Source organism: Phycodurus eques, chromosome 19, assembly GCF_024500275.1.
Source record: "Phycodurus eques isolate BA_2022a chromosome 19, UOR_Pequ_1.1, whole genome shotgun sequence".
Lineage (NCBI taxonomy): Eukaryota > Metazoa > Chordata > Actinopteri > Syngnathiformes > Syngnathidae > Phycodurus > Phycodurus eques.
This window is the reverse complement of record NC_084543.1, coordinates 18,814,948-18,887,036: the sequence shown is the minus strand read 5'-3', so window position 1 is coordinate 18,887,036 and position 72,089 is coordinate 18,814,948. Positions and strand designations below refer to the sequence as shown.

General features: G+C 45.7%; 2 protein-coding genes across 7 annotated transcripts; one reads left to right on the top strand and one right to left on the bottom strand.

The window, feature by feature from the left end:
- The first annotated feature begins 14,089 nt into the window (after window positions 1–14,089).
- On the top strand, window positions 14,090–42,650 carry gsg1l2b (gsg1-like 2b). Of its 6 annotated transcripts, none has more exons than XM_061705645.1 (7): window positions 14,090–14,158; window positions 19,362–19,492; window positions 22,307–22,354; window positions 30,725–30,877; window positions 37,592–37,703; window positions 38,306–38,533; window positions 39,772–42,650. In XM_061705645.1, exons 1-7 carry the CDS (start codon window positions 14,154–14,156, stop codon window positions 40,070–40,072), a joined length of 978 nt encoding a protein of 325 aa, XP_061561629.1. In that variant the 5' UTR covers window positions 14,090–14,153; the 3' UTR covers window positions 40,073–42,650. The 6 variants fall into 6 exon arrangements, with proteins under 6 accessions (XP_061561629.1, XP_061561631.1, XP_061561632.1 ...); XM_061705648.1 differs by lacking the exon at window positions 14,090–14,158 and adding an exon at window positions 15,063–15,151; XM_061705643.1 differs by lacking the exon at window positions 14,090–14,158 and having other exon boundaries at window positions 18,996–19,492.
- hs3st3l (heparan sulfate (glucosamine) 3-O-sulfotransferase 3-like) lies at window positions 41,708–70,313 on the bottom strand. The gene is made up of 3 exons (XM_061705649.1): window positions 69,420–70,313; window positions 47,876–48,105; window positions 41,708–44,948 (listed from the first exon to the last, which is right to left on the bottom strand). The coding sequence occupies exons 1-3, from the start codon at window positions 69,809–69,811 to the stop codon at window positions 44,560–44,562; spliced, it is 1,011 nt and encodes a 336-aa protein (XP_061561633.1). The 5' UTR covers window positions 69,812–70,313; the 3' UTR covers window positions 41,708–44,559.
- Window positions 70,314–72,089: the final 1,776 nt, after the last annotated feature.

Below are 72,089 nucleotides of genomic sequence, written 5' to 3'. Positions count from 1 at the left end.
TGGAGTATGTATTTTCTCCCCATGCCTGCGTGGGTTTTCTCCGGGCACTCCGGTTTCCTCCTACATCCCCAAAACATGCATGGTAGGTTAATTGACAACTCTAAATTGCCCGTAGGTGTGAATGTGAGTGCAAATGGTTGTTTGTTTATGTGTGCCCTGCGATTGGCTGGCAACCAGTTCAGGGTGTACCCCGCCTCCTGCCCGATGATAGCTGGGATAGGCTCCAGCACACCCGCGACCCTCGTGAGGAGAAGCGGCTCCGAAAATGGATGGATGGATGTATTCTGTTTTTATTTATGTTTAACACAACGTCCCAACTTCATTGGAATTGGGGTTGTACGTGTGGCAACCTCTCAAAATATCCACACGCTCTCCTTTATTCTCACCCACTTCCTATCTTTGGAGCAAGCCTTCTTCCTTGACCATCACACTATGGTGTTGTGGTTTAATAAAAGTGATAGAGGCGGCGCTGTGGATGACTGGTTAGCACATCTGCCTCACAGTTCTGGGGACTGGGGTTCAAATCGCGGCCCCGCCTGTGTGGAGATTATCTGTGTGTTCTCCTGTGCCTCTCAGTTGTGGTATGTAAATCATTTGAAGCCATATTATGCTAGAAATTCCTTTGGAAATGACCAATAAAGGTGACTTTTCTCCAACATTAACTGCTCAATCTGTGCTTCCAGAGTCTGAGGTCCTCACAGACTCAGAGGATGTTAAAGCATCAGGTGATCCAGTTATCTGTGGTAAAAAGCGTCTGGGTAACTTGGACTGACCACCAGTCACTGAAATATGAACTGAAACAAATATTTCAGATATTTCCCGTTTTGCTTGGTGACATGCCAACACCTACAAAATTACTAGAACATGACATTAATGGGCGGCACAGTGGACGACTGGTTAGCACATCTGCCTCACAGTTCTGAGGGTTGGGGTTCAAATCCCGGCCCCGCCTGTGTGGAGTTTGCATGTTCTCCCCGTGCCTGTGTGGGTTTTCTTCGGGTACTCCGATTTCCTCCCACATCCCAAAAACATGCGTGGTAGGTTGATTGAAGACTGTAAATTGCCCGTAGGTGTGAATGGTTGTTTGTTTCTATGTGACCTGCGATTGGCTGGCGACCAGTTTAGGGTGTACCCCGCCTCTCGCCGGAAAAGATAGCTGGGATAGGCTCCAGCACGCCCGCGACCCTAGTGAGAATAAGTGGTGGAGAAAATGGATGGATGGATAAAAGTGATAAAGCACAATATATCGAATGTGGAGCCTCAAAACACGATACAAGGTCGCAGTTTTCCATTCCAGTCTGGTTTGACTTCAGTGTGTGACAGGCCTTATGCTTTGCCATAGTGAACTGTAATTCTTTGGCTCCATAGTAATTACTATGCATACCATTATGTTTGGAGTTGACCACACCCATCAGCTTGAATCTCGTCTACAATTTTGACCCATAAAATGGGTTTAAAAATCATATATTAATATAAAATAACCCCAACTTTGTACTCTTTCCTCACAGGTCAAGCCTACAAAGTGACTGTTTAAACTTTAGTCTTGGCAAATCAATTGCTTATGGTTCAAATCACATTTCATGCTGCTTGGAGTCATATCAAGACAAACAGTTCTCAAACTCTCGCAGCTGTGTTTGTAAAGTTGACACACTGACAGACATCAAGCCATCCATTTGGAATAATTCGGCAGAGTTCGTCAAATATCAAAGCACAAATTTTCTTTTGGTTAAACATCAAATGTGAGTTCAGGGTTCAGCTTTGGAGTTCCTTTCGATGCCAGTGGGTGTCGCCTTGTCCCAGCAATTGTTCCTATTCAAAGACAGATGTCGGCAATGAATCACTGACATTAAAGACAACACTCTTTTACTCTTCTGAGACGAGCCAGCAAATGTATAATTATTTAACCTCATCGTCATGCCTGTGTACCATGCGCACACAAAAATTGTTGTGAAAGAACTGGTGTAGATGGGCAGTGTGAAAGCCGCAGTTGATTGAACAGGTGAAACAAGGTGCATGTGCACATGCCTAAAATGGAGTTGTAATAACATTCGCATTGACAGGCACTGTCCGATCTGGCTGCTGACAATGCACTCAGTTCGAGCCCCCTTAATTTGATTAGCAGTTCTAATAAGCTGAGACAAAATCATTTATCACAGTCTGACATTTAACTTTCTTGTCATTTGACTTTTTCCAGTCTCATAAGAAATATAGCATTTTCTGAATATTCAGTTTGTATCTTCTCAAGTTGGTGCTTCTCTCCCAGCTAATATTTTGCCAGTGTTTTGTAGTTTCTCTCACTGGTATAACCCCTGTTGGATTCATCTGCCTTTGGCATACCCACTCTGTCACAGTCTCGCTATATGGGATGTTTTTCCTCCTCCCAGTCCCAATGACTTTTCCCTCTTAGAACTCCCATCTTCAGTGTAATTGGTGAGTGTGCCCCGCCACCTGAGACCCACAATAACATTTGGAAAAACAAGAGCGGTTGATGAGATTCTTCACACAAACATCTTGTTTGAAAGTAGGTCACCGAAACTTTAGTTCTCTCATGCACATAATCGGATTGATAAATGTTGTGTATTCAGTAATTTTGTGGATAATATTTCATCTCATGGGGAAATACTACATTGTAATTCCACCGTGTGAAGATATTTCAAAATTTAAAATGATTTTCACGGCGATGCGATGGCTGACTGGTTCACCCGGCCGCCACACAGTTCAATTCAAACGAGGACATTGATGAGTGATCACATGTCAGAGTTGATCGCAGCAGTAAGTGCATCTGCATAACAAAAGCACATCTTTCATACTACACTGGGAACTCACGCACACCCTTGAATTAATATGAGAGGCGGTTTTCCTGCCGTATTAGGTGCTGCTGTTTTGGTTAGCAACTGAGTGAGTGCCAGATCAAACGGACTCAACAGTGAACAAAGGTGATTATTTGCAAAGCGGCACTTATTTCTTTGAGGACAAACAAATGAAAGAGCACAAGAGCACTTCATCAGTAGTCAGGATTCAGATTAGGATCTTTCCAAAGACTAGATTCGATTCCTCATTGTCTGCAGGATAACTGGAACCTTGACCCTCCAGTTTGATAGCCCAAGTCCTTCCAGATGAACTCCAAGATTGTCTGTATATAAAATAATGATGGCTAATCTCTAAAATGTGTCTTATTTCAGTATTTCATAAGGGGAAAACACATACAAAATTGAAGCTCCACCAGCATCGAGGAATGTACAGTATTCTTTTGAGCTTTGGAGGTTCCACTGTACTTTTATGCCAATGCAGTCACAGAATATAAAATGGAACATGTGAATCACCATTAAACAGATGAAGCAGTTTCTAGTTCTGCAATGATGTTGATGAATAACATTCATCGTCATTCTTCCCAAGACATTTCCCACATAGTTTGTTTGCCTCCGTATACGTCTGGGGAAACTGTCATGATATTAGTTTAGTGGAAACCTGATATTTTAGAATTGTTACATGGAAATGATGGGGAGTTGGACGCTATATTACTGTGCCTCAAAGGTGTGATTTCTTGGGCCAATAAACTCATCAAATGAATTTTGGATTCCTTCATTAATGGCTTTGTACTCAGATAGCCCGAAGGCTTCACGTTTTTGAATTGCTTCATTGAGTTGTGTTGAACTGACGTTCCGACAGCCGTTGCTGGCTAAAAAGGAGTAATGACTCCCACAAACTGGATCAGAGGAAGCCTGTAAAGCATCGCAACGCAGCCTATTGAGTGGCTAGAGATGCACTTTGGACATTGTTGTCCGTAAATCTCATTTCACATCAAGTCGCATTTCCGAGTTTCCAGTTCGGGTGAGTTTATCAGCAAGCCATGACAGTGAGAGAGTAACTTGAAGCCACCAATGGATACGGCACAATATTTGACTCTGTTGCTGATAGTTACTGCATGTGCCATGTGTGCCACACACATGGCACCTACCCAATAACGCAAACAACCTTGCCACCCAACTGTCCATTTCATCACATGAGACAAATTATTACAATGATGACATTATAGTCACTCATCACCAGCTAGCGGAGCGAGCATCATCGTCATCGCTGCATGGATGAGATGATTTAACGAGGGTCTAGAGGGAAGCGCGTTGCAGGTCAGATGGGAGGATGTGGCTACCTGAGCAAGGAGCTGGAAAGGCAATTTTGGTTTAAGGTGTTTTCTTTTTTTTTCACTCATTGAAAAGTGATTTGAACCTTTTTTGATTGTAGCAATAATAATGTGTAGTAATGTAACTTTTTTTGCCTGCAATATTGATGGTGCCTCCTGTGCACTGCGATGTTAAAATGTTCCAACATTGACATTATATCACAAATATGCTTTGTCAGTGCTTAGAAAGGATATTTAGTAGTTTAGCTTCTTTATTAATTTACTTCACGGTCAAAATATTGATAGTATGATGTATTGCATCGGTCTCTTTATAAGTCGACTATATGTTTTCAGGTGGCGCACTCATGTACTTACTGTTTTTCATACAAATATTTCCTGAAATTATGACTTGACTATGGTGTTAGCTGTGTGAGACTTACACACAAATTTGGGTTATGTAGCTGCCGGAGGAATAGAACTTTGTTGTAAACCGAGGCCCCCCTGTAAAGACCACAGATTTTTTTTTAAATTGCCATTTCAGTTTTTGAGTGGGGTTTAAAAACTTTTCCGGGGGGGGGAATACTTCTGTAGAAATTGCTTGGTTCTGAATGGAATAGCCTAAGATGATGCAAATGCACCAATGATTAAGCGTCTCCTCATCGAATTTTCTTTACCATGCATCAGAGAGTCTTCAGGATATTGTGAGACATTTTTGCACAGAGAGAGTAAGGTTGGTGAGGTTGGAGGTGGCAGATTGGTGTGGGCAAAGGCCTTATTCAGTCACAGACCTGCAATTGCCCTCCCTTCACTGTGTCACAAAATCATTTTGCAAAACAATAGGTCACAGCAGCTCAACGGTGATATTGCATCGTGTATACTATAATTTACATCAGGCTAACACATGGCTGACGGCACGCTGGACGACTGGTTAGCACGTCTTTCCTCACAGTTCTGGGGACCCGGGTTCAAATCCGGCCTCGGCTGTGTGGAGTTTGCATGTTCTTCCCGTGCCTGCGTGGCTTTTCTCTGGATACTCTGGTTTCCTCCTACATACCAAAAACATGCACGGTAGATTCATTGAAGACTTTAAATTCCCTGTTGGTGTGACTGCGACTGCGAATGGTCGTTTGTTTACATGTGCCCTGCGACTGGCTGGCGACCTGTTCAGGGTGTACCCCGCCTCTCCCGAACATAGCTGGGATAGGCTGCGGCACGCCCGCGACCCGTGTGAGGATAACCGCTGCGGAAAATGAAAAAACAACACGTGGCTCACCAAAAAGGCACAGCCAACTTTTCTATGGCTGCCTCATCTGTCAGTTTGTCAATTCTTTACTCAGTCGTCAGAGGTTTTCCACTTTCCAAAAACATACTTGGAAAAAAATTCTAAATGCAAATCTATGTTTACTGCCATGCAGATGCCAATATTTTTGAAGCAAAAATATTTTCATCAAAGTGCGATTGGTGATAAAACTTGCAGGCATCCTGGTAGCCAGCCCAAGCACAGACTCAACTTGTTGTTGTCACCGCTGGTAACTGTTAGCTGCCTGCCAGCACTCAGTGGGAATTCTAATAAGAGTTGGGAAGTTGAGAAACTGTAACGCAAGATACAAATGTGAACCGGAGCAGTGGCGTCGTTAATAGTTTTTATTATTATTTATTTTTAAACCCAACAAATTCTCAAACAAGCGAACACTAAGATATGTTGGGATTGGTTCCCCCGCCCCCAAAAGAAGGGAAATAAATAAAATATGCTGCATATGAAAAAAATAAAATCTGCAGATGGGTGAATCCACGAGTTCCATACTGCGAGGATGCAGGGCTCCACTGTAATAAATAGGCCAGTTGGTAGTAGGCATGGGACTTGCTGCTGTTCGCTGGGGGCTAAAGCTAACTGTTACGACCAAAAGTGAAGAAGACTTGCAATACTTTCTTGAAAAACTCATGTCATGTTTCATGTCCATCATTCATTCTTTGCGTCACACTGCTTTTAGTCAGCCCTGTGTTGTGACGCTCTTGGCTCATGGTTTACATTGTGAAGCAACATCTTACCATTGTTCACTTATCTTGTCATTGTGAAGCTGTTTACGTAAAAGATGAAAGATGTTCTCGAGTGACCTTTATGCATTAGTTCACGCCATAAAACACAAGCTGAGCTCATTCACTTATAGTTGTAATCAGGAGCCGATAATAATAATAAGAAGAAAGAAAAAGCACTCCTCTACCCATATTGACCTGTAAGAATCAGTACAGATGAAGAGAGAGAGAGGGAGTCACAAGGAAGTGACATCTACTGCAAAAGTGAGTGAAAATGAGCTAAAACAAGTTATTTTCTACATGTGGAGTCTTATTTGAATTGTAATCAGATTAGGTTTGGCTAGAAATAAGAAAGATTCTTGAGAAGATTTTGCTTTTTATTTTTTGCAGTGTTCATACTAGGATTGACAAGCATGATATCAAACATGCATATGATTCTCATTTTCTTGGAACAAGATAAGGTAACCAAAGGTTCATTGAACACAGGCTGTTAGGTGATGTCCTATACTGCTATAGTTGGACTGTATATCATCGAAAATTGTCCAAGCAGATGCATAGTTAAGCGACAAATGCCAAAGTAGTCCAGTGTGACAGAATGAAGGTAGCTTGAGTGCAAATCTCATAAGAATAAAACATTTTACACAAATGCATTGCTTTATTGCTTGGTGAATGTGAACCACAACGTGTGTAATACACTGTCGGTCCTTTACAAGCGTATACGGCCATTCTCTCTCGTGAGAATGTCATTATGTAAATGAATGCATTCGAGTCGAGAGAGGAATCAACCAGCTGCCAACACAAGGTCTGTTAGCTACTGCTCAGTTGAATTCAGCTGATGCATACAACAGGCTGTCCACACACAGAGAGAGAGAGAGAGAGAGTTTCTTGCCTTCCCTTTACGTTCTGAAACATTTCAGTCCGTGGAGACCTTTAATAAAACAAAACGCAGCAGGCAATCGGCTTTGAAAATCTCATTGCGGAGTGCTGCGAGGGGAATTAGCGTAAAAAGATTTTGAAGTCATTTGCAAAATCTGCCTGGTTTTTGGAACAATGAGAGGAAAATTACCACAAGATGACAATACAATGGGATTACGTTTAAATTTCACAATTCAAATGATTTCACAAGGTGTTCATATTGGTTGCTCAGACATCATTTCAATGAGCGTATATAAAAGTGCAATGAAGATTAATTGCAATTTTCATCGGCTCTTATTATTTCCTCATGCGGCAGATGAGAATTGAGCCTGATTATCTATCACATCTAATTGGAAGCCATATCTCAAAACAAGAAGAGGGGCTTCATTTCTGCAACCTTTTCTGAAATTCTGATGACAGCAGATTGTTGTGATAACCCATTACAGAGATGCTGCAAAGTACAAATAAGCTCAAATAATAATCAGAATAATAGTGATTTATGATCTAAGTATAATAAAAATGACAAAACAAACCAATTTCAAGACAAGTCTCGTATCACCAACTTTTTACAAAAAATAACAAACGTGAACCCCACATTTTTAATGAGTGTGGCGGTGTCATCCCGATGGTCCACCACCACAGCATAACGCGCATGCATGCTATGATTTATTATGCCGGTTCTGCTGTCCACATTCAAAACAGGATGATTTCTTGGAATATACGTGTTTTTGTTTGTACATAGTCAAGCCGACCGGTGGAGGTGGATTCCAGAAAATGCATGCTTTTCAGGGTTGAGCAGTGTCAGAATGGTTATTAGCAACTCTGCCGTCTGAGAGATGGTGTCACTGCACCTTTCCAATACCACTGCAGTACATACCAAGAATAACTAGACTGTCACGCGGTACCATAGCAACAAACCGAGTAATGCTTAACAGACTAAAATCAAAAAATCAAAAACGAGTTCATGAGACATGCAATTTATTCGGCCAATCCAACTTTAAAGTTAGATGTAGGATAGCAGAAAGCACAGAGCAAATGAGGCAGTGATTTACGTACTTCATGCCAATCTGGAGCAGTGATTTCCAACCTTTATGGGGCGAAGGCACATACAATTACATACAATTGGAAAATTTGATGTAACTTTCCAATTACATACAATCACCAACAAACAAAAATGTTACAAAAAGTAGATGCACAGTAATTACTGTATATACTTCCTGCCATCCAATAGAAGAGCATTTATTTGTTCTGTCTGTCATTTTGCCTCACTGGCATAAATAGAGGAACAAAGATACATTATTTCTTGGAAATTAATACTTTTTTGAGCAGCTAAGTAAAATTTGATCATTTCCCACGGCACACGTGAAGAATGCTCGTGGCAGACTAACGTGCCCCGGCACACTGGTTGGGAATCACTGATCGAGAGGACCATATTCGGTACACCGATCTCAGCATGATGCAGTTCAGTTACACACATTGAAGTACAAGCACAATCATAAAGTGTTTACCTTTCTGACACAGCCGATCAAAATGGAGCAGAATTTTTCTACATCTGTTGGAATGTAATTCATTCGATTGCGAACATGTGCCTTTTGTGGCAGGTTGGAATCCAATGCAAGATACTTTATATCCGAGTTGTCCTGGCTGTTCAGTAAAGAAGGCTACAGTAAGTGGACAGTAAATTGACAAACGAGAATAAAATCCTACATCTTCATATCTTTGTGTGAAGACTTTCATTCCAAGCACAAGCAGTAATATCCCCGATAAATTGTGTTTTCACCCTTAATATTACAAGTAATATTAACGGCAATTCATTTGTTTTTAATAACCGTCAAGACATGGCCCGCTGAATTTCCTTTTGAAAATCAATAATATAATAGAAATAGAATAGAATAGAATACACATAGAATAAAGTAATATTTTTCAAACTTTTAAAATGTCTTTATCGTCAGCTGTCCGAATGGAAGTTTTATGATTTGTAACATCGTTTCTGAAGATAGGTAATTATATTTTGGGATATATATGGTTTTTCTCCTCTTACTTAATGGTTTTCTCATGGAAACAAACACAAATGCATCTTAGTGTCTTCAGAGTTCCTTTGTTGGTTCTTTTACAAAATGAAATAGCTTCGTCACTCAAGCTGTCTTTACCGTTAATGCCACTGGGGAGAGCATCACTATGTCGTTGCAATACACCACGGGGACGCGTGAGCTGAAGTGCCAGGATGAGGCAGGCCATTTTGCATTCACACAACAGCAGACAGCAAAAAAAGGTGTTATTTCAGACATATTCATGAATACGCATGAATTTGTGGAACCATTGTCTTGACCATTATTCCTGTCGTATAAAGACAAGAGTGTAATGAGTTTCATGAGTAGTTGGGATGAAGGTCAACACGTGTAAACTGCGCAACACATGAAGATTTTGAAGTTGTTAATGCATTTTTGTCTTTACCGTTTTAAAAAGCGTACGTCAACCATTTTCGTTAGTGAATAAAAATGGCCTTTACTATGAATGCTTAAAATGTTGAATCATCATTAACTTTAGGAAAATACTGGCCGTTTCAGCATGGGAGACATTTACCCATATGAAAAAAAAACTGTCCTTACCATTATCGATCAAATGACATGAAAATGACCCATAAATTTCCTATGGGAAAATATGGTTCAAAATTTGAACCGATGAGACGAGGTGCATTGTGTTAGACCTCAGAGCTTCCACTGTTTGTGCTTATCTTATTTCATAAGGATAACATCCATTCAATATTATTTTTATCTTGAAGCAAGCACTCTTTGCACCCTTTACAGACAACACTTTATCACCTGAGCCCACAAAACAAGATATTTATCTCGGCCTCCATTTCACACCTTACCTATATTCATAAATGTGAGAACAAGGAGACATTGCAGACTTTGATCAGACCTCCGTTATAACATGTGACACGAGTATCTTTGCATTCCTCTTGGAGTGATTTTTTCTAATCTGCTTGTGAAAGGAAAGTACCCGAAGCAAGCAACTTTTTTGTGTGTGTCTAAAATGGAGAGGTGCAATTCAAACGAAATGGGAGGGCAAGGTAGAACGAATGACGACTTTTAATTTCACGGGAAAAACATTTGCAGTTCCTGGAAAAATTTCATTTAAAGTACATAGAAGTATAACCCCTGCCCACTGCCCCCAACCCCATACCCCACATACCAGAGGTGGGAGTAAGTCACATACAGTATGTGCAAGTTCAGTACCCCATACTCCCGAAGCACCCCCCACAGGACCCCCCGAGGGACACGGTCGAACTCCCATGCACCCTCGACGACCCTGCCGAGGCTGTAGAGCTGGTCCACTGTTCCACAGCCAGAACGAAAAAAAACACTGCTCCTCCTGAATGTGAGATTCGACTTCCCGACGGACCCTCTTCTCCAGCACATCCTAATAGACCTTACCAGGGAGGCTGAGGAGTGTGATCCCCCTGTAGTTGGAAAACAACCTCCGGTCCCCCTTCTTAAAAAGGGGGGCCACCACCCCAGTCTGCCAATCCAGAGGCACTGTCCCCGATGTCTACATGATGTTGCAGAGGCGTGTCAACCAGGACAGCCCCACAACATCCAGAGCCTTCAGGAGAGGTGAGGAGAGCCCACCTCAGAGAACCCAGACTCCACTTCCTCATGGGAAGACGTTTCGGTGGCATTGAGGAGGTCTTCGAAGTATTCTCCCCACCGACTCACAACGTCCCGAGTTGAGGTCAGCAGCGCCCCATCCCCACTATACACAGTGTTGATGGTGCACTGCTTCCCCCTCCTGAGATGCCGGATGGTAGACCAGAATTCCCTCAAAGCCGTCAGGAAGTCGTTCTCCATGGCCTCACCGAACTCCTCCCATGCCCGAGTTTTTGCTTCAGCGACCTCCAAAGCCGCATTCCGCTTGGCCAGCCGGTACCCATCAGCTGCCTCAAGGAGTCCCACAGGCCAAAAAGGCCCGATAGGACTCCTTCTTCAGCTTGACGACATCCCTCACCGTTGGTGTCCACCAACGGGTTCGGGGATCGCCGCCACGACAGGCACATACTACCTTACGGCCACAACTCCCGTCAGCCGCCTCGGCAATGGAGGAGCGGAACATGATCTACTCGGACTCAATGTCCCTCGCCTCCCCCGAGACGTGGGTGAAGTTCTGCCGGAGGTGGGAGTTGAAACTCCTTCTGACAGGGGATTCTGACATGCCGCAAGTCCGATGACGATGTCACCTTATCGTGGTGGAGGGGTTTATGTGTCCCAATGATCCTAGGAGCTAAGTTGTCTGGGGCTTCACGCCCCTGGTAGGGTCACCCATGGAAAACCGGTCCGAGGTGAGGGACCAGACAAAGCACAGCTCCAAAAACCCCTATGAAGAATAAATTAAATGGATCTGGGTTTCCTTTGTACGGACGTGGGTCACCGGGGCCCCCCTCTGGAGCCAGGCCCGGAAGGTGGAGCTCGAGGGCGAGCGCTTGGTGGCCAGGCCTGCACCCATGGGGCCCGGCCGAGCACAGCCCGAAAGGTTAACGCGGGTCCCCCTTCCCATGGGCTCACCACCTGTGGGAGGGGCCATAGGGGTCGGGTGAAGTGTGAGCTGGGCGGTGAAAGAGAATGAATTCTTGAATACAATGTGATTTTATGGATTTTTTTTTCTTCTCATTTTGTCTCTCATTGGTGAGGTATACCCATGATGAAAATTACAGGCCTCTCTCATCTTTTTAAGTGGGAGAACTTGCACAATTGGTGGCGAACTAAATACTTTTTTGCCCCACTGTATAAACAAACAACCATTCACACTCACTCTTGCCCACTTGAATTAAAAAACTCAGTGGGATTTGATTATTTATTTGGAAGCACTGACTCTGGTCAATGGACAATTATCCTTACATTAAAGGTTATTTTTCATATGCTGTGGTCTCAATTTTAAAAACATAGTGCAGACAGCTTTATCACAGAGCCGACAAAACAGATGGTGATAATGGTGAAACTTCAATAAACACGTTCATTAGTGTGAAAATTATATTCACATGTAGCTACTCACAATTTGTACTGTGCTTTCTGATCGTAGAAAGCACTTTTGTCAACATTTTTGTTGCCGTGATCGTAATGGCCTCAATGGCCCTGCTGCCATTCTGTCAACCAATCAGCGCTCCCTCTCCAGCTCTTCATGCCCAAGGTCATTGTCAAATCCCGGCCCCGCCTGTGTGCAGTTTGCATGTTCTCCCCGTGCCTGCGTGGGTTTTCTCCAGGTACTCCGGTTTCCTCCCACATCCCCAAAACATGCATGATAGGTTAATTGAAGACTCTAAATTGCCCGTAGGTGTGAATGTGAGCGCGAATGATTGTTTGTTTCTATGTGCCCTGCGATTGGCTGGGGACGGGTTCAGGGTGTACCCCACCTCTCGTCCGAGGATAGCTGGGATAGGGTCCAGCACGCCGGCGACCCTTGTGCGGGGAAGCGGTACAGAAAATGGATGGATTGGATTTTCCCTTTCATATATCTGGGCAACAGCACTGCATAGGCCCTTTTGAACTCCACTTCACACAGCTCTGAGGAACTTATCGCCTTAGCTTTTGTTGGCATTAGGCGCTGCATATAAAAGACTGGATTTTAATTTGCTCAAAGTATTTTATGGTGTCATTAATAATGGAGGTGCTGTGCAATGGAGAGCAGTTCCTTTCTTCTTTGTGTCTAGGCCAGTCTTTGAAACCGCTTACATAATGCTGTCTGCAGCTATGAGTGAACACCCTGGTGCCTCAGTGATGTTGAAGATGTGCTTAGATTCCAGAAAGGACGGCTTCCTGACAACATTGCCTGTTGTTGAAGACGTCCCTTCTTGGTCCGCTGACCTTGAAGGAGTGATAAACTAGGTACAACCACAATGCAAACATCAGTCTTGGCTCGGTTAATATTGCTAGACAAAGCCCCCAAATTCCGATTCGGCCCATGTACGTTTCAGTTTAGCCAATATAACTTTTACATTTACTGCACAACATAAACAAAACGCATGCACTACGTGTATCGACAAAAAACAATTATTAAATCGTACAAATATTACATATATTATCATAATATTACAGGTCATTTTGTTGGCATGGACTTACTCTTTCCCTCATAGTTTTAAATGGCATTACTCCACTGATTGTCCAATTGCTCTCATTATTTCATGGTCTGTGGACATCTAAAGTACCATATGGGGTCTCAAACTCAACTTATCCAGGGGCCGCTGGAGATAACGTCTGCTTGAGTCTGGCCTGCATCAAGTACAAAAAAAACATTCCGCTTCTCACTTTTCCACACATTGGCTGTGCTCGTCGCCAACCTCTCTCTTCACGGATGGTTTTGAGAAAGACGTGACTGGGATTGGCTGACAGGATATACGTTTCTTCCAATTGGTGTCACTTCAGACTTCCGTTTCAACCGAGTGACTGTCGCTATCTCACTTTGTCTAACTTGTTGACAGCTGCTGAAAGCTGCCATTCGCCTGAGCTATGGTCTTATAAGTGAGGGGGGAAAACATAAAACGCCCAGGGCAACAGGTCTGAGATAAGAGATGCAGATATAAAAATGCAAAGGCCGCACAAACACAGGGGGCCGCAAAATATCATCCCACGGGCATCAATTGGCCCCTGGGCCATGAGTTTGAGACCACTGCTCCATGCTTTATGCTTTGATGTTTTGGGGAGATGTCGGTTTGTATAAGACATCATTGATTGGCATTTTGTTAGTGTCAGGCTCACAGTGAATCAGACTCAGAATCAGAATCATCTTTATTTGCCAAGTATATGTGAGCTTTCCATTTACTCAGCAGTCGCATTGGCAGATATCGGGTTTAGATTGGAATGTTTCCAGGCTGACGATATCCAAGCCTTCCAAGACGGAAATAACAGTGCCTCTGATCTGGGAGACTTCAACCCGAGCACGGTTGACAGGGACTCTTAAATGGGTAGTGTATGGGGTCACTAAGCGAATGGAAGAGAGGGGCGCCAAATGAATGGGGACGGGGACGTGAGGTACGGCCCCCGGGTCGTCGTGGTAACGAAAGCCAGACTTGCCATTCGCCCAGCAATATACTATGAGGTGAAGTATACAGTCACTTATTTGCATGAGTCAAGCGCCACCCCAAAAATATGGCGAATTTCAGCAAGACAAGAAATATGGTGTGTGCAGCTCTCCCTCAGCTCAATGAAGAAGCAAAATGTTTTCACTTTATTTGCAGCTTGGTACTATCATAAGCCGTGTGCAGTCATATAACTAATTACATATGAAGACCATGCCAGTTACACGATCAGGTCTTTTTTTTTAAACCCAAAGAACAATGAGCTTGTTCCGCTTGCCAAGCGCGCTAATCTAAGATTAGCGACTTCAAGAGAGAGATTTCAGATCTGTTTTCTCTTTCTTTAGCTTTGGTCTGTCCAGGACCTTGTCTTGAGATTCAGGACTTGGGCTGCTTTGCTTTGTGTTTTGTCCTCAAGGTCCTATTTCCAAAGTTGCAAAGGCAGTAATTTCTCCCCGGTACCTTTAAATCTTTGTGACATCTTCTTAAAAGCGGTTTACTATGCTAATAAAGCTTTGTGACATCGAGATGATTGCCGAAGAGTGTATGCCATTCACTCTGACCAAATTTTTCCATAATTTGCGGCATTTCAAGTGTATTTATTGATCCTTTGGGGGTTTTTATGAAAGCATGTCACAGACTTTAGGACACCAGGGAACTGTTTTGAAGTGCATAATATGGAATGCACAATATCAGAAGTGCAATTTACGGGGGAAAGACGGAGGACATATCCCCTGCACTTTTTCAGAGGGCATTTTTTTACCATCCAAAAACAATGTTACACAATAATAAACAGAGACGCGACAAGCACTGTGACCTCGCGGAAAATGCCAGCCAGACAACTATTGTTATGGAGAACCACAAAAACGTCCAAAATTTCCATTGACATGCAACAATAGGCTACAACATGCATGCCAGGAAGTCCACGTCCACTTCTCCTGGTCCGCAAAAGGCGGAACTAATGTGCATCGTGAGAGGCGATCAGAACCAGGAAACAGTTACTACAAACAATAAAGGTAAGACTTGTAGTCAAAAATTGTTGTTGGCCAACTTTATGAATTATAAAAGCAGCCTGTCAGACCAGATGTTAATAGCAGTTTGAGTTGATTGGAGGCTTCTAGCTAAGCCTACAACAAGATAGCCTAGAATGTTATTTATTGTATCTCCTGCAGTGATTCCCAACCAGTGTGCCGTGGGACATTAGTGTGCCATGAGCAATCTTCAGGTGTATCGTGGGAAATTATCAAATTTGACTTAACTGCTCAAATAATTATTCATTTACAAGAAATACTGTATATTTGTTCTTCTATTTATGCCAGTGAGGCATAGTAACAGAGAGAACAAATAAATGCTCTTCTATTAGATGGCAGGAAGTACAGTTATTACTGTGCATCTACTTTTTGTGACATTTTTCTTTGTTGGTGTGCCATGAGATTATTCAATTGTAAAATATGTGCCTTCGGTCCATAAAGTGTGGAAATCACTGATCTACTTGGATGCTGAAAAGTTGTATATTCCTCCCCATTGCTCTTTGTTGCCTTTAAAAATGGGAATAGGTGAGCCATTAAAGATGTTTAGATTCAGCTGATTTGCAGTCTTGAGTCGATGGTCAGGATAATGGTCAGAATAATTTGCCAATTATGGCGGGAGGGCAAAGGGTACTGGTTATAAACAGGCTTGAGCAGAGATACATGAAATGTTGGGTGGATCTTGAAAGATTGGGGAAGCTTCAATTATACAGAAGTGGAATTGATGACTTTAGTGATAGGAAAGGGAGCAATGAAGCGCGGCGTGAGCCAGCAGCTCCCGATTTCCGACGTCATAATTACCTTCAGACAGAGCGAGGTGACTGGAATAAAAAGGCACAGGGATGTAAGTTTTGTGATTCGGGGTCCTTCTGGGAGAGGACGGCGCCAGCCCCAGTGTCAGAGGCATCAACTTCCACAATGAACTGGAGAGAGGGGTCAGGGTGTCTCGGGATGGGGGCACTGGTGAATAGTTCCTTCAGGCGCTCGAAGGCTTGGGATGTAGCAGGGGTCCACGAGAATGGAGAGCTGGTGGAGACCCTGAAGGACTTGGCGGACATGATGGTGATGTTTTTCGGGAGAGCGGGAGAAGATGAGGATGTCATCTAAATAGAAAAAGATGAACCGGTTCAGCATATCACGTAGGACGTGGTTGATGAAGGTTTGGAACACAACGGGGGCGATAGTTAACCCAAAGGGCATGACAAGATACTAAAAATTTCCAAGGGGTGTATTCATCCCCCCCTCCTTGAGCCGTCACCTTGTCGTGGTGGAGGGGTTTGTGTGTCCCAGTGATCCTAGGAGCTAAGTTGTCTGGGGCTTTATGCCCCTGTCAGGGTCACTCATGACAAACAGGTCCTAGTTGAGGGACCAGACAAAGCACGGCTCAAAGACCCCTAATGATGACGAAAAAAAAATGGACTTTGTTTTCCCTTGCCCGGACGCGGGTCACCGGGGTCCCCCACTGGAGCCAGGCCTGGTGGTGGGCCTCGAAGGAGAGCGCCTGGTGGCCGGGCCTGCACCCATGCGGCCCGGCCGGGCACAGCCCGAAAGGGTAATGTGGGTCCTCCTTCCCATGGGCTCACCACCTGTGGGAGGGGCCATAGGGGTCGGGTGCAGTGTGAGCTGGGTGATAACCGAAGGCGGGGACCTTGGCGATCCGATCCCCGGCTACAGAAGCTGGCTCTAGGGACGTGGAATGTCACCTCTCTGGCAGGGAAGGAGCCCGAGCTGGTGTGTGAGGTCGAGAAGTTCCGAATAGATATAGATGGAGTCTCTTGTTCACAAGTGAGGGAAGAATGGAACGGGAGATCGACAGGCGGATCTATGCAGCGTCTGCAGTGATGCGGACTTTGTATCGGTCCGTTGTAGTAAAGAAGGAGCTAAGCCGAAAGGCGAAGCTCTCAATTTACCGGTTGATCTACTTTCCTACCGTCACCTATGGTCACGAGCTGTGGGTCGTGACCGAAAGAACGAGATCCCGGATACAAGCGGCCGAAATGAGTTTCCTCCGCAGGGTGTCTGGGCTCTCCCTTAGAGATAGGGTAAGAAGCTCGGTCATCCGGGAGGATCTCAGAGTCGAGTCGCTGCTCCTCCACATCGAGACGAGCCAGATGAGGATTCGGATGCCTCCCGGACGCCTCCCCGGTGAGGTGTTCTGGGCACGTCCCACCGGGAGGAGACCCCGGGGACGACCCAGGACACGCCGGAGAGATTACGTCCTTCGGCTGGCCTGGGAACGCCTCGGGATCCCCCCGGAAGAGCTGGATGAAGTGGCTGGGGAGAGGGAAGTCTGGGTGTCCCTGCTAAAGCTACTGCCCCCGCGACCCGACCCGCAGAAGCGGTAGAAAATGGATGGATGGATGTATTCCTCCCCCTTTTTAATGCGGATGAGATGGTAGACGTTGCGCAGGTCAACTTGGTGAATATCCGGCCGTCACAGAGGGCTCAACGAGGGGGCCGCTGTGTTTTGTATTTAACAGTTATGTCGTTGAGGCCTCAAAAGTCAATGCAGGGGCGGTGGTATATTTCTTTTCAACAAAGAAGAACCCTAACCCCCAGCGGAAGAAGAGGGTCGGATGAGTCCGGAGGCAAGGATATAATTCTCCATGGCTTCCTTTTCTGGGCGGAAAAGGTTAAACAGGTGGCTGGAGGGGAGGGGGGCTCCAGGCAGGAGGTCAATGGCGCAGTCATAGGGGCGGTGGGGGGGGAACACAAGAGGATGAGTACAAGTGCGGGAAGCCTACCTGGTTTAACTTACACAAACAAGTCGTAGTAATCAAGAGAGTTGGCCTGTGTACCACAAACGAGTGTGAAAACTCTAACGCCAGATCTCTGGATCAGGCAGGCTTAAATACAGACAGTGATGAGTGCTGATTGGGAACAGGTGTGCGGGCGAGGAGGTGGTGATTGCTGGGGAAAGAGAGAGCGAGGGGGGGGGAGGGCAAGTGAGGCACAAAGCGCCACCCAAGGTCTAAAAAATTAACTGCAGGGCACAGATCATTTTTCCGATAGAATCACCACATGCACCATCTACATTAGAAAGCGTTACTCGCTTCAATTGATACAAATAAATGCGCCAACCATCAGCCACACCGACGATGAGGAGATAGAGCCGACCTATATCATCAACATTCTACAATCAATATACAATGATTCTTCAGGTTCAATACGAATTGATGATGAAAGAGTGCAATAAGTCCGAAACGCGTACGGTGGCCTGGAAGTGCAAAACAGTATAACAAATTGTGAAACACTTTTACATTTCAGGAAACAAATGAACAAAAACCGAAGCACTTTTACAAAAGATGAAACAAATGAACAAAAGCCGAACCGTTTTTACAAAAGACGAAATCCCAGGAAAGGGAACGTCTCGATTCACAGACATTCTTAGAAATCCCACGCCCTTTCTCTGCAAGACCCGCCCCGCTTCAGCAGGATTGGTTCCTGCGTGGCGGGAAGGGTAGGCTACGCCGATGGAACAAGATGTCCATCCCAAATAGCCGTTGTATATATGGACGCCCTGAACAGCGAGCCTGCATCGGCGTTTGATGCTGTATATACAAAATATTGTACTTGATCCCGTTTCTTAAACCATAAAAAGATGCTGGCGAGAATTCCAAAATATATACCAAAATATATCGCCATAAAAAATGTACTCCTTAAATTTGGTGTGTTTATTGTCATATATATAATCTAATCCTATAATATACATATGTGTTGAGAAACCAATGGAAGAAAATGGGGGGGGGGGGGGGGGAATTGGGGCACTGTTAGGAAAACATGAAAGCATATGATTATTGATTGCACGGTGTCACGTGACGATCTTTTGTGCTCTTGCGTGGCGAGAGGAGAAGATGTTCGCGAGGGTGGGGGCCGAGGGGGTCGCACTGTACAAAATGAGCGAGCGGGCTTCAGTGCAGAAGCAGATGCGAGAGGCGCACGTAAGATCCACACAATCATTAGCCGCGGCTATATCAACGGGGATCGTCGGATGATGAGGATTTGAGGAGGAGAAATCGGGCTGTGTCATGGGGATAGACCGGCGGCGGAGAGCGTCGCTGGCTCTCACCTTGAACTTTCTGGCCTTGTTCCTGGCGGTGTCGGCTCTCGGGACGAGCCACTGGTGCGCCGGCACCCGCAAGGTAGTCAAGCCCTTCTGCGCCGGCCCGGTGACGACCAAGCGGTCCTTCTGCATCAGGTTCAACAGCTCCAATTTGAACGACACGCGGCTGGTGCAGTACATCTGGGAGACCGGCGAGGACAAGTACGTCATGAGGAAGTTTCACACCGGGATCTGGTTCTCCTGCGAACAGAACATCAACATGACCGGTAAATTGTCCGAGCGAAGTTTTGGCCTCTGTTGCACTGAAACCCTTTCCCTCAGCTTTTAGTTGTCGAGCGGAAGAACCGGCAGCCCAAATATTTTCACTAATGCTGAACTAAGTGACAACGCCGACTGAGAAACATTGACATCAATTCTCACGTTTTCTTTCCAATCATTTCTGAACGCAGTCTGCCTAATCATCTTTGTGTGAGTGCTGCGAGACAAACAGTCGCTCAAATGCAATTATGCGCCACAATTTAAAAATGTTTCTTGAGCAATACATTTTCTTCGTAATTGTTAATGCAGAGAGATAAACAAACACGATTGTAATAGTGTGAGAAAATATTCTCCCTTCCGTAAATTTCGATATGCTAAGAGAACGGAATGAGTGTGATTGTGGAGCATGTCATAGTTTCACTTCTATTCTTAACGTGAGAATGCTGCCTTAATGTATTCACATTTATAGTCTTGCACATCCAAACTATATTATCCTTCGTCTCAAATATAAGCTTTCACATCAATGCTATTTTCCTGCTTGTTTTGCATGAATTCTGAGGGAAATGAATTCACAGCCAAATATTTTGCCCCGTACTGTGCAGATGCTGAGAGGCTGGCACTGGTGGAAATAGAATGCTCCTGTGAACCATCTTCTTTCCCTTTTATATTGCAGGAATGCTGAAAGACAAGCATTCTCATGATTAGAATTAGAATTGGCGCATCAATATATTTACCTCCTTTTTCCATTATGTTGAGACTCAATTACACGAATAAGAGTCGCGGTGTTTCCCTTCTATATATCCATCCATCCATTTTCTTTGCCGCTTCTCCTCACTAGGGTCGCGGGCGTGCCGGAGCCTATCCCAGTTGTCAACGGGCAGGAGGCGGGGTACACCCTGAACTGGTTGCCAGCCAATCGCAGGGCACACAGAAACAAACAACCATTCGCACTCACAGTCACAGTCACAGTCACACCTACGGGCAATTTAGCGTCTCCAATGAATGCATGTTTTTGTGGGAGGAAACCGCAGTGCCCGGAGAAAACCCACGCAGGCACAAAGAGAACATGCAAACGCCACACAGGCGGGGCCGGGGATTGAACCCGGGTTCTCAGAACTGTGAGGCTGACGCTCTAACCAGTCGCCCACCGTGCCGTCCTTCTACATAATATATTTCTTTATTCTTTTACTGAGCACGGCGAGAATATAACTCAGACTCCTGCGTTCCTGTATCCAAAAAGTCGTTCTTCAAATGATTTTGCGTGAACATGAGTAGTAGTGTATGTAAAAATAAAATCAAATAAAATTCTTATTCTTATTGTGTAAATACTAAAATCTATGTTTCATCATTAACCTATTTTCCTGCTTGTTCTTTTTGTTGCTTCAATGCTGAGCAACAAGTCACACCAATGCGTTTGTGTCCAAATGTTTTCAACGTTTCCTAGTTAACATATATATTCATATAATAAATTAATGCCGTCGCGCATTAAAAAAATATTTCCTTCGTGTTCCTATTGTGTGAATGCTGAGATTCTACAAACCCAAATTCCAATGAATTTGGAACGTTGTGTATAATGTAAATAAAAACTGAATACAATCATTTGCACATCCTTTTCAAACAACATTTCATTGAATACACTACAAGGACGAGCTATTTCATGTTCAAAGCAATGAATGTTTTCTCATTTTGAATTTGAATCCTGCAACATGTTCCAAAAAAGCCCAGACAGGGGAAACTAAAAGAGTGGGAAAGTTGAAGAATGCTCAAACACACACCTGTTTGGAACATTCTACAGGTGGACAGGTTAATTGGAAACAGGCATTATCGGGTACAAAAGGGGCATCCCCGAAAGGCTCAGTTGCTCACAAGCAAGGATGGGGCGAGTGAGCAAATAGTCCCAACAGTTTAAGAATTTAGGCATTTTGTCATCTACGGTCCATAATATCATCAACAGATTCAGGGACTCTTGGAGAAATCACACCTACGGGCAATTTTGCATTGCGCTTGTCATCATTCGGGTCACAGGTGAACTGGAGCCTGTCCCTGCTGACTCTGGGCGTTAGGCGGGGTACACCCTGGACTGGTCGCCAGCCAATCGTAGGGAACATACAAACAACACCGAAGGACAATTTAGAGCCTTCAATTAACCTAACATGCATTTTTTGTAATGTGGAAGGAAGCGGGAACACATGCAGAAAGCCAGAGGGAGACCATGCAAACTCCTCACTGACCAGAAAAATTCTAACTCTGAACTGTGAGGCAGAGGTTCCAACCACAAGCATCACCGTGCATTCGTTCATAATCTTAATTCAAAAATTAGTTTCCAAAAGCGTTTGTGTGGTTTTTTTTTTCTTTTTTAAGTCTTCGATAAGGTTTTTTACACTGGCAACCCATTCCAGGCTTTAACCTGCCTCTCGCCAGCAGCAAAGGACTCCAGCTCACGCCTCAATCAGGACAAGTACTACAGAAAATGGATGGTTGGATTTTTATGTCCAGGTTGATGTTTTATTCAAGCAACAAAACCATATCCGAATGTTATTTCACTTCCACTTAAGCCATCTGGGAGCAACGGCGCCTGCAAAGCTTTTTGAGGGGTTCTTCTGCTGACAATGAAATCCTTAAGATCCGAGGACACTCCTACAGACAAGATGGAAGGCAGCTTTTAAGAATGGCATGGCTTTTCTTACCCTCAGAGGAAATCCCTTCATCGATTGAATTGGATTATCCAAGTTAAACTCGCACAGACGGAATTGTTGAAAGTGAATGCGAACAAATGATGTCAGAATGTAGCAGTAGAAACATTTCACTGTTTTATCTCGCAGGGGAAAACTGCAGAAGTTTTATCTACGTCGCACCAGCAAATGAAAGAGGTAAGATGACAAAAATAATGCTCATTAATATTGCTGTATAAATTGTTATTGGTAATAGTTCAAATTTCAACAAATCAACATTTCTTTTTTGTTCCATGAGAAGTCCAGTGACGAGAAAGCCTGGTACTCATAATGATTTCGAACATCTTCAGAGCCCACACATGAAGAAAATATTCTGAATGTACTGTTGTTGATGTTCCCGTTGTTCTTAGAATGAGTGGAAGTACACCACACACACACACACACACACACACAAATAAAAATACATTTAAAAATCTGCTGAAAAACATGCATCTTCTCCCCTGACCCAAACTTATGGTATGGTACAAAAACTGACCTGCGAGAGGCAACATGGTGCCACAGAGCATCCAGACTGCTAAAACATACAAAGAAGAAATCATAGGGGAAGAAGAAATATAAGAAGCTAGGATAACTGGTACAACACTGCAGTGGCAAAATCTTCTCCTTGTCCTTTTTATTGTGAGGCCGTAACAATACCAACACCCGACGCAAAGCCTTTGGTTTTCCATTTGTTCAGTCCAGCAATAGCACAAGTTTCAGGTCAATTCCGATTTGGCTCGCATTCCGTTTTACCTGACGGTCATAAAATCCGTGGATTAGACAAACTCAGTGTTGACCCCACACATGAGGATTGAGAATTGTCGACTGTTTTCCAGGAAGAGTCCAGGAAGCAAAAAATTATTGCTACCCCTTACTGACAACACAAGGGTCACAATAATCCAATAAACTGGCCTTCGCTGACTTTGATTGGAAGGGGGTAAGTGGGCTCAAAATTGTCTCTTACTGTAAGCTACTTATAGTGAAGAGCAAGACTTGGAGCAAATCTTTCCTGTTTTGAGTTCTAAATACGGAGGATTAACTGCTCAGAAGCACGGTGCGATTAAACTTGCTCACTTGTGCGCCGTCTCGGTCTTGCTGAACGTTTCCGTCAAATTATGTCTTGACGTGAAACCGAACCGTGGTGCAAAAAAAGATTGGGGGCCCTCGAGAACTGTGCTAAATCAGTTGATCGCGCGGTCCCATACTGCAAGTCGGGGGCCGTGCTAGCTTTAATGGTGCCCACCCCAAACCTCCATCATCGTACTCATCATCATCATCATCATCATTGCTGAAGGCAGCGGGGGCTGGCACAACCACGGTCCTCCAAGCCACAACCGCTGGTGCTCATTTGAGAACCTGACCAAAATTAGGACGTGCTCTCTGATTCATCATAAAGTGTTCAATGATGAAGTAGTTCATGAACTAAGACTCACTCAGTGCTGGGAAAGTTCATTTTCCAAGCGAAGTAGTTCAAAGTTCAGTTCATAGTTGATCATTCAAAATTTTGAACTCAGTTCACTGTTCCAAAAATGACCCAGTTCATAGTTGTTTTTTTGCTATATGTTGCTGACCGCAAAATACTGGCGTTTCATTTTACAGCTTTCCGGAGGTGTGAGTAAGTCGCAAGCAAGTCTCAAATCAGAACCTTCAGTCTTAAGTCACTGTGGGGGCAAAAATAAAAAAATGAAAAAAAGCAAGTCCAGTCGTCACTAAATTTCCAGCAAGTCGGTTCAAGTCATTACTTGGTTTAAACAAGTCATCCAATCTTGCTCCAGTCGCACCAAATATTGGAGTAGTAATCAAATGTTTTTTTCACAATTTTTTCCCCCCATAAATAATAACACTTAAAAAAAAAAGTCTTCACACCTTATAAAAGTGAAATGAACAATAATTGAGATTATGATCGATTGAATTTATTGCAGTGAATTGTTCTACCAGCCCCAAGAGGAGCTGGCTAGGCTCCAGCATGACCGCGACCCGAGTGAGGACAAGCGGTACTGCCAATGGAATGGGTGGCAAGGAATGTTTCAAAGTTGCTTTTCAAACTCAATTTAACTCCACTTTATTTGTGAGCAAACAATGCTTTGCACTTCTTGTGACAGCTTTGTAACTCCGACGGTTCTTGGAGAACACAATGAAGCAAAAGCCAAGACTGTTTTCTGTTGATCACATTTAATTAGATGTGTCCCGAATGGGCGAAGGGAGAATGTTCGTTGTTCATGCAGGTGGTTACGTCACACTGGCAAGTGCGCATCAACGCAGACTGTGTTGCCTGGTTGACACCAGTGACCCCCCAAAATGTTTCTTACTTTTAAAAAAAAGGGCTAACTGTCTCAATTAAAATACAGCTTTCCAACTCTCAACAACATGACTTGTCACATAATTCAAGTCAAAGGCAAGTCAAGACTTTCTGAAGTATTTGGCAAGCGGGCCCTTAAACCCAAGTCGCGGGCCCAAATAAGCATTTTCCTGTCACTGTCTCCCATTTAGGGAGTGTCCCTGTACGCACCTCAATGCCTGTAATCATGAAGCCAAATACGTCGTCTATCCCCCGACATACGAAGGCTCATGTGTCGTGTGCTGAGGAGGGTTTTGTCCTGGAAGTCCCGACAATAAAACCTGGCACGCTTGAACGAAATGAACTTTTGTTCGTAAACCGTTCAGAGACGCCAGAATGAACGCATTCTCAATGACGATCATGATGCAGAAATCAACGAAGTTCAAGTCACGTAGGCCCAAAATATGAACTTCCGTTCATTGAACTCGTTCAGGTCCAACGGATGACAAATATCCATCCATCCATCCATCCATCCATCCATTTTCTGAGCCGCTTATCCTCACGAGAGTTGCGGGGGCGCTGGAGCAGCAGGCGGGGTCCACCCTGAACCGGTCGCCAGCCAGTCGCAGGGCACATACAAACAAACAACCATTCGCACTCACATTCACACCTCCGGGCAATTTAGAGTCTTCAATCAACCTAGCACGCATGTCTTTGGGATGTGGGAGGAAACCGGAGTGCCTGGAGAAAAGCCACGCAGGCGCGGAAAGAACGTGCCAACTCCAGACAGGCGGGACCGGGGATTGAACCCCGGTCCTCAGAACTGAGGCAGACGCTCTTTCCAGTCGGTCACCGTGCTGCCAGTTTGACAAATAAAAATGTTAAAAATGAGATGTAGGAGGCGCCTTTGATCATGAAAGTTAAGACTGAGCCTATTATTGTTTTGCATCTTCATATTTACAGTTAACATTTTTTTCCGCTTGTCAGTTACTTAGAAATGTTAAAGAATGCCAACAGTTGTGCTGACCGTTTTACTGATGATTTACTGCCATTTCTTATGGCAAAAATTGTTTTGGAAAGCGCAACGACGTGGAGGCCGAGCAGCATCCCGGAGAAGATTGTGTTGGGCCCCGCAAATGATCTCGTAGATCGTTCCGTCTCTGTGATCACACCAAAGCATCTGCTTATTTTTTTGAATGCAGGCTACTACAATTTGTTTTCGAAAGCCGTGCTGTTTAATTAAATCTGTTCAATCCTTCCCTCACTAAATGAAACACAAGTCACTAAGTCATCCCCACTGCATATTTCCCCGAAACTAATGCTACATGCTACACACGTTACCCCTTAGCACTGATCTACCTGCTGCCAGGTCGGAGGCGCTAATCGATCTCCCGCATCGATTCTTTCTCGTTCACGTTATCAGTTCCCTCAGCTGTGCCGCTTGGGATTAATCCTTCATGTAATCCCGCCCCCTTTTTAATATTAGTGGTGAAAATGCTGTTATAGCTTAGTTGAGGTAATAGTTGAGAAACCAATACTATTGTGCTGTTATTTCTAAATCAGAAACACAAATGACCTTGAACATGTCCTGTGTGTATTTGGCAAAACCAACGCAAAAATGTCCCAGAGACGGAAATGCACATCTTTCCATGTAAATGTTTATTAAGGGGTCCCTTCTGCAATCTGTGCAATTCAGAGCATTCCAGGAAAGAGTTCGAGTACAAACGGACCAGATGGCTGCGCACAGCTTTCCAGGGAGCACTTAAATGCTCGCCGCCTATTCTTCGGCCGGCGATCTGTATTAACCAGACAAACATTCACTGGCAGGCACACGAACGTCAGCCGCCTTTAATTGATTGCAGAAGTGCTTCAAACAAGGAACAGGCATACGCCGGTCCTGTCTTCAATCATCGTGCCGGATAGACGACATACCGTAATTAGTCATGTTATGTCGACTGGTGTCAATGAATCGGCATTATTGCTGCTGTAGAATGATCGATCGTGTCGAGAGAAGCTGGCTGATTCCCTGCTTATACATAAAGTTATGCTAATTACATTTTGGCATCAGGTCCACACGCTGACATGGGTGATGTCCTTGAAATCAACCTGTATCGCAATATTCTTACTTCTCTTGCACGTATATGCACGTTTGAAGAAATAAAACAAAACCGCCGACAAGCTTTTATTCAATGTTTAACGGTATGTTTTTTCAGAATTTAATTTTAGCGGTGCTTTGCAGATGCATGCGTCATACGCTACAGCAGGAGATTATTCACACCACTTCAGTACTTTCTCATTTTGCTGCGGTACAGCTTCGTTCCAAACTTTATGAAATACATTTTAATTCAATGTACATGCTTGTTTTTTTGTTTTGTTTTTTTAAACCTGCCCTGTTCATCTGCATGGCCTTGCACAATGGTGCATCTGTATGCCTTTTGTGCTGGAACAGTTTCGCTGTGCAACAGGGGAGTTTGAAATACGGCCTCTGCTTATTTTTTTGATTTTTGGGATTCTTCTGATGTTTATTGAAAATGCAGCCAGACAGAAAAGGGTTTCAGGGAATAGACCGAGGGACAGAACGGACAAGGGGAATAGGGGTGCGAACCACAGCAGAAATCTTGTTCGTCTTGATATTTGACCATAAGTAACGTTACAACGGTCAAATGGTGGTCCTATTGGTGGGGGTGCGGGGCAACCGGTGAGGACATGCAACAGGTAACCAATAGAAAAAGATGAGAGAGGACCAAAAAGCCCCAGACAGGACAGGATGTGGGAAACGAGCAAGGCAGTGCGACTGACGTGTGGTGCGGTGGGATTCTTTTTTCGTGCCGAAACCCCTGCGTTTCCACAAGCTGTGAGTTGCTATGTTAGTATAACCTGTGTTGTTATTAGCGGTCCCAGCACAAGTAATTCAGGCCTGGAGCGTGACTAGGGAACCTCGTAGCGAACGAACACTATATCACAGGCGTGTTAGTCAACTGAGCCGGCCGGCACAATGACAACCTGAAAAAAGGTTTGACATTTCTTCAAATTACGACGATTATCCATCCATCCATCCATCCATCCATTTTCAACACCGCTTATCCTGGTTAGGGTCACGGGGGCGCCGGAGCCTATACCGGCCGACTTCGGGAGAAGGGCGGACTACACCCCGAACTGGTCACCAGTCAGTCGCAGGGTACATATAGACAAGGACAACCATTCGCACCCACATTCACGCCGTGTGGGAACTGATCCCACGCTGCCCGCACCAAAGTCAAGCAAGTGCACCGCTACACCATCAGTGACTTAAGACTATTATGAGCCCCTTTTATTCAATAAGCAAGCAAACTGTTTGATAACATTTTAATTTGAATACAGTGGTGCCTTGAAATACAAGTTCATTTCGTTCCATCACCTCACTCGTAACTAAAAACACTCGTATCTGAAATCGTCTTTCCCCATTGAAAAGATTGGAAATGCCATTCATCTGTTCCAGCCTCCCCAAAAACCAACAAAAATGTTTGCAAAGTGCTTTGTAAGAAAGAAAATAGCATTCTATAATATTGTACTTTCTAAAGACCCTTGCACTATTCCCAGGATTAACCGCTGAAGAAAGTCTGCAGCTCCTTTGCTTGTCAGCAGAAAGCAGACTTGTTCTTGGCCCTTGATCCTGGACACCCACTTTTTGACTCTCCCCCATTCACATTTTGTAACCTTTTAAAATTATTTCGTGGCGGTTCCCCTTCCAAAGCAAGAAATTCTGTTGTAGCTCTTTGGCTTCTGAGGGGCATCCAGCAATGATGTCATTTCCAAAATGGCTGACAAGAAGAGGACAGGCTTAAAGATTTTTTTGAAATAAACTTACAAACAAGTTGAAGTAAACTTGGCTCATTACTTTTTCACAGCTACTGTAAGTGACACCGTAACTGCAGTATTTAATTTTCTTTTTTTACAGAGGATAAAGAATGTATGCCACTGAGTTTTGCTATATTGTCTGTCTACGCAACCAGTTCAGGGTGTACCCCGCCTCCTGCCCAATGACAGCTGGGATAGGCTCCAGCACGCCGGCGACCCGCGTGAGGAGAAGCAGCTCAGGAAATGGATGGATGGATGGATGGATGTCTGTCTACGTGTGTTGCTGCACAGTTTGGGGTCACATAGCTGTTCCTTAAAGAGTTATAACACCACCACTTAGTTGCTATTCATTAGCCTGTCTATGGCGTTTCCCATGATGTATTAACATTAAGCTAGCGGACTTGACGCAAAGTTGGACGGTTCACTGCCTCTGTGCAGCACTCATATCTCACATTTTTGCCCGCAAGTCAGAGCAATGGACGACGGCTCATATCTCACAGTCAGGTCACTCGTATGTGAAGGCACCACTGTATTAGATGTTTCAAAAATTCGAATTGACGAACACATTCGCGTTAGTGGGAAATTGCATGAGAAGCAAGTGGATTCTTTGATTTACTGAAATACCATTTCCATTCATCATTCCAATCAGGATATTTTGGGCAACCGGGATACCACCTTGGTCCAGGTTGTGATGAATGACTTCACAATCACTTCATGATGTTGTGTGATATACTGTACATGCATACATACAGTGGGTGCGGAAAGTTTTCAGACCCCTTAAATTTGACACTCTTCGTTATAGTGCAGCCATTTGTTAAAATCATTTAAGTTCACTTTTCCTCATTCATGGACACACAGCGCCCCCATATTGACAGAAAAAAACGGAATTGTTGACATTTTTGCTGATTAAAAAAGAAAAACTGAAATATCACACAGCCACAATTATTCAGACCCTTTGAACTCAGGTGCTGTCCATTTCTTCTGCCCATCCTTGAGATGGTTCTCCACCTTCATGGGAGTCCAGCTGTGTTTGAGTATACTGATTGGACTTGATTAGAAAAGCCGCACACCTGTCTATAGAAGACCTTACAGCTCACAGTGCATGTCAGAGCAAATGGGGAATTATGAGGTCAAAGGAACTGCCTGAAGAGCTCAGAGGCAGAATGGTGGCAAGGCACAGATCTGGCCAAGGTTACAAAACATTCTGCTGCACTTAAGGTTCCTAAGAGCACAGTGGCCTCCATAATCCTGAAATGGAAGACGCTTGGGATGACCAGAACCCTTCCTAGAGCAAACTGAGCAATCGGGGGAGAAGAGAAGAGCCTTGGTGAGAGAGGTAAAGAAGAACCCAAAGATCACTTGTGGCTGAGCTCCAGAGATGCAGTCGGGAGATGGGAAAAGGTTCTAGAAAGTCAACCATCACTGCAGCCCTCCACCAGTCGGGGCTTTATGGCAGAGTGGCCCGACGGAAGCCTCTCCTCAGTGCAAGACACATGAAAGCCCGCATGGAGTTTGCTAAACAAACACCTGACGGAGTCCAAGACGGTGAGAAATAAGATTCTCGGGTCTGATGAGACCAAGATAGAAATTGTTGGCCTAAGTGGCATGTGTGGAGAAAACCAGGCACTGCTCTTCACCTGCCCAATACAGCCCCAACAGTGAAGCATGGTGGTGGCAGCATCATGCTGCGGGGATGTTTTTCAGCTGCAGGGAAGAGGACGACCGGTTGCAATCGAAGGAAAGATGAATGCGGGCAAGTACAGGGGATATCCTGGACGAAAACCTTCTCCACAGTGCTCAGGACCTCAGACTGGGTCGAAGGTTCACCTTCCAACAAGACAATGACCCTAAGCACACAGCTAAAATACTGAAGTAGTGGCTCCAGAACAACTCCGTGACTTGTTCTTGAATGGCCCACCCGGAGCCCTGATTTAAACCCAATTGAGCATCTCTGGAAAGACCTGAAAATGGCTGCCCACCAACATTCACCATCCAACCTGACAGAACTGGAGAGGATCTGCAAAGGGGAATGGCAGAGGATCCCCAAATCCAGGTGTGAAAGACTTGTTGCATCATTCCCCAAAAAGACTCATGGCTGGATTCGCTCAAAAGGGTGCTTCTACTAAATACTGAGCAAAGGGTCTGAATACTTATGGATGTATGATATTTCAGTTTTTCAGTCAATATGGGGTGCTGTGTGTACATTAACGAGGGGGGAGGGGGGGGGTGAACTTAAATGATTTTAGTAAATGGCTGCAATATAAAAAAAGAGTGAAAAATGTAAGGGGGTCTGAATACTCTCCGTGCACCATAGCTTACATTCAGTGGTTTTAAGCGTTTTTATGATGTGATATTGAATCCGACTTCTCCCCGCTCCGTCTTTGTAATTCTTGTACTGTCTCCGACTTCCATAGGGGTTCTGTGGTTGTGCATCGTCGCAGAGTGCCTGTACATCATGCTCTTGGCCACCGGGGGCATCCTCATGTCAATAGAAGTGTGCCAGTTTGGAAACGTCATCGATGGCCTCAAACTCAATGCCTTTGCTGCCATATTCACCGTGCTTTCAGGTGGGTAAACGCGACTATAAATAGTATCATTTGTCTATAAAATTGTCATTAGTACACCTCTGCATAACATTGTATCCTTATTACCATTCAAGAAAAAGAAAGAAACATAGTTCAACTTCCAACCAAGCCTTCGCCTTTGGCCCATTTTTCTCCATCTCTTGCTGCCTCTTTTCATCCAAATTTGTCCGCGTCTCTTGTTTACGCTTCACATCGTTTGCTTGGTGCAAAATGGTGTAGGGCTCTACACCATAGCAAGAGCGCCACTGCCACCTACTGTAGTGGATGTGCAATTACACTTAATTCTCATACAGCCAACCACAAAAACCAGGCTTCTCCAGGGCCCCCCGCAAAAAAAGCAAAGAAAGGAGGCTTGAGTGGTGTCAATCAATGTTTTTCTGAGTGAAGAGAATGTATTTTGCCTTATTGTACTCTTCAGAGTCCTCCTGATTGCTTCATTTATTTTATAATCCAAAAAATTCTCTGCGGGAAGAAAGGTCTGGGGGGGATCCCCCGAACGGCTCTGCCGTTTGCACGTCTGGACACAAGAATGTAGTTTACTGTCGAATAGATGCTAGCCGTGTTCTGATGGGTAAATAAAGTGAACAAATAACAAAATACAAGAGTGATTCTGGAGAACACGCCACTTCCTAAACCAGACTGTTCATGTGCAGGAAGCCCGGAAGGCGCACGGCCGGCCTGCTGTGTAACTATTTGCGTGCTCGCTCGCAAAGTTAGCTCCTAATGCTCACGAAAGCAAGCGTACGTGACATCAGGCCGCGCGATCCCATGTGGATTATTTTATTCTTGCAACAATTCACGTTTTTGTTCTGTTAATCGTCGTTGTCGTTTCGGTGTACGTTACCGGCGGTGGTTGGAATGTTTACCTTATGTAACGGTCACATTTATTTTGTACTTTTTTCTTTTCTTTCGTGAAAGCATTACTTTAGGTTGTGTGTGAAAGAATGACCACGTGGTCAATTCCTTTACCAGAGTGCGCTCATAAGGGTGTCGACTGTAACAATAATAGCGTGGTACATTTTGACATCATAAATAGTCACTCTCATATATTTCTGCAGTATAACAATAAGTGATACATATAACTGTAGAAAGAGAAGATATGAATGCGTTTCTCTTTTCAAGTCAATGTGTTCAAGTCGAAGAGACGTCACGAGTCATTGCCGTTCAAGTCCAAGTCGAGGTGCGAGTCTTCGAGTCATCAGATTCATGACCCGAGTCCGAGTAAGGCGACTTCGTGTCCACACCTGCGCTCAAACATTGGAATGATTAGTGACAAATTTGGAATGTGGCGTAATGAGATGCATTCGAATCAGACTCCGATTTTTGCATAGCAACATGAGTGTTACTGCAGCACATAAAGTCATCAAAAAAGAACTACAAAGCCTTAGTTTTGTTTCCAAATTGAAACCAGCATTTCTTTTTGTAAAAAAAAAAAAAAAAAAAACCTAAATGTGAAAAAAAGCATCTTTACAACAGTTTTTCTCCAGTCGGTCCATGCGTGTATTATGGAGGCCACTTTCAGCCATCTGAGATTTCTCGCCACTTGGCACGTGGGCCTTCCCTCCCTCGGCGAAGGAATTAACGACGACCTTCTCTCTAATCCACCGTGTGAAAACGATGCCGACCGCCAGGCCCGGCGCAGTGAAAGATATTCTGCTTAGCCGCAAAGACTCTCTGTGCACGATCGACTTCCCCGCTTCTTAAGAGCTATCGGCTAAATGATTGAGCCACCGCTCACCCTTCAGTCCACATTGAGGAACTGTCATTGAAGGGATACGCTTTGTGTCTGTTTCATGACAGCCACCTTATAGTGCTTGAAAGTTGAACTTCATTCTGTTGTGTTTGATTAAATAAACGAGTCGGGAAAACAGTCGAAAGTGATATTGACTGGACGCGTTGCTGCGCTTGTCTTTTTTTTTTTTCTTTTTGAGAGCGAGTCGGGGAACAGAGATGGGATCACGTTCCAATCCTAAGTCTTAACCTTCAAGTCATTCGATATCGGGCAAGTGAACTGAAGTCACAAGTTATCTCGATTCAAATCCCAAGTCAAGTCACCTTATTAAAGGGGTCTGAAGGCCTTTGCGCAGCGCAATCAGCACAGTGCAAGCTTTACGAGGATACCGACCTTTTGAAAATAGGAGAAAGATGAAGAAATGTATCCAAATGTTGGGAGCATCTCACGTATTTTCAAACCTCCTCGCATCCGCTTTAGATGAATTAAACAGATGCCCTTTTACGTCTTTTAGACTGAATTTGGATTCACAAACATAGGCACGGAAGTGAGAAGAAAATTGGCCGGTGCGCACGTGTCATCAATTTGATGGGAATGTTGAGTCTACGCGGAACTTGTGCACAACTCTTTTCTTTGCAACAAATGAACTCACAGTTGATGTATCAATGGCTATTTAATATACAATTCCCAATTTTCACCTGTTAATTATTATAAAATTTTTTTTTAATGTTGCACAACCATGAGCTTTAATCAGAATCAGAATCATCATTATTTGCCAAGTCTGTCCAAAAAGCACACAAGGGATTTGTCTCCGGTAGTCGGAGCCGCTCTTGTACGACAACAGACAGTCGAATTGACAGAGAACACTTTTCAGACATAAAGACATTGACAAAAACAAAACAGTCACTGAGCAATAAAGGGTTGCTAGCTGTCTGGTAATGCTGGTACAATGTTTTTGTTGGGTTTTTTTTTGACAACTTGTGCAAAAAGAGGTTAGCCCTCCTAACCCTCCTCTAGCACTTAGAGCAGTTCGAATGACTAATCTCACAATAGTCCGGCGCAATGAGCATTGCGCAAAGGGCGTCGAGACTTCAAGGAGCGGATGCGGTTTAAAGTGACGAGTGGTGCGATCTTCTGGGACAATGTTGATTGTGCAAATGGTGCAGATACTCCTCAGTCAGTGTGCAAATGGAGCAGAGGCTACTCTGGCATGAGTGGCCATTATTAGTCAACAGCAGATATGCAAATAGTGCAGCGTGGCGAGACGACGACAGCGAGTGCACGAGTCGTGTGTAATTGGCCACGCAGAAATGTGACAACAAACTCAAGACAAATAATTGGCAGCATGTTGCAATGGAATTGGAAGTTAGCTGTTGAAGAAATGAATTGGAAGAGGGAAGAAGCTGTTGGAATGTCTGCTAGTTTTAGTTAGCATTTATTTTGTTCCTAATTCCCAAAAATAGTCCCCTATGCAGGAAGCGCGCACACACACGAGATGCTGTCGTCCCTACCAAATGGTTTGTTAGAGCCCAGGTGTTGATGACACATTGAAATCAGTTTCATGTAACGGTTTTCTGTCATAATCATATTTATATCTACACCCACAAACAAGCCCATTTTTCATCCATTATGCAATACAAGATTGACTTTCTATTGAAACAATGTCCCTGATCAAAACAACTGCCCTCGAGGAGCCATTCAAATTGACTGCTCTCAGCCATTGAATATTGTTATTGTCACATATACAGGACTTCAACTTACTTTATCTGCAGGGGACGCTTGAACTTTAGCAAATGGATTCATTGTGAATCATTTTTTCAACATGCCCAAATGTACCTTTGTGTTGACCCCGTTTTGGGGGTTGCAGCAGATGATGCTGTTTTTCTTCCTTGCCATCATACATAATATTACTGCTGTCCATTGACACCCGGGCAAGGTGTGGCAGAAATCTTCCCGGTCTGGTGCCACAAAAGATCAATTTCAAACCCAAACTAGGAGTTTTCCCCACCACCAGTCCTGGAACCTCGTAGGTTACAGTTACGTCGTACGTTTATTCAGGAACAATACAAAACAGCGTTTTCGTAAGTCTTTCATCAGAAACACACTGCAAACGACAGTTTTGCACCAGAAACTCTTATTTTTACAAATTGTTGAGCTATCTAAAGTGTTGAAAATGGCTTCCATCTCTTTCGGGTTCAACTCTGTACTTCGAGCGTGAAGAAAAATAAAAGTTAAGCTATATGAACGGTAGTAGGACACGCGGTCGTGACACTTAGTTTAAGAATACTGAACTGATGTTGCACCACAGCGAGAGAAGGTCCGGCTCACGACCTCTGTTCTCTGTCATTCCGTAGTGTTTGATTGGGTCGAGGTCAGGGCTCTTAATTTCTTCCGCACCAAACTCATCCAACTATGCCCTTACGGGACTTCACGAGCAGCGGGCCGGTTGAAATACGAGGGGCAGTCCAAAAGTACTGAACCCAATTTCCCTTTAGCTTTATTTGTCGCAATAGAAATGCAAGACATTCATATCAAGAAAACCCAAACATTGGGGATTTCATCACTACTTATTCATATCATCTCCATTTTTCTCAACGCTGACTGTTCATCAGTGAACAAAGGCATGTATTGCTGTGCTTTTTTTTTGTAACCAACTTGCTTAACTTTTTCTTTTAAAGGTTCTAAAGGTCAAAAAGGTTATAATCTGATGATGCCAGGTTGGGTGCGTATGGGACACGAGTTATGGTTGTCTCGCCAAAGGAACTGATGACTTCACAAGGTCCGTTACTTGTCACGGAGGGAACTCAAAGCAGGCTCTTATTCTTAGCCTTTGGTCCTGGACACCCACTTTTTGACTGTGTGGTGGCCTATTGCAGCTTCCCCATACACATTTTGGTACCTTTACTGGTGGTTCCCGTTCCAAAACTAGAAATTCAGTCACAGTTTTCTCCTTCTGTTGGCATCCTACAATAATGTCATTTCCAAAATGGTTGACAGGAAGAGAACATGCTTAAATGGTCCCCCCCTCTCAAATAATCAAACAAGTGTTTAAACTACAAACCATGAAAATTTCAGATGCTTTTCCCCCCCCCCAATAATTAGGAGGTTAAATTAAATTGAGCTCCTTACATTTTCAGTGCCTCATATTTGGCAAGCATTACCCAAACTCGCTTTGTGATTGGCTGGATGTGAAGGATTGTCGCTTTATGTGCCATGTGTCAGCTAAAATAGATACTTTATTCATCTCTGAAAAGAAATTAATTTTGACTGTTTTAAGGATTGACTGATGATCAGTGTAGGTTATATCCATCCATCCATTTTCTTGACTGCCATCCCAGCTATCATTCGGGCAGGCAGGCGGGGTACACCCTGAACGGGTTGCCAGCCAATCGCAGGGCACATAGAAACAAACAACCATTCGCACTCACAGTCACGCCTACGGGCAATTTAGAGTCTCCAATGAATGCATGTTTTTGGGATGTGGGAGGAAAGCGGAGCGCCCGGAGAAAACCCACGCAGGCACGGCGAGAACATGCCAAATCCACACAGGCGGGGCCGGGATTTGAACCCCAGTCCCCAGAACTGTGAGGCAGATGCGCTAACCAGTCATCCACTGTGCCGGCAGCGTAGGGTATCAAAAAATAAACATTGATGGATGGATACTCTGAGGAAATGTCATAATTTATGGGGTTCTGTTTTCACCTACACATGTCAAAAAATGAGAGAAAAATATTTCAACCAGAACAACTTCAATTCAAACAAAAGTTGGTCTGACAGTGAGCTGTAAATGTATGCTATATTGAAAAGACACTTTCCCTAAGAGTTGGAATTCAAATCATTGTGCACGACGTCATGCTCATCGGACGAGACCTTGGCGTACATCGCTCGTCATCAAAGTAAAGGTGTACATGTTCAAGAAGGATCTTTGAAGAGTTTCAAAGTTGCCCTCGCATCCTTGAACATCACCGTTTGCAGCCTTCGGAAGAAAACGTTTGGACACCCCCGGCGTCGATTCTGGCCTTCGCTTGAAAGTGGCTCTCGATTTTCAAACAGCTTGTCTGGTATCTAAATGATCATTTTATACTTAATCTGTATCTGTTAGTTGCAAAACATGTGTTGATTTTCAGTTTTTGCTTTAGTTCGTACACTTCAGGCACCACCAAGTTCTGGAACATACTGTAGGTAGAGTAGTGGTGAGCACATCTGTGAGAAAATCGTGGTTGGGTAGATTCGATTCTTGTTTTGTTTTTTTATTCCATAATTCATATTTCAGAAAAAAAAACATTTATTTTGCTGCGTTCTATTGTGCGAGTACAAAATGCCTCCCTCATCCTGGCACCTCAGCTCGCAAATCCCTCTGGTGGACTGCGACAACATAATGAGGCTCTCTCCAGTGCCATTAACGGCAAAAAACAGCTTGAGTGACACTTTGTTTTGTAAAAGGACCAAAACAGAAGAACTGACGACGCTCGCAAAATGGATTTGTGTTCATTTACATGGCAAAGGCATAATAGGCAAAAGGAGAACAATTCTGCATATCCCAAAATGTAATTTGCTTCGTCAAAAACGTTTCAAATCATGAAACTTGACTTCTGACACCTAACTGCAAAGGACATTTTGGCATCTAAAGACTGACAAAATGTGACTCCAGCCTATTTTTTCTTCAAAACAAGGACACTTTGATGAATAACTGCGATGCAAATCATATCAGTAATTTGTTTTTCAGTAGGAAATTTAGCAGCCCATGTCGTTACCGTTATTGATCAAATTATATTCAAATGAGCCATTCGTTAAATCACTCCCTCAAAAGCTAACGGTGCGGTAACTGAATGAGCGTCGAGTTGGTCCGCTCACTCCACTGCGTCACGTGATGTGCTACTGACACCAAGTGGTGACGCCGGAGAAGTGCATCGTTTTTCTTGATTTATTTTTAATTGTCTTTTCTTTTTTTTTTTGCAAGGCAGGCCTGCTCGGGATGGTGGCCCACATGATGTTCACCACAGCCTTCCAGCTGTCTGTCAGTCTGGGCCCAGAAGACTGGAAACCTCAGACTTGGGACTACAGTTGGTCATACATGTGAGTCAACAAATGCAGATGCTACTCTGGCATGAGTGGCCGGTATCGGTCAACAACAGATATGCAAATAGTGCAGCGTGGAGGGACTACCAGTAATGTATAATTGGCCCGACAGAAATGTGACAAACTTAGACAAAAGAAATTGGCAGCCTGTTGCAATGGAATTGTAGATTTAAGAAGTTGATGGCAAGAGGGAAGAAGCTGTTGGAATGTCTACCTAGTTCTAGTTTGCATTGATCGGTAGCGCCTACCCTGAGGGAAGGACCCGGAAGAGCCGGAGGGTCCGAGAGGATTTTGCACGCTCTTGTCTTAGTTCTGGCAGTCCTCAAGGGCGGGTAGGGGGGGTACCGAAAATCCTTTCAGCAGTTTTGATTGTCCGTCGCAGTCGGAGCTTGTCCTTTTTTGTAGCAGCGCCAAACCAGACTGTGATGGAAAGAACACAGGACCGATTCCATGACCGCTGTGGAGAACCGTCTCAGCGGCTCCGGCGGCAGGCCGTGCTTCCTCAGAAGCCGCAGGAAGTACATCCTCCGCTGGGCCTTTTTGAGGACGGAGTTGATGTCGGTCGCCCACTTCAGGTCCTGAGAGATTGTAATTCCCAGGAGCCTGAAGGTCTCGACGGTTGACACAAGGCAGCCGGACAACGTGAGGATCAGCTGCGGCGAAGGAGGCCTCCTGAAGTCCACGATCATCTCTACAGTCTTGAGCGTCTTCAGCTCCAGCTTGCGTCGGCCGCACCGCAGCTCCGGTCGATACGCAGACTCGTCGCCGTCCTCGATGAGGCCGATGACACTGGTGTCATCTGCAAACTTGAGGAGTTTGACAGCCGGGTGCGTAGAGGTGCAGTCGTTCGTGTCGAGAGAGAAGTCCACGAAGGGAAGTACAGTTGTTTAGTTGTGGGAAATAGATTCATGTTAGATCCTGACTAATTCCTGCAAGGCGGGACGGGGTTTGTGTGGAGTTTGCACGTTCTCCCCGTGCCTGCGTGGCTTTTCTCCCACATCCCAAAAACACGCATGCTCGGTTAATTAACGACTCTAAATTGCCCGTAGGTGTGAACGTGAGTGCGAATGGTTGTTTGTTTGTATGTGCCCCGCGATTGGCCGGCAACCGGTTCAGGGTGGACCCCGCCTCCTGCCCGATGACAGCTGCGATCGGCTCCGGCACGCCCGCGACCCTTGTCAGGATAGGCGGGAAAGAAAATGGATGGATGCTTCATTCCTGCAAGTTCAGTTTACTATTGCAGAAGGAAAAATGTAAATGGACTTTTTGGGTATTTTGGCACGAGGCGGCGGTAAAGTGATGTCATTGATATGTTTTGAATGCATTACGTTTGACGATGAGGGCTAAAAAGTTTAAAAGACAATTTGAACTCTTTTTCACAATTTCAGTTGTCCAAATATTTTGGGGCGGGGCTATAACCGAGCCCAAGTAGGAATTTGGGCTTTCTGGCAAAAATGGGCCCTCCCCCTACCGGTGAAATGTTTCGGCATCGTTCACTCAACATTCACGCTTGTTGAAATGTCGTGCTTTGAAATGTATTGTTGCGCATGGATGTGTGCTCATGACAAAACAAAATGTTTATATTTATGATATCTTTACATTCAACCTTCCAATTTGGTAAACTTCCAAAATTCCCCAGCTTCACTTCTCATGGAAAACTTTCTAGAAATCTCCCGGAAATGTTTCACTCCTTTGAAACCCTGATAAAAAAGAAAAAAAAAAAAGAAAGAAAGAATGGAAATAATGTGGTTTAATAGCGGGGGATGCACGCTCCATTCTGAACAGCAGCTCAAGTTACTTTTTTTTTTTTTTTTTTTGCCAAATAAAGTAAGTACATCCATCCATCCATCCATCCATATTTTATAGCGTTTGTCCTCTTTCGGTCTGAGGTGAGTTGGATCCTACCCCCGCTGACTTCGGGCGAAAGGTTGAGGTACACACCGGACTGGTCACTTGTCAGTTCCAGGGTCGATTTTAGTTAGCTTGCTGTATTCTGAAGTATCGGAACGCTCCGCGTTTGGCAAGACGTGTCATAACGTTACATCTGATCTCTACTCCTCTTTAGATTAGCGTGGAGTTCGTTCACAGCGTGCATGGCCTCCTCCGTCACCACCATCAACCGCTACACCAAAACCATTCTGGAGTTCAAGCACAAGCGAAGGAACATTGAGAAGAACTTAAAGATCAAGCAGAAGCTGTTGGAGCTCGACGCTCCCGAGCAGGTGTGGGACATGTACATCAGCTCGGTGCCAAGTACTGCGGAGGAGCTGCTGGACCTTTCGTCCAACGGCCGCAAACTCTCCAACGCTTCCATCTTCTTGGACCTCAACGACCTGCCTGACCCTCAGAGGGAGGAGTACTGTTAGAGGAGCTATTTAGAGATGAAAAACATCAACAAGACAGATGAGTTCCTATTATTGGGGGCCTAAAAGAAGTACTAACAACCCCCCAGCCCCCAATCATAACATTGCTGTCTGACAGAAAATGTGTATCTCCATTTATCCTAAAAGCGAGAAAAATACAACTTGCCCGTTATAATAGCAGTAAGCAGAATTGTTGACGCTATAGTTGATCAAAACTAATACAGTCATTCATAAATAATCTATTGAACTGAAGAATAAAAGAGTCTTCTTGCAGTTTAAGCATACAAAAAAATGGAAATGTCTGAACACAAAAATAGGCAAAGCTCTCATCATTGTACCATGAAAATATAGTTTGATGATTACGTTTTACCGGACGGCCCAAATTGGGAGCGACCCTGCGTATTGATGCTGCACCGTAACAGACACCGATGCAATACAAAGCAGCAAAATGTACAAGATTTCTTGAGCATCTGTTAGCTGACGAGGCTAAGGTGAGCGTTCAGTCTTCAAGATGTACAAAGTAGACCGTGTGACGACAACAATTGGGCGTGAGACAAAGACCTCAGTGATGGCCGGTCCACCAATGAAATAAGCAGCTAAAGGTTGCCATGACTACACACGCACGTCATTCATTTGATCAACCCAACATTTGTTAGTGTTCGATAATAAAGCGCACACATGACCGCACTGAAATATTATATAAGGCTTTTGCAATTTTGTGACTGCACGTATGGGCTTTTGATGCAGTGGGATGAGCAAGAATTTCAATTGAAAGTGTCAAAAAGAAATACCTATAAAAATGTCCTGTTTGTAAGACAGTTTTTTTGCGAGCAGGCATTTCTCTGTATAGCATCAAATCATGCTCTCCGACTTGAAGTCCAGTTGTTAACTCGAACAATAGACTCAACGTGCCTCAGCACCGATTCGCTGACGCTGTATTGCTCCATGTGCTCACCCAAATGGCCCATTCGCCGGATAAAGTGTAAATATACTCGAGCAACGCACCTGTGCTGTAATACTGCGCCCGTGAGCCGAAGCACGAGTGGTTTTACATACTGATCCCATCATAAAGTCATTCGATTGAGTTGGACGACGTCATGCGATCTATTTCAACATCATCATATTCGCAGATCAAAACAACCACAATAAAGACAGTACGGTAATTCATGTACGAGGCAAACTAAACACTTCTTGGCGATAACGGCAGCAGCGCTTTATCGGGCAAGAAACAATACAAGGCAGTGGAACGCCGATCTGAGGAGAGTTCTCATTTAAATGGGACACAACCAAATGGAAATGACCCATAATAGGCTCAGGCTGCAGCACTGTGCAAAGTCACGAAAGGACACATTTGTGTCAGCCATGCTGGAATGGAAACGCTCGCCCTATAAACCGCTGCGGAACCTTGCTCGGTTTAAGCAGAGCCGATACTTACAGCGGGCGTGTCACGCTCGTTCTTGTCGCGGGCCGCATTGTCGGTACGCTTGAATCCCCTCGTCATACAATTACAGCGACACAACAAATGGATGGATCGCTAGCTTAGAAATCAGAAGTCAACGATAATAGTTTGTTCAACTATTGCAGTAGTTACTGTAAAAAAAAAAAAAAATCATAATAATAATAATAATAATGCTTGCAATATCTCTAGTGGTATTATTTATTACATGTGACAATTTAACATTTCGGCACAGAGCTGTGCGAGAATCACGGAAGCTGCCGCGCATGATTTGCTTTCGCAGGCCACTTAAAATGATGCAGCGGGCCGGACCTGGCCCCCGGGCCTGGAGTTCCGCAGCTCCAAAACGCACGGCTTCCACGTATTGCTCAACTTCGGCGCCGGCGCGCCGTTCATCGCCTGTCCTCTGCCGAGGATACTTTCAGGATGATGCATGTGCGTTGCAGTTTTTTCTTCATGATATTGAAGAGTTGCAGCCCGTGACATACAGCGTCGATGAGGATGCGCAAAAAAAGGTGGTTGAAGGTTTTGGTTTTTATTGGATACGAGTAGTGCAGAACTGCTGTGAGTGGCTCAAGGTGAGGTCTTGTAGTGACAGAGCTCGAGTCTTATCAGAATATACAGTTAGTAAATACTTTAGTTATAAGAGTGCAAATGTATATTTTTCAAAAATGCCGACTATGGCGGCGGATGTCTTTGCAGGCCGTGTCGCAGCAGGACGCTTTCCGTCAAAGGTTCTTGTTCGTTTCTTCTCCTCGGATACCAATTGCAAGAAGACATGCAGCAGCTGTGCAAACTGCCAAAAAATCATCAGTGAAGGGTTACATTCTGCGTCAGCCTGACATAACGCGTTACTGTATAAATATAGAAAGTGTGAACCACAACCCAGTCATTTTAAGTGCATTTGAAAGAACATGTGCGGCTGCGTGTGTCTAAATATGGAAATATAACTTTGTTGTATATCTTGGTTTGATTCTAAATTCTATTTTAAAGGACTGAGCACTAAAGCATGTTTTGTCTAAATGTACAATGTTTGTGGCACTTTTTGTGTACATGTCCTTTGGTTCAACAATTTGTGGATAACATATTTGCAGTATAAAGTTGAATTTGTTCACATATTGGCCACAAGAGGGCAGTGCTGTCATAGCTTTTGTCGTGTTTCCTTCTCACCTGTTCCAGCTGTCCTCGATTTACGACGGAAGGAAGTTCCTACGCAGGCTATTTGCACGCAAGTCGGAACGTATATTGAAAATGACGGAACTACTTCTCCGCCACAAAAGCTGCATGAACATGAATTTGATTTTATTTTTTAAATGAATTAACATACAGTGCAACCTATTTTAGCACTGCAATTATGTTATTCACATTGGTACAGGGACTCCCAGAAAAGCAGACACCTGAAAACAAATTGATACCATATGATATTAATGGGGTTACATTTACAAAGCAATCAAAAGCTGCAGGCTCAGAGAGACTTGCAAGTAACAGATCATACAAAAATCATAAGTTAACAGATTGCAGCTTCTTTTGTTTGCGTGAAAATTGTTTTATTTTTGCTTTCAAACGAGTGCAAACACATGCAAAATAAAACCCTGTAAGTCGGCATGACAAAGCCTGACATCTTCCGACGGCCAAAGGACAACCTGAAGTCGTCTCGTGTGGGTTTATCACCCACGAGAGCGTTCGGGCTTCTCCCTCCGCAAAACGTGTCGAGCCGAGCCGCGCGCGTGTGCCGGAGGCCTAGAGTGACGCGCGTCACTTGGGCCGCCTGCCATCCATTTAGCCACATCCATTATTCAAGAATACAAAACCACTCAGTCAAACGTCAAACCTCTCGCTCATCCCTCTCCGTCGTTAGCCGTATAAAAGCTGTATTCCTTTTTACGGCGACAATCCTCGGATGATATCGCGCGGTAGGTATGAATTGATTGACCTGGTGATATTGAAGAACTAACGGGTAAAAGGGAACGATAGTGATGTGCGGGAGTCTGGTTATTAGGTGGCGCGACATCCTCGAGCAATTGGCTGCATCGTGTACTTTAGCATGACTGACTTCACTTGGATGTTTAACGAAACAAACTGGGTTGGTGTGTTTTTTGCCTTCAATCCCTCTGCAACGGAAAAATTGGCAACAATCTTGGGAAATGCCTGGAAATCGGCGAATCTATCACTGCTCACATGAGAATTCTTCATTCTCAAACCAGGCTCACATTCAGGAAGCTGATTTTTTTGTTTTTGTTTTAGAGAGAGTGAGCTAAAGAGAGAGAGACTGCAATCGGCATGCGTGTTTGTACGGAACATAACGATATCTCCGCTGACAATCGTGAGCGTCCAATTAAGACTGACGCGCAACAGCAGTGGTGTGAAAAGGGGTGGGCCAAGGGGGCAGTGAGTGGGGACTGTATTTCTATCGTGAAAACGCTCCGCCCCCCGGTTGACGATCGGTTTATGGCCAGGCTAATCGCGAGCATTGTGTACCCCGAGCAGCGACAAACCTTTGCACGGCAGTGTTCTACCGGGGGTCCCAATGTTTTTGTCCACGTGCCACTTTCCCACTTGGCTCGACTCGACCTCCGTTTAGGGCTTTGAGTTTTCAAACTGAAGAAAATGACCTCTGCAGGGAACTGTAAAACCCCACCTCGACCAGAAACCGTCACTGAAGGAGAATGCGGGTCTCCCGTACGGTGTTTACTTCTCGGCGTGTGGCTGTCGTCAAAGCAGACAAATTGTACTCGATGGAAGAATGAGCGGCAACGGGTTAGGCTAACGTAAGCGTATGCTCATTTTTGTCATTTGTCGCCGAGTGTCATGGATGCCAGCTATGCTTGGAACCACTGCTGACCAGGCGCTACATATAGTACCTACTATTACCTGGTTTCGTCAATAGCAAAGTGGGAATAGCGTGAAGCGGCGAGTAAGTACCGAGTCGTCAAAAATGGGCATTGGTGTATATTAAAGAGTTGAAGAAAAGAGTTTTTCCTTTGTGTCGGAATTCATTCATATTTCTCTGCTAACAAAATACTATTTGACATTCTCACTGCCATCCGAAGTCCTGTCCTGCCATCCGATAAAAACGCTGGTTATGGGGCTTGTAAAAATCCCTCAGTTTCTGCATCACCGCTGGGTCGATTGAGGCATGCGTCCTCCCTTTGGTCTTCCCCAGGCAGTGGGGTTTACTGCTCCCCTCTGGCTTCTTCAGGCAGGGGAAGCCTTTTGTTTTGTTGAAGTAGAAGTGTTTGTCTGTGACGATCCTCTGGAGGCCCAAAAAGTCCTGGACTTTCCCAACTTCCCCAGCTGGATCAGAGATGAGCCCTTCGCCGCTGACCAGATGGACCTGACTCCGGGGGAACCAGGCCAGCCATCGCTCCAAGTGCTGGGCGTATAGGCCGATCCATAGAGGGCTCCACTGAGCGTCAATCTGACCTGAAACACAGACGGCATTAAAAAAAAAAATCATGATTTCCAGTCTGAAAAGGGAGAAATTGTTAGGCGTTGGGGGCTCTAATTATAAAATATTTCTGATGTGAGAAAATATTGGTGGGCACCAACCACTTATGTGGGCTATACACCAGGACCAAAGGACAGACTGCACTCACTGCAGATGCTGCGCCGATCCGCCTGTCGAGCTCGCGCTACATTCTTCCCTCACTTATGAACAAGACCCCGAGATACTTAAACTCCCTCACTTGGGGCAGGACATCTTCCGCGACCTGGAGAGGACACTCCGCCCTTTTCCTACTGAGGACCACGGTCTCAGTTTTGGAGGTACTGATTTTAATACCAGCCGCTTCACACTCGGCTGCGAACCAATCAAGTGAAAGTTTCACGCAGCTATCAGAACAACATCATCCGCAAAAAGAAAAGACGTAATACTGACGTCACCCCCGTCGACACTTCAGCTGTGCCCAGAAATTCTGTCCATGAAGTTAATGAACACAATCGGTGACAAAGGGCAGCCTTGGCTTGGCTCCAACCCTCACTAGAAACAAATTCGACTTACTGCCGGTAATGCGGACCAAACTCTGACACCGGTCGTGCAGGGACCGAACAGCCCGTATCTGGGGGTCCTGTCCCCCACACGAGGGACACAGTCAAACGCCTTCTCCAAGTCCATAAGACACATGTAGACTGTTTGGGCGAACTCCCATACACCCTTGAGGACCCCACTGAGGGTATAGAACTGGTCCACTGTTCCACAGCCAGGACAAAAACAACACTACTCCTCCTGAATCTCAAATTCGACTTCCTGATGGACCCTCCTCTCCAGAACCCCTGAATAAGCCTTACCAGGGAGGCTGAGGAGTGTGATCCCCTTATAGTTGGAATACACCATCCGGTCGTCCTTCTTAAAATGAGGGACCTCCACCCCGGTCTACCAATTCAGAGGTACTGTCCCCGATGTCCACCCAATTTTGCAGAGACTTGTCAACCAGGACAGCCCTACAACATCCAGAGCTTTTAGGAACTCTGGGCGGATCTCATCCACCCCCGGGGACCTGCCACAGAGGAGCTTTTTAACCATCTCGGTGACTTCAACCCCAGAGATAGGGGAACAGAGTTCCCAGACTCTGCTTCCTCCTTGGAAGGCGTGTCGGTCGAATCTTGGAGGTCTTCGTCCCACTGACTCACAAAGTCCTGAGTTGAGGTCAGCAGTGCGCCATCCCCACTGAACATGGTGTTCGTTACGTACAGTCCATGACGAGAACAGAAGTCCAATAACAGAAAACCGCTCAGGTTCTGGGTTCTGATCGGGAGGGGGGGCGTTTTTTCCCAATCACGCTCTTCCAGGTTTCACTGTCATTTCGCATGTGAGCAGAACAAGGGAGTCCTCAGCGGGAGCACTTTCCAGCACCCATCTAAGGACTAGAAAAAATGTGGGTAATCTGAGCTACTGTTTGGTGCATAGAAACAAACAATATTCAGGGCCCGTACCCCCCACCCGAAGCCAGAGGGAGGCTACCCTCTCATCTACTATCGTGAACCCTAGTACTGGCACCAAGCCGGGGGGGCAATAAGTATACCCCCACCTGCTCGGCGCCTCTTCACCATAGGCAACTCCAGAGGAGAAGAGTTTTTAAGTTATTTCTATGAAATGAACATGAGAAGAAAGTTTATTGTGTGGAGTTTTATTTCAAATTGGATTTGGGCGCCAGCGTTAGCCACCCGGTTTCTCAAGCCGCCTGGGAAACGCGTGAACTGATTTCACAAGGAACTCCCGTGGGAAGGAAAACAACTTCTCGTATTTGCCCTTCAAATTCTTCCAAAGTCGTCGGTTTGGTAGAATCGACTCTCTCCTTTAATCGTGGAACATATTACAACATATTACAAAATATGAATAAATTATAAGTATTTTAAAATACTTACTTTTCAATCACCCTTTATATATATCCATTTTCAACACCGCTTATCCTGGTTAGGGTTGCGGGGCGCTGGAGTCTATCCCAGCTGACTTTGGGCGAAAGGCGGACTACACCCTGAACCGGTCGCCACTCAGTCGCAGGGCACATATACTGGAGACACGGACAACCATTCACACTCACATCCGCGCCGTCACCGAGTGGGAACTGAACCCACGGTGCCCGCACCAGGCGAGTGTGCCACGACACCATCAGTGACACACACCCTAGACTGGTGTCCAGCCAATCACAGAGCGCATACAGACAAACAACATTCTGTACTCACATTGACACGTGCAGGCAATTTAGAGTCTTCAATGAGACTAACATGCATGTATTCGGAATGTGGGAGGAAGCCAGAGTACCTGGAAAAACCCCATGCAAGCTTTGAACTCCCAACCTCAGAACTATGAGGCAAATATAATGCCTCTAGACCACCAAGAGTGACATAAGGAATGTGTTATGGTGGTTGGAGTTGACAATGGTGAAAAACTGCATCATCTCAGAGAGGTGTTTGGAATCAGAATTATTGTTATTTGTAATAATTGAATTATTATTATTATTATAGTTATGTGAAAAGCACAAGGAATTTGTAGCCAGGAAATGTTTTTACTTCAGTGCTATCGCATCAAAAACTATAGCACATAAACACGTTTAGTACATACACAAAAATGTACAAAGTAAGTGAAGTCATAAACAAATAAAAATGGCAACTAGACTTTCCTTATGGTACCCAAAGCGCACTTCATCAGTCCAGTCAGACGATGAGAAATTGTAATAGTCATATGCAGTATAATGACTATATCGTCATTAATGGAAACTTGGAAAGTAGCAGGTCATTCCAGGGTGACCGGGGTCAAATGGGGGGCCCAGTATCTTGCTCGAGGAAACTTGTCGACCATGTCAAAGTCGACCACCGGCCACTCTACCAAAACTGATATACAGTAGTCTCACCTGTGGTACGGTTTTTGAAGGCAAGGATTTCAAAAGGAGGAATGTCGGGGGTCTTGGAGATGATCTGCGTGTAGTCGGATATAGCTCGAGTCACCGGGTCCCGCACGACGACGATCAGCTTCACGTCTTGTGACATCGCGCGGACTCGTGCTGGTGTTTCCACGGTAACAAAGTAGCGAGGCGTCTTCTCCATTACGATCTGGCCGTCCAGTGCTTTGGGCATCATACTCCTGTAAATACATTAAACTATGTTAAGACGGAGGAACTTTTAATCTTGCCAATCAGGGCAAATGATTTGATTTTATGTACATATACTTTGAATCAATGCAAGCTTTACATGTTCCAAATCATGGCAAATATGCTTGCAATTGTCAATGTAATGTAAAATATGATATTATTTGAAGTAAGTGGACCAAATGCATCCATCCATCTATACATTTTCTGTCCAGCCCACAAGGGTTGCAGCTAACTTTGGTTAAGAGGAACTGGTCGCCAGCCGACTACGGCACACATAGTCAAACAACTGTTCACGCTCACATCCACGTGCACAGACAAGAGGGCCCTATTTCTGTGAACGATGTCCATCCGGCATAGTTGGCAGCACCACTGCGCACCAGAGGCACATTAGACCGCTTTTGATCATTTCATTAGACGACGACAGCCTGGCAGCTCTGATAGTGGGTGGGCTGCGCCATTGTGGGAGTGTTAACAACCGACTGCATTGGCCGTCAATCAAAGCGGCTCCTTTCATTCCCTTTACATTCACAATCTTGACGGAGATGCGTAATTGCGGCCATGCGTGCATCAGTGGAGCATTGTCACTTATGGCCATTGTGTGGCAATAGACAGCGGGTATACAGAATTAGCTGGCGATAACCCCTGGCAACTTACGCTATATTGCCAAAGTATTCGCTCACCTGCCTTGCCTCTCCGATGATTTTAAGTGATATCCCATTCTAAATCAATATGGTTTAATATGATGTTGGTCTACCCTTTGCAGCTGTCACAGTTTCAAGTCTTGTGGGAAGGCTTTCAGCAAGGTTGAGGAGTGAGTTTATGGGAATGTTTGCCCATTCTTCAACAAGCGTATTTGTGAGGTCACACACTGATGTTGGACGAGAAGGCCTGGCTCACTGTCCACTCAAAATCAACCCATAGGTGTTCGATCGGTTTGAGGGCAGGACTACATGCAGGCCAGTCAAGTTCGACCATACCAAATTCTCTCATCCATGTCTTTATAGACCTTGCTTTTTGCCACAGAGATCTTGGAACAGGAAGGGGTAGTCCCCAAACTGTTTGACTGTCCAAAATCTCTTGGTATGCTGAAGCATTCAGAGTTCCTTTCACTGGATAGCAGGGGATAATATTTTGGTCATTTCCAACTTTGTGGGAACAGTTTAGAAATGCCCCTTTCCTATTCCAAGGTCACTGCACAGAGTCAAGGTTCATGAAGACAAGGAGAGAGCATATGATATGGATGAACTTGCCTGGTGGTGGGGCTCGAAGGTGAGCGCCTGGTGCACAGCCCGAAAGGGTAACGTGGGTCCCCCTTCCCATGGGCTCACCACCTGTGGGAGGGGCCATTGGGGCCGGGTGCAGTGTGAGCTGGGCGGTGGCCGAAGGCGGGGACCTTGGTGATCCGATCCCCAGCTACAGAAGCTGGCTCTAGGGACGTGGAATGTCACCTCTCTGGCAGGGAAGGAGCCCGAGCTAGTGTGTGAGGTCGAGAACTTCCGATTAGATATCGTCGGACTCGGCTCCACACACAGCTTGGGCTCTGGTACCAGTCCTCTCGAAAGGGGTTGGACTCTCTTCCACTCTGGAGTTGCCCACGGTGAGAGGCGCCGAGCAGGTGTGTTTATACTTATTGCCCCCCCGGTTTGGCACCTGTACGTTGGGGTTCACCCCGGTGGACGAGAGGGTAGCCTCCCTCCGCCTTCGGGCGGGGGGACGGTTCCTGCAGTTCAGAATACCCACCCTTTTTGGAGTTCTTGGAGGGGGTGCTGGAGAGCGCTCCCGCTGGGGACTCCATCATTCTCTTGGGGGACTTCAATGCTCACGTGGGCAATGACAGTGAGACCTGGAAGGGCGTGATTGGGAGGATCGGCCCCCCCGATCAGAACACTATGTTCAAGCATCAGGGTGTCCACACGTGCACTTGGCACCAGGACACCCTAGGTCGCAGTTCGATGATCAAGTTTGTGGTCGTGTCATCGGACACCCCCGGTGGATGAGATTCACCCGGAGTTCCTAAAGGCTCTGGATGTTGTGGGGCTGTCCTGGTTGACACGCCTCTGCAACATAGCGTGGACATCGGGGACAGTGCCTCTGGATTGGCAGACAGGAGCGGTGGCCCTTTTTAAGAAGGGGGACCGGAGGGTGTGCTCCAACTACAGGGGGATCACACTCCTCAGCCTCCCTGGTAAGGTCGATTCAGGGGTGCTGGAGAGGAGGGTCCGTCGGGAAGTCGAATCTCATACAGGTGGAGCAGTGTGGTTTTCGTCCTGGACGCGGAACAGTGGACCAGCTCTCCACCCTGGGCAGGGTCCTCGAGGGTGCATGGGTGTTCGCCCAACCAGTCTACATGTGTTTTGTGGACTTGGAGAAGGCGTTCGACCGTGTCCCTCGGGTGTCCTGTGGAGGGTGCTTATGGACAGAATTTCAAAGGGGACCGGTTTGGTGGCCTCAGTATTGCATCTCAGCTTTTTGCATATGATGTGGTTCTCTTGGCTTCATCAAGCCGTGACCTCCAACTCTCACTGGAGCAGTTCGCAGCCGAGTGTGAAGCGGCTGGGATGAGAATTGGCACCTCCAAATCTGAGACCATGGTCCTCAGTCAGAAAAGGGTGGAGTTCCCTCTCCAGGTCTGGGATGAGATCATGCCCCAAGTGGAAGAGTTCAAGTCTCTTGGGGTCTTGTTCACGAGTGAGGGACAAATGGAACGGGAGATCGACAGGCGGATCGGTGCAGCGTCTGCAGTGATGCAGACTTTGTATCGGTCTGTTGTGGTAAAGAAGGAGCTAAGCCGAAAGGCGAACCTCTCAATTTACCGGTCGAGCTACGTTTCTACCCTCACCTATGGTTACGAGCTGTGGGTCGTGACCCAAAGAACAAGATTCCGGATACAAGCGGTTTCCTCCGCAGGGTGTCCGGGCTGTCCCTTAGAGATAGGGTGAGAAGCGTCATCCGGGAGGATCAGAGTAGAGTCGCTGCTCCTCCACATCGAGAGGAACCAGATGAGGTGGCCGGGGCATCTGATTCGGATGCCTCCCAGACGCCTCCCTGGTGAGGTGTTCTGGGCATGTCCCACCGGGAGGAGACCCTGGGGACGACCCAGGACACACTGGAGAAACTACGTCCTTCGGTTGGCCTGGGAACGCCTCGGGATCCCCCTGGAAGAGCTGGATGAAGTGGCTGGGGAGAGGTAAGTCTGGGCGTCCCTGCTGAAGCTACTGCCCCCGTGACCCGACCTCTGATAAGCGGTAGAAAATGGATGGAACTTGACTGGCCTGCACAATCCTGACCTCAACCCTATAGAGCACTTTTGGATGAATTAGAGCAGCCAGTACGTAACCTCACAAATGCGTTTCTGGAAAAATGGTCATAAATTCCCATAAACAGACTAAGATTTCAAATACACCTTAGGAGGTCAGCGAGCTGTGATATGTGACACAGTTGTGTATGTCATTTATTTGCATTTTTGTATAGCATTGGTGGTTTCAATAATTGTAGCGTGTCAATGATGGTAGTAGGAGGTGGATTAAGTCAGGTAAGTCACCACTGAAGGCCAAGGTACTAGATCTGGGGTCCGCCACTTTGCTGCCCACATACTTCTTATACAAGCAAAGCAAACCAAGGCAAATTTCTTTATATAGCGCATTCCATATACACGGTAATTCAATGTGCTTTACATGACCAAAAGCATTTGAAAACAAAAACAAAAAACATCTTATAAACATTTAAAGCATCCATCCATCCATTTTCTCCTCACTTGGGTCGCAGGCGTGCTGCAGCCTATCCCAACTGTCATCGGGCAGGAGGCGGGGTACACCCTGAACTGGTTGCCAGCCAATCGCAGGGCACAAACAAACACCTACGGACAATTTAGAGTCTCCAATTCACCGTGCCGCCACATTTAAACCAAAGAGAAAAAAATATATATAAAATAAAAATACAATTTAAACCGTACAGTTGAAGAAATATTATTTAAAAAGGAAATGCCGGACTTCAAAACATTCTCACTTATTCCATTTGTGTGCAAGCGTATTAGATAAATGGCTGCTTCACCATATTTGCTTTGGACTCTGTGCTCCATTTTACCTGGGTCTGTCGATCTCCCAGCCCTTCTGGGTTTATAACCCATTAGCATTTCTTTCATGTATTCAGGACCTACACCATTTAGTTATTTATATACCAGTAGCAGAACTGTAAAATCTATTCTAAAGCTGACTGGGAACCAGTGTAAAAACTATAGAATTGACCTCTTTGTTCTGGTCAGCATTCTGAATGAGCTGCAGCTGTTTAATGCTCTTTTTGGGGAGTCCAGTCAAAAGACCATTACAATAGTCAAGTCTACTTGAGATAAAAGCATGGATGAGTCAAATTGAAACTCATTCAAACATATTCTTGCAAAAACCACAAATGTTTGTTTTTTTATTAATTAAGACAAAGCCAAACAAGCTATTCCCCCTTTGTTCCTTGCTGTATTTAGACGGGTATGTTTAACTTTAGTCTGTGACACAAATAAGTGTCTCACTGAAGCGTTAACTTAAAAGTGCTCACTGAAGTTATTTAATGAGCACTGTGCACAGTAGCCACCCAAAAACAGGCATATTTGTCTGGATGTCAAACTATGGGCTTGTGTGGACTCCAGTGTTAGAAGTTTAGCTAAAACACTACACACACAGGAAGGAACATTTGTTTTTACATTAGTCACTTATAATTTTACTGTAACAGTATATCTTGACAAAAAGTTGAATCAACATTTTTCATCAGGAGCAACAACAGTTAAATTAAGTATATGTAATGTTAATGTTGTACATGTGGGAAACTATAGATCCACAATACAGTACAGTGGAACCTGGATTTACCGGTTTAACAGAGAGAAAATAGTGTCCAGTTGGAGCTCAAAATCACCCCTTTCATGCACTAGCAAGGCAAGTTTGGATATACTTTCAAACTTTTCAAACATCCATACATCCATTTTCTGTACTGCTTTTCCTCAGTTGAGTCGCGGGCATGCTGGAGCCTATCCCAACGATCTTTGGGCGAGAGGGGGAGGGGGCACACCCGGAACTATCCATCCATTATCTGAGCCGCTTCTCCTCACAAGGGTCACGGGTGCGCTGGAGCCTATCCCAGCTATCATCGGGCAGGAGGCGGGGTACACCCTGAACCGGTTGCCAGCCAATCGCAGGGCACATACACATTCACACCTACGGGCAATTTAGAGTCTTCAATGAACCTACCATGCATGTTTTTGGGAGGACGGAGCAATAGCTATCTTATTTGTCAACAATATTCTCTTACCAGATACACAAACAGTGATTGGTGACTTTTATGAATGTTAATGTATCCCAAAAGTAAAAGAACAAACAGTAGGAGACACGCGAGGCGATATGGATGCTCCGTCGAGCCTCTGTTATTGGCAAAGGTTTCATAGGTGCTTGTAACTAAAGACGCCATCAATACAGTCACCTCCCAAAGCCGCCTGACTATTCTGAATCTGACATACAGACACACAGCGAATACATTTGATCGGATCAGTACGAGACAGCCAGTCTGCGGACTTCCTTTGTCCTGCAAATAGCCCGAGCATCAGGAGCCTCACGGTCTGCACGCACACACAGTTATTTACACACATTTTCACATCACTTAGTCAAGCATTTTGCCAGCAAGAGTCTGCTTTTTGGTGCTTTTTTTTGTAGATGCACACATTTATGTTTGGCTATCAGACACTGTGGGCCCTGGTGTGCATAAGTACATGTGTTTATGCTTCCGTCAGTGTTCTAAATGAAAGGGCTGGATGACGGATGAAGGAATGATGGCAGCGGATACAAATAGATCCCCATTAGCAATCTGTCTGTGAATAGCCAGTCGCCAAGAGCACACCCTCCCCATTCCCCTTTCACCATGTCATTATCTTAACACAAACAACTAATTAGTGCCCTCAAGAACAACATAAAAAGATGATGTGTCATTTGATGAGCTTTGGGCAGACATACTTATCGACTGACAAAAATAAATAAATAAAATCTATTCATTAAACATTAATTTAACATGCTTCTAATCTTCCTTTTATTTATGAAATGTTGAGTGTATTTGGAACGCGGCTATACTGACTACTTACAAGTTACGTGACAATTGGGTCGTGTATTGTATCTACAAACAAAATTTGAAGCATTAAGGGTTAAGATCGGTAGGAACTAGTACCCGACCAATTCATCGCCTGATACAATTTTAGCCGATTTTCGTTTTAAACATTACGACTTTATAACACAAGACAAAGATAATGACATTCAAACAAACAAAAAAATTCTGCAAAAATGTTCTCGCTGTTGTAAAATACTAAAGGACAAAGTATTGTGAAACAGTCAAATGTTCTGCCTATAATTCATATCTTTATTGTTGTACACATTAAAAGGACCAAAACATAATTATTTTATTCATTATGCATTTTTTTTAATTAATCGGTCGATGAATCGGAGATCGGAATTTTATTCTGCCAGATATTGGAATCCGCATCGGTCTCAAAAAATCCACATCATAAAATATGAGAGACCCCATCCATCCATCCAGCCATCCATCCATCCATCTTTACCGCTTTATCCTCACAAGGGTCACGGGAGCCTATCCCAGCCACCTTCGGGCGAGAGGCGGGATACACCCCGAACCGATCGCCAGCCAATCGCAGGGCACATATAAACAAACAAGCATTCGTGCACACATTCACACCTACCGGCAGTTTAGAGTCTTCAACCAACCGACCATGCATATTTTGGGGACCCACACAGGAGCATGCAAACTCCATACTGGCGGGACTGGGATTTGAACCCCAGTCCTCAGAACTGTGAGGCAGATGTGTTACCCAGTCGTCCAACGTGCCGCCACCCCATACATGATGAAGAAAAAAAATGGGAAAGTGTTTACTTACTACTCTTAAGGCCTTTTCACGCAGCACTTGATTTTCTTGGTGTTCTGGGCGCATGGATGACGGCGCTCCGGTGCAAACTTGCCGATATATGGAAGTGGTTGCTTAGCGGCTTACCAGGAAGTAGAATGTTTTTCCCGCCGGTTGGTCTATTGTCGTTAGCACTCTGCAATCACTCCGCCATCCCCGCTCATATCGGACGCATCGTCGGATGTCACAGGACGCCGAACACGAAACAAGAGGAAATTTGGTCAGGATAATCTTTTAGCAGCATCTGACAATCGGGCCTTTTCTGTCTTCAATCAGAAAAGAGGAAAAAAGCTGGGGCCTAATTATCGGTACGTGTACCGCTCTGTAAATGTTCCGTCGTAATTCCAACTGAGATCAAAGGATGAGTGTTTGTCTCGATCTGGAAAAAGGGACATTTCTATTCATGCTGTTGCTTGCCTGAGACAGAGACACGAACTATTGCCCCTTTTATCCATTTCAATGGGACCACTGTGGCGTTGTGATGCTCAGTGAAACATGATGCGGCGAGCTGCAGTCTTCTTCCAATCGTATGAATGAACGCAAGTCGCGATTGTGCAGTTTAATTATTGATTGTTTGGGCAAAATACAAAGTCATGGCAGCCATTCTAAGAATTCAGTTTGACAGAATTTGGCAAGAGTGTAAGACAAACCTTGGGAGGGGGTTGCAGGGGTCCTCACCCCGCATTATATGGAGAGAAAAGGGGGAAACTGCCTGGAAGATCGTTTATTTTACAATTCATGAGAAGGTTTTTCAGCAACATCTTGAACCCTTTCTCTGCTTCTGAAACTTTGCCATCCATGTTTAAATCTGGTTCATCTAAACCATATAACTCGCTTGGATTTTCATACAATTTCCGTAATGTAGCTGCATACAGGGTCCATTGACGTGAGTTCACCGACACCCAAGTCAGTCGGCACATCTGCCTCACAGTTCTGAGTTTCAGGGTTCTACCCTTGCTTGTGTGGCTCACCTGGTACTCCGTAGTTCTTCTACATTCCAAAAACATGCATGTTAGGTTAAATTGAAAATAAGAGCAATAACTAGAAGTACTCTGTTTCCTGCTTGAATGTTGCTGGCTTAACGTCGTTTTGTTCGAATAGAGAGTACACAATACAAAGATTTGCTTTTGTCATGAACGGAACAGAGGATAGGACCCAAAAATGCACGACTCCAAAACAAATGGACAGTTTCCAAAAAGAGAGGTTGAATATACGGGCATAGGTCGGTACACATGCAGGCAATCCAAGAAAGGCAACAGTATCCAAAAACATGAGGCAAAGAGGCGAGGTCGATCATCGGAACAGGGTCTGGTCTTACTGTGAGTCTGTGACGTGGAAACAAGGAATGCTGGAACGCGACGACAAGGTACGACGAACTGGCGACGAGAGGGAACGAGACACGAGGTTAAATACAAGGGGTCATTAGGGTGAACGAGGCACAGGTGGTGAAGATGCTCTCAGGAGCAGGTGTGTGTGAAACAGGGGGAAGACAAAAACCGGAACACACACCCATGACACCTTTGTAAAGTGTAGGCAATGATTCTATGTTAGGTGTCCCTTTAATATGAAATCTGTCTACCTTTTACAGCTATAACAGCTATAACTCTTCTGCAAAGGCCTTGCACAAAGTGCAGGAGTGTGTGTAGGCATTTTTGGAATCCTTCAGAGTTTCTTTCACTGGAACTGAGGAGCCAATATTTTGGACCATTATTGCTCCCAACTTTGTGGGCACAGTTTGAGGATGGCCCCTTTCTGTTCCAACATGACTGTGCACCAATGCACAAAGCAAGGTCCATAAAGATGGATGAACTTGACTGGGCTGTACAGAGTCCTGACCACAACCTGATAGAAGACCTTTGGGATGAATTAGAGCAGAGACTGAGAGCCAGGCCTTCTTGTCCAACATCAGTGTGTGACCTCAAAAATGTGCTTCTGGAAGAATGGTCAAAAATACCCATAAACACACTCCTAAACCTTGTGGACTGCCTTCCCAGAAGACTTGAAGCTGTTATAGCGGCAAAGGGTGGACTCACGTCATATTGAACCATATGAATTAAAAACGGGATGTCACTTAAGTTCATATGTGAGTCAAGGCAGCTGAGAGAATACTTTAGGAAATATTGTGAATATTGACGAACATAGAGGAATTGTATATGAAGGACAAAAGTGAAGTAAAGGAGAAAAAGTCACATATATTTTGAATTTGCAAGAATTTTCATGAGTGGCCTTTAAAGGGTCAAGCTATTAAATTTGGGTACCTAAAGCATTTTTTGCTTTCCCGAGCAATCCGTGTCACGTGATTTGATGGAGGAGCGAAGCTTGCGATGCAATTGGTGGAAGATAATGTATGTCCGGGTTCATATGTTTGTTCGGCTGAGTGCTTTAATGACAAGTGAGTCGTGACACACAAATACATATTTATAAGTGCCCTGTTAACAATATCCATTACCTGTGCGTTATTAGTGTTTTACACAATGTTAAGTAGTGAAAGATGCCGTATAGAAAAGTTAGCCACCTAATAAATAATGATTAGAAAATATATATGCTGTCCCATGATGCCCCCTTAACATTTGTGCCTGCCCCCTCAAGTATGCATCCCTAGAACCTGCCCTGGTCATAATAATCCTAATGTGTGGTTGAGAATTTCAGGCATTATCCATCCAATCCATTTTCTGAGCCGCTTCTCCTCACTAGGGTCGCGGACGTGCTGGAGCCTATCCCAGCTGTCATCGGGCAGGAGGCGGGGTACACCCTGAACTGGTCGTCAGCCAATCGCAGGCCACACATAAACAAACAACCATTCGCACTCACAGTCACGCCTACGGGCAATTTAGAGTCTCCAATTCATGCATGTTTTTGGGATGTGGGGGGAAACCGGAGTGTCCGGAGAAAGCCCACGCAGGCACGGGGAGAACATGCAAACTCCACACAGGCGGGGCCGGGGATTGAACCCGGGTCCTCAGAACTGTGAGGCTGACGCTCTAACCAGTCGGCCTCCGTGCCGCCAATTTCAGGCATTAGAATAGCATTATTATTTCCGCAGAGGCGAATCACTACTCTCTGTTGTGTAACAACAAAACACTGGGAAAGTGTATTTGAAGAAGGGTTAGAACTGAAAGGACCCACTGAAATTAACCAAAAGGAGCCTCTGAATTCCTTTTTTATTTTTTTGTTAGAAAAATGTTGTAGTATTGCAAAAAAAAAAGTGGTGAAATTGACTGAGTCAAAATTGCCCTCAAGAAATAGTTAGGTGTAACTTGACCACATACTCAACAATCCTCATCTTGATGCAGCTACGTGTGAGTTTTTATCACTCCGACTATTGCAACTCTATCTTGCAAACTTGCGGTTTTTGTTCTCCTTTGTAAGGAGCAGCTGGTAACAGGCGACAGTGAAATCCCTTACTAAAGAAATCTGACTTTTAACTGAATTAATTGGCACTTTGAGTGAAAGATCAAACATCCAGTATGGTGAACAGAGGGATTAGCCAGCAGTTTATCATCAACCTCAGTTTGCCTTTGAGGAAGCTCTCTTTAGTTGAGCAATTTCCCAATATTTCATCCACACTCCCTGGCGGGATGTACGCCAGACTCGCCGCAGACGCCGGCTATCGATCTTCGCGGGGGCTTAGCCTAACTATGCATAGGTCTAGACCCAGGAGCAATGTCCACGAGGATGGTCGTGTGATGGACACAAGGAGGTGTGAATACAAGAGGACAGAGGGTAATCATGCAGCAGTGGGCCTCAGCTGGAACTGAGAGTGGCAGGTGGAAAATGGGGGCGTTAGGCACCCACTAGAGCCCCATCAGTAGCATGCTGTGTTATGCGGCGCGTGTTAGAAAATGTGAAGCTATTAAAATGGTCATCAGATGGACTATGCAGCAATGGACAGTGAGTATTGTAGGGTTTGTTGGATCAAATATGGAAATGTTAACCCCGTTTAAGTTGAGATCCAAGGAAAGAACAAGAGCATTAACGGTGTTATTTATGAGACATGTACAAAATTTGAGTCCATAAATATGAGTCTGTATGCATGAGAGTGTTATTAGGAGGCCTCTCGTCGCCCCTGCATGGGGGACCATTAAGGGGTTCCTCTATTGTGGCTGTGCCCCGTCCACTTCCAAGAGACATCCATCATAGAGGTGCCCAGGGTCTCGAGGGAGGGTCTTAACGAGAGCCGAGACGCCCCGCCCGTCTGGGCCTCGTGCCGATCGCCTCCAAAACAGATCCTGGACCAACCACACCTGAACCCCGGTTAATCACCCAATCAACAAAACCACAAGGTGAAAGCCTAATCGGATCTGTTTATAGGAGCAATGATTCCTTCCCAGTTTGGTTCAAGGCATAAAAGAAAGACAAGCACAGTGGAATTATTTGAAACATACAAACATATTTTCTCCTGCTGCGCACGGGCAAACTCGAGTCAGCATTCATTTCTCCCGTTGTCTTTTGTAACGGCCCTGGGAATGGTGCAGAACAACTAATGTTGTGACAGGCATTCTTCTTTGATTTGCATGGCAATTACCTGCCATTGTGTAAACACAAAAACACAAGTAGCACCATACGCTGTGTCGTGGTGGCACAAAGCCACAAACAGCCTCCCTTAATGAGTGCATTATGAATTGCAGATGGATCAGAGTCATCGGAGCAGATGATTCTGAAAAGAATGAGTCCTTTTCCGTCTTCCCCTTTGTCATTGGATGACCTTCACGACATGCTACCCTGAATTTCTCAGAAACAACTACGTGCAATATGCCACTGTGACTCAACTCGATCCAACTCAACTTTATTGAGAAAGATAAACAGTTGTACGCAAGATCAAACATGGAATATAAACTCAATCAATAAATATGATTCTCAAATTGAAATATTCGAGAGCAGCGTCCTTCACATTGGTGTTTGGCACAACAGGAGGTCCAGTTTTATTCCTTTTTGGTGCACAGTCTACATGTTTTGTGTGAAGTTGTTCGAAGATGAGAGAGGAACAAGACTGAAGTCTCCACCGTATGAGATGCTGAAATTGCAATCTGAAGATCACAGCCTCCGTGATGTCACTCGCGTTTGCTGCAGGAGCTGAAGTTTGAATGGAAACAAACAGCTGCAGTTTCCTAACAGTCGTCAGACTGTCAATTGGGGCGCAAAACGCACAAATTTGTCTGAGATTTCCAAATCACGAAAAGGTTGACTCATAGTTACACAATTGAGCACATAATAGAACACGGACTTCTGAACAGTTCATCATTTTGGACTTTTTTATGCAACACTCACTTATCTGTGTTATCATATGAGGCGACATTTGTCATTCGGTCAACATGGTATGGTATAGTGGTTTTCCACATGTACACATATACAGTACGTAATACAACATGCACATTTTTTATTCAGATTTCATCATAGTTTGTTATCAGTTTATTATTTGTGAAAAGAGCAAATATGTGGTTAATTCCAAAATAATGATCTCGGCTTTTAATCCCCTTTTATGGAGTAAACATCCAAGGGTCCTGTTGATGCATCCATCCATTTTCTTTACCGCTTCTCCTCACGCGGGTCGCGGGCGTGCTGGAGCCTATCCCAGTTATCATCGGGCAGGAGGCGGGGTACACCCTGAACTGGTTGCCAGCCAATCACAGGGCACGCACATTCACACCTACGGGCAATTTAGAGTCTTCGATCGACCTACCCTGCATGTTTTTGGGTTGTGGGAGGAAACCGGAGTGCCCGGAGAAAACCCACGCAGGCACAGGGAGAACATGCAAACTCCACACAGGCGGTGCCGGGGATTGAACATTACTTCCAGGTTCATGAAAGATGATCCTGGAGAAGAGATGTTTCCGTTGATGCCAGAGTGACTCAAATGGTGAATTATAATTCCTTTCAAATGTCTTTAGCCAGCACCTCACCACAGTCCTTTTCATCCACCTTCATTCCGGTTGTGTTCAAGGTGGTCTCGACTTGCTTTGGGTTCATTTTGGTTGGCATTGAGACTACATGGAAACCACCTCCCAAGCTTTGCCAGTAAGCCAAGCTCAATAACATTGATGAATTAGAGTGTACCTCTCGAAGAAAATAGAAGCGGGCCTGCCGTCTGGAGGGCAAAATTGTCTCCAGTCGGTGACAGAATCTGAAGGTCAGCCTTTACGCACAAATGCGCACACGTGTTTCTAGCTCATATCGCATTCTTCAGGGTTGAAGCAGAGGTCAGCGCAGATGTGCGACGATGTCGTAACAGTAGTCACCCTTCGACCTCCAGTCCAGCCTGGCTTTATATCTCTCCTCCCTCCAATTTATCTCCCATTCCATTCACTTCTACCCTGAATCCATCTTGAGTCCAATGTGAATTTACTCCAGAGCACTTTTAAAGGAGGCCTTCAGAGCTAGGTTGCTGGAAGAGCTGTGTGTAACATGACCCCTTGTGTTCGAGATAATCCCGCTCCAGGCTAAAGCTTCCTGCTAATTGTCAGAGAAGCTGAGCTGACCAATGCAAAGCGCTCTAATGCTGGAGTCAACCCAAGGTCAGATGAGGACATCGAGGTATCGATCCGAGACAACACAGCAAGCACGCAGTAAACTTCCAGGCAATCTCGTGGTTTAGCACAGCGCTTTTCCTGATCCAATCTCCCTTCAGACAGCATCAGGGCATCTTCGTCTGCCGCTCTGATCTCAATTGCCCCTCTCAAGCCCAACTGAGCTAAACGCTCGCTACGGGCTGGCCAGCGCCACGCTTAAGACAGGCGTGAGATCGGACTACCTAATTATCCACAGCGCGAGCTACGTTACCTGAGCACTACACCAAGTCAGCATGAGCGTAAAGCTAACATTGTTCGCAAACATACCAGTGCAAGACATGTAAAGTGGACACCCCCAAAAACGTGCGACTTAAGCGTGCATAGAGACCGAGCTGCAACAGTCGGCCAGCTCGGGACGCCGGAACGTTACGCGCCCAGCGCGATCCTACCCATTTCATTCATCGAAGAGGAGCTACTGCACAACGTTTAGCAAGAGTCGATGGGTAAAGATTTGTGCCCCGACACCGGAAGTGCGCCAAAAAAAAAATCAGACACCAGAGATGAACAAAACTACAACTTTACTCATCATGAACTATAAAACTAACTATTTATCCTGCCGATCGATACGTAAATAACTATAAATGTATTTCAAAATATGAGAACTAGAATCATCTTTTGTCATGAACATGCATGCAAGTACACGAAATTTGTTCTCTGCATTTATCCCATCACAGTGAACACATGCACACACACACACACACACACACACACACACACACACGTTTTATTTGATTCTAAATATTTTCATTGATCGTTTTGTTTTCAAGGAAAGTAATGTGGTGACCGCGCCGTCAGTGCTGGTGCAGCGCCCTATAGCGCCCTCCATCGACCAGCCGCCATTGGTAGCTAGAGATTGGAATTCACTCTAATGCAGTTCATTTCTATGCAATTGCAAAGTCAAGAACTGTTGCTGTTGCTGAACTGTTGACGTATCCTCGAAGAATTCCGTTTTACGCTACTCGTTATACGTAAAAATTGCAGTTGGAGCTATCAACAGAATCAAATATGCATGTGCCACAACAACTACAACAGGCAATGGAAAGTCAGTTGTTGTCTATTTTAATATGAGTATCCCAACTTTGTTTTTCCAAAGCCATCCATTCATCCATTCATGTCCTTCCAGCTTAACCTCATTTAGGTGGCGTGTGAGCTGGATCATAGGCTAGCTGACTTGGGACCATACATCCTGGAGTATTCACCTGCCTTTTTTCAAAACCACAAAATGTATTGATTCTAATGAAGTTCCCGTGCGCCTAAATAGAATCAGACCACGGACACAAAATAGCAACTAGATTCAATCAGCTTTCTATGACACTCCTGCAAACTAATGTTGGGCAGTCCATCTCAGTTCTTCATGTCATCAATTAACTTCAGTCATACTGGCCTCACAATATGGAACAATTCCATTTCCCTTGTGCTGCGTGTCGTCAACGTGTGTCGTGTTTGTTAATGAACTGGTGTGAGCACATCATTAACTCCCAGCGTATCGTGACCTTAAGTCAGAGGTCAATTGACAGAGCTGACACGCCGTGAGCCCCATCTGGCCCGCGCGGGGATACGTGACAGACTGGTGTCACACTCAAATCACCTGGTGTGACATTTCCCCCCCGAACTCACACACGCACATACTGCAAGACAGGCAAAAACACGAACACTCGTTCTTTCGGGCTGCTACCTTTTCAATGGCTCAACTTGCATTGCAGTGACCGACTCAGAGAAAGTACAGCGCCTGATCCATAATAAAAAAGGAACTTCTGGCAATATTGTGATCATTAAATGAAGGTCTATAGAGATATTTGGGGCATTTTCGTTAAATGTGTACGTTAATGGAGAGGCAGTTGACAAAACAAAAAAATGTAATGTGGTTTACAACATCCACCCGTGGAGGTCTGCTAGCAATTCCGTAGAAACACACTTTTTGTTGTTTCAATTTCTTCTTCCGCCACGTCGAAGAGTGTCAGTGCGCTTTTAACGAGCCGCTTTGACTGGACAGGACTGAAATCGGTTGTTATCGCGCCCACAGCGGGGCAGACGTCGGTGCAGCAGATGCGCTGGTCCACAAAATGACCAACACCGGGTCTGACCTGCCTCCACACAGAGTTACGCCAGTCGTTAAGATACAGTCCTAAAAGTGATTTCCGCCTGCGTTGATGTGAACGTGACAGACTGCCGAAAACAAAGGTCGCTGCAATCAAAAGGTGGTTTGGTCTTAATGTGGTCATACCAGTCCACAGAAAAAAATGAAGCCTTCGCCGATTTGACCACAACTCTCTAAAGCTGTATTCGGAAGTTACACGTTCTGACACTGATGCTGAAACTATGCGTGTGTGTGTGTGTGTGTCAAGTAAGGCTGCCGCTGACATCATTGAGCCAATGCCAATATTGAGCCTCGGTAATATACAGTAAGCTGGTTAGCGTTGCATGACACAGTCCAGATGTGGGTACAATTTTAATCTGCCATATTGGGATCATATTCATGGAGCTGAAACATGAGGCAGAACGCATCAATATGAGACTCCGCTTATAATTGTGTGTCGAGGCAATATTGAGTTGAGTCAAAATACCGTAATGAGTGACAGATCCACTCCTGCCCTTGTTTTGTGCACCGAGTATCGGAAGTTTCGATGGAACAGGCTGAGAACAGAGCCACATGACAACAGTAACATCTGGCTCCGGCCCCAGAGATGATTACTCTGCAGCTCTGCGAGGACTCATCCTGCAGGCCTTGCTCTCACCCTGGTTTACACAGACATACACTGACACGCACAGATCGGTGCAGCCAGATGGCACAGTCTCTTTGACTATCTAACACTCAGCAGAACAGCGGTAGGGATATGTTTTGGTGAGCAAACACAAAGATGAGGAAGCCGAAGGCTGCTTCGACTTGTAGTCGGTGCTGGTGATGGAAACCAAAAACAACCAATTTTATGTCCACTTCATGTTTTAACACTCCGAGACGAGGGAGATGAAATTCTTCTTTTTATACAGGTACTTGATGTAAGATACTTGCGGAATGTGAGCTCAAATCATGAACTAATGTCCATACAAATGAGAAGCACAGTCCCGGACCTGCTTTTTGACAAAACTGCCTTTAGGAGACTTTTGTTATCAACAAAAATGTTCTGCACAGGGGGTCCTCGCTTACGAGGTACCGACATACGAGATTTTGAGGCAACAACCTAGTCCGCACGGCGGCATAAGAGTACATTGTCACGTGGCACGCTCAGTTACTTCCGATCTTACATGTTTTCAGTTGTTTTATATTTATGACCAGGAAGGGTTTTTTTTTTCCCATTCAAATATTGACTGCAATTATAACTTTATGAATGTGCTAGTGTAGCTAAGTGATATTCCAACTTGCGTACAAATTTGGGTTACACAGTAGGAAGGGAACTCCATCATACGATGACAATTAAGTCATGAAATCTCAGCGAAACTGAGGACCCCCTGTACCCCAGGTGTCGAATTGGTGGCCCGGGGGCAGGATCCCGCCCAATCATGCGCATGGATTTTGTCGCATTTTTTGTGAACAATCACCCCTTTAAAAGAAATGTAATCATCGAGGAATTTTCTTTTATAGGCTTCAGATTTCAGAACTAGTTATCCACGTATATGTCATTTTATGAGGCGACAATTCATTTTTATGGGTTCACAGTCATAATGGCCCTCCGAGGAATGTGTGCCCCACAACAAAAATCACTCTACAAAAGGTACTCGACACCAACAACTAGCTTTGTTGTTTTAATGACCTGAAATGATATTAATTAGGGTTGTCATTTAGGGTGTATAAAGGTATGAATGGACGGACAAGCAAAGGTCATGTGGTCGTGCCAGTTCACCGTGTAAAAGTTATTTGACCCTGTTTTTTGTACAGGGATTGTCATGGTCTGTGTTTTGGTTTGGGTTGTGTTTAGTTTTGTTCCATGTTTTCCGTGTCCTCATTAGGTTGTTGTGTTCACCTGTTCTCATCTACTTTGTGTCGACCAATCAGCTCTCTCCAGCCACTCGTGTCTTGTCCAGGTGTTCCTCGCTGTCTCGTCAATTTGTTTGTATTTAGTTCCCTGGTTTCTTTCAGTTCTTGCCGGTTCATTGTCGTTGTCACATGTCTTTGCCATGTCATAGTCGCCAGTTGTCTTTATCATTGTCGGGTGTCATTTTCCCTTTCTATTCCACGTCTTACTCACAGGTCATAGTTTGTTTCCAGTTTTAGATATTCGAGTGTTTCTTTGGTATCTGTTGTGGGACTTTGTTCAGTTTTCCTTTTCTGAAGATTAAATATTATTTTGAGACTCCCGCACTCCTGCCTTGCCTACCTGCTCCCCTGCAATTGGGTCCACCATGTTCTTGCCTTGCGTTACTCTCCCTCGCCCTAACCACGTACGTGACAGGGATTGGCAAAATGCTAAATTACTTGGTTCCTTTCTTCATAAACTACTAGTTTGTGGTCTGAAGAACATGACAAGCTATGCTTTTAAGATTTTATTGGTAAAACAGTTCCCTCCTGGAAGCCGTCACCTTATCGTGGTGGAGCGGTTTGTGTGTCCCAATGATCTTAGGAGCTAAGTTGTCTGAGGCTTCACGCCCCTGGTAGGGTCACCCATGGCAAACAGGTCCGAAGTGAGGGACCAGACAAAGCACGGCTAAAAGACCTCTATGATGAAAAATATAAGTGGATCGAGGTTTCCCTTGCCTGGACGCGGGTCACCGGGGCCCCCTTCTGGAGCCAGGCCTGGAGGTGTGGCTCGAAGGCAAGCGCCTGGTGGACAGGCCTGCACCCATGTGGCCCCGGCCGGGTACAGCCCGAAAGGGTAACGTGGGTCCCCCTTCTTATGGGCTCACAACCTGTGGGAGGGTCCATAGGGGTCGGGTGCAGTGCGAGCCGGGCAGTGGCCGAAGGCGGGGACCTTGGCGATCCGATCCCCAGCTACAGAAGCTGGATCTACGGATGTGGAATGTCACCTCTCTGGCAGGGAAGGAGCCCGAGCTGGTGTACGAGGTCGAGAAGTTACGACTAGATATAGTCGGACTCGCCTCCACACACAGCTCGGGCTCTGGTACCAGTCCTCTCGAGAGGGGTTGGACTTTCTTCCACACTGGAGTTGCCCACGGTGAGAGGCGCCGAGCAGGTGTGGGTATACTTATTGCCCCCCGGCTCGGCGCCTGTACATTGGGGTTCACCCCGGTGGACGAGAGGGTAGCCTCCCTCCGCCTTTGGGTGGGGAGATGGGTCCTGACTGTTGTTTGTGCCTATGCACCAAACAACAGTTCAGAGTACCCACACTTTTTGGAGTCCTCGGAGGGGGTGCTGGAGGGACTCCATCGTTCTGCTGGGGGACTTCAATTCTCACGTGGGCAATGACAGTGAGACCTGGAAGGGCGTGATTGGGAGCATAAGGGTGTCCACACCTGCACTTGGCACCAGGAAACCCTAGATTGCAGTTCGATGATCAACTTTGTGGTCGTGTCATCGAACTTGCGGCCGCATGTCTTGGACACACGGGTGAAGAGAGGGGCGGAGCTGTCAACTGATCACCACCTGGTGGTGAGTTGGCTCCAATCGTGGGGGAAGATGCCGGTCCAACCTGGCAGGCCCAAACGTATTGTGAGGGTCTGCTGGGAACGTCTGGCAGAATCCCCTGTCAGAATGAGTTTTAACTCCCACCTCCGGTAGAACATTGAGTCCGAGTGGACCATTTTCCGCGCCTCCATTGCTGAGGCGGCCGACCGGAGCTGTGGCCGTAAGGTGGTCGGTGCCTGTCGTGGCGGCAATCGCCGAACCCGTTGGTGGACACCAACGGTGAGGGATGCCGTCAAGCTGAAGAAGGAGTCCTATCAGGCCTTTTTGGCCTGTGGTACTCCTGAGGCAGCTGATGGGTACTGGCTGGCCAAGCGGAATGCAGCTTTGGTGGCCGCTGAAGCAAAAACTCGGGGGTGTTCCGACTACAGGGGGATCACAATCCTAAGCCTCCCTGTCTCCAGGGACGCTGTAGAGGAGGGTCCGTCGGGAAGTCGAATCCCAGAGTCAGGAGGAGCAGTGTAGTTTTTGTCCTGGCGGTGGAACAGTGGACCAGCTCTACAACCTCAATAGGGTCCTCGAGGGTGCATGGGAGTTCGGCCAACCAGTCTACATGTGTTTTGTGGGCTTGGAGAAGGCGTTCGACCGCGTCCCTCGGGGAGTCCTGTGGAGGGTGCTTCGGGAGTACGGGGTACCGAACCCCCTGATACGGGCTGTTCGGTCCCCGTACGACCGGAGTCAGAGTTTGGTCCGCATATCCGGCAGTAAGTCGGACTCGTTTCCGGTGAGGGTTGGACGCCCCCAAGGCTGCCCTTTGTCAACGATTCTGTTCATCACTTTTATGGACAGAATTTCTAGGCGCAGAGTGGGTCCGGTTTGGTGGCCTCAGTATTGCATCTCTGCTTTTTGCAGATGATGTGGTTCTGTTGGCTTCATCAGGCCGTAATCTCCAACTCTCACTGGAGCGGTTCGCAGCCGAGTGTGAAGCGGCTGGGAAGAGAATCGGCACCTCCAAATCTGAGACCGTGGTCCTCAGTCGGACAAGGGTGGCGTGCCATCTCCGGGTCGGGGATGAGATCCTGCCCCGAGTGGAGCAGTTCAAGTATCTTGGGGTCTTGTCTTTGAGCTGGCCCGGGAACGCCTCGGGATCCCCCCGGAAGAGCTGGATGAAGTGGCTTGGGCGATGGAAGTCTGGGCGTCCCTGCTAAAGCTACTGCCCCTGCAACCCGACTTCTGATAAGCGCTAGAAAATGGATGGATGGTAAAACAGTTTGAATCGGTTTTTGTATTGTTAAAATAAAGAATCATGTCGAAATAAGGGCAGCCGACCGGTTAGAGCGTCAGCCTCACAGTTCTGAGGACCCGGGTTCAATCCCCGGCCCCGCCTGCGTGGAGTTTGCGTGTTCTCCCCGTGCCTGCGTGGGGTTTCTCCGGGCACTGCGGTTTCCTCCCACATCCCAAAAACATGCAGGGTTGTCATGAACGGAACAGAGGATAGGACCCAAAAATTCACGACTCCAAAACAAATGGACACTTTCCAAAAAGAGAGGTTTAACAGACGGGCAGAGGTCGGTACACACAATCCGAGAAAGGCAACAATATGCAAAAACATGAGGCAAAGAGGCGAGGTCGATCATCGGAACAGGGTCGAGTCTTACTGCGAGTCTGTGACGTGGAAACAAGGAACGCTGGAACGCGACGACAAGGTACGACGAACTGGCGACGAGAGGGAACGAGACACGAGGTTAAATGCAAGGGTTTCATTAGGGTGAACGAGGCTCAGGTGGGGAAGAGGCTCACAGGAGCAGGTGTGTGAGAAACAGGGGGGGGGGGGGGAGGCAAAACCCGGAACACACACACATGACAAGGGTCGGTTCATTGACAACTCTAAATTGGCCGTAGGTGTGAATGTGAGCGCGAATGGTTGGTTGTTTGTTTGTTTGTTTGTTTGTGCCCTGCGATTGGCTGGCGACCAGTTCGGGGTGCACCCCGCCTCCTTGCCCGTTGATAGCCGGGATGGGCTCCAGCGCGCCCGCGACCCTCGTGAGGAGAAGCGGCTCAGAAAATGGCCGCCTGGATGGATGGATTTGAATCAGTATGATACATTTTAAAATGACAAAAGTTCCTAATTGTGAACTATGAGGGAATCCAAAAAATCACATTGAAAAGCAACCTTTTCTGAGGGAAAACCGAATTGCAAACCTTGTGAGAAGTGAGCGAAGTGGGCATAGGTGGGCATAAAATGTCCGTGAAACTCCAGACCAAGTCGGGAAGAAGACCTACCTGTACCAGTCCAGTCCTCGTGCGTAATGCCGGTCAAAGAAGTGCGGTTCGGAACCGAGAGCTCGGATGTCCGGATGGAGCCGCAGAAACTCCAGCAGCGCTCTCGTCCCTCCCTTCTTCACGCCGATGATCAGGGCTCGGGGGAGCCTCCGGGTGGCCGTCCATTCCTTCCCGGAGCCGCTCGCCTCGGCCGCCCCTCGGGAAGCGTTCCCCTCGGAGGTGAGGAGCCCGAGCGCGGGCGGCTCGCCGCCGGGGTTGTCCGCGAGGCCGGACTGGCAGCACCCGGCGAGGAGGTAGAGCAGGGAGAAGCAGACGATGCTCAGAGAGGACGCGATGCCGAGCCGGTGGAAGAGCCTCCGCAGATGCTGCTGATGAGTGTGAAAAGATGCCATCCCTCGCGGAGCCGCGGGAGACGAGAAGCCATTCTCGCTCACATCCCGTCACAGGAGCGCTCCTGGCACGAGGAACTTGCTTTACTTTCTGCCTCGAGTCCACGATGTGGCCTCACTTCGACTACTCGAGGGTAAAGGCTCATCCTCACGAGCAACCGTGCAGGGACTGCGCGTTCCTCGCCCCTTCCCCCCTCCGCGGCGGACTTGCTCTGCAACTCTCAAGAGGATCTCTCTCTCTCTCTCTCTCTCTCTCTCGCAAAACAAAGAAGGAAATCATCATCATCAATTTTTGAAAACAAATTCTACAATAAACATGGCAGCAGAATTGCAACTTTGAGTTTTGAAGAGTCAATGTTTGAAATGGAAAAGAGTTCCAGAGTTGCGGAGCAGACAAAGTCGGACAGATGAGGAAGACAAGATTAGGAATTGCCTTAAATGTGGCGAAAAGAATTTTCAATTGAATTCTGAATATAACTGGGAACCAATGGCGTAAAGGCAGTGGCCGGGGCATCCAAACGGGTTTGGGTGGGCATTAAAACTGGGGGGGGGGGCAAATGTTTTGTCAGCTTCCCAACCCCGACCCCCCCCCAATCAACGATCGGTTGAACTGTTGGAACAACAACAGCATTTACGCACACACAGAGAGGAGGCCGGGTCCTCAGAACTGTGAGACACATGTGCTCACCAGTCATCCACCATGCCGCCCATACATATACACACATATGTATATATATATATATACATATACATACATACATATATACACACATATATACATATACACACATATATATATATATATATACATATACATACATACATATATACACACATATATATATATATATATATATATATATTCATTTTGTTTCAGCTTCAAATAACCCTAAATCCAGTGATCCCTTGATTAACAAGGGCTTCATTATTTGAGTGCCCGCAAGCAAAATTGAAATGAATCCAAATTCCATCAATCCTTTCCAGCCCCAAATCACAGATGTTTTTTAAGAAAGACAATTTGCTCCACTGTGAAACAACAAGAAAAGAGAAGAAAGAAATGAAAGGGTTTTTCTCAAGCATAATCATGATTCTGCAGACTGGAAGGCACACAGCACCTGAGCTGTGTGCCTTTAGGGGCGCATGGCCTCGTGGGTGACGGCAGGTCTCGACTTGAGCTCCAGACATGACTTTTGCTTGCGAGTGCATGTTATATTTGTGTTTGAGCGTTTTTATGTCTTTTTCCACTTCACGAATTTTGGAATTTTGGCTTGCAACGCAAAGCAGAAAATCAACCAAACTCAATCAAACTCCAAAAACTTTCAAGTGCAGGTCCCAGTGCCATGGCAAAAATGATCGTCTTTTGAAGCAAGCGAATGTGTCGTTAAGTGCCACTGGAAGCACAAAAACAAGGAAAAGACGAAAGACATTTGACAGCACAATTTTACAAGGCGACCCATTATTGCAAATATGGAAGAGAAGAATCATTGGTGGAATAATTGGTGGACCGGACGGATTTGACATCAAACGTACGTTCGTGAGAATGCTTGCAACCGTAGAGCCAGTAAAGCAGATAAGCAAGTGGAGGTCATCCATGTCAGCGGGACCTGGGTTCCAAAACAGATCACTTAATTGGCTTAGTGGTCAGACAGCATGTCGTACAGCTGACAGTCAGCCGAGCCCGACCCGCAGTCGTCTGCGTCAGGCCCGCGCTCGGGAGGTGGGGGGGGGGGGGGTCCCGGGCATCCAAGCGGAGGGGATTTCAGTGGGCATTCAAATGGAGAATGACTTTGGTCAGCCACCGCCCCTTGCCCCCCGCCCCCCCAACGGCAACACCCTCCGCCTCCGTTGACAGATGATTTTCGGCGAGGGGCGTCACCGGCATTTTGTGCCCGGGCAGCGCCGCTGTTCTCGAGCCTCGTGTGTCGGAATCTTGACGGCTGTATTCGACCTTTGACGTGGGATTGACGTGGGACTAATCCGGAATAGTAAAGGCTATCAACAATCTCGGTTGCTCTTTTTTGGTACCCCAACGACAAAGCGTAGGTTTCATTGCTTCTCTCGGCAGAAGTGTGTTGTCGTTATTGTTGCCGGCGAGCATTTGTGGCTCGTATTATTGCAAAGTGGGGCCGAGGTCCAGATAACAGCTCATAGGAGACCGGCGAATTCCCCGTTGTCACCCGCACGGCTCCAGCGCGCACGCTGGCTAACGTACGCACGCTCGGTGTTCCGTTTGGCTTAGCGCTGCCATTATCCCATGGCAGATGTGACCCGTGCCATGAAA

Bases quoted from the DNA above. Each gene is read 5' to 3' on its own strand.
- hs3st3l (XM_061705649.1), bottom strand. From the start codon at position 69,811: ATGGCATCTTTTCACACTCATCAGCAGCATCTGCGGAGGCTCTTCCAC. The intron at 48,106-69,419 runs GTAGGTCTTCTT...ATGTATTTACAG, and splicing joins CGAGGACTGGACTGGTACAG to GAGTATGATGCCCAAAGCAC. The intron at 44,949-47,875 runs GTGAGACTACTG...TCTGTGTTTCAG, and splicing joins CTTCAAAAACCGTACCACAG to GTCAGATTGACGCTCAGTGG.
- gsg1l2b (XM_061705643.1), top strand. From the start codon at position 19,192: ATGGGGATAGACCGGCGGCGGAGAGCGTCGCTGGCTCTCACCTTGAAC. The intron at 19,493-22,306 runs GTAAATTGTCCG...TTTATCTCGCAG, and splicing joins ACAGAACATCAACATGACCG to GGGAAAACTGCAGAAGTTTT. The intron at 38,534-39,771 runs GTGCGTAGAGGT...ACTCCTCTTTAG, and splicing joins TTGAGGAGTTTGACAGCCGG to ATTAGCGTGGAGTTCGTTCA.